The sequence below is a fragment of the Miscanthus floridulus genome, chromosome 19, assembly GCF_019320115.1.
Source record: "Miscanthus floridulus cultivar M001 chromosome 19, ASM1932011v1, whole genome shotgun sequence".
Classification (NCBI taxonomy): Eukaryota; Viridiplantae; Streptophyta; class Magnoliopsida; order Poales; family Poaceae; genus Miscanthus; species Miscanthus floridulus.
In genome coordinates this window covers 94,947,736-95,019,824 of record NC_089598.1, presented here as the reverse complement: position 1 = coordinate 95,019,824, position 72,089 = coordinate 94,947,736, and the positions used below count along the sequence as shown (strand labels likewise).

Here is a 72,089-nt window from a genome sequence, read left to right as displayed (position 1 = left end):
TTTATAGGCTATTCACCCCCCTCTCTAGCCATAGGACCTTTCACAGGTGTCCAATCTTACCCCCCCCCCTCCACCTTGCGTTCATCATTCCACCATGTCATTAATGCAACTTCCTTAGGATTTAGAAACATACGACTCAAGCGATCAATGACTGGTAGGTACCATATTACCAAGACAGGAATTCTCCTTTGCTTTACATCATTGCCTAAAGGAGTGTTCTCTTGGGGTTGAGAATCATGTACCACCTTTTTCCCACCCTTCTTCCTTTTTTCCTTATGGAGGCTTCATCCCTGTTGTAAAGGTCATTGTTCTTGTACCGACTGGCGCCACACATGAGGCATTTATCTAGTAACTTGAACATATCGCCACGGTAAAGGATACAATGGTTCTGGCATGCATAGATTCTTTTGAACCCCTATTGTCAATGGACTCATAACCATCTTCGCCCGTATGTGTTGGCAGGAATTGAATTTGGCTATGGGAGCAACCATGACAAGAGTTGCAACAGACAGTCCAACCAAGTGTACTTAGCCTTCAGGATGAGCAACTCAAGTACAAAACGTAGCACTATCCAGTGATAACCCTTTTCGATACCATATAGATTCTCCTTTGCTGCCTTCTTAACCCCTTTCTAAATTTTATAGACCTTTTGCTCTCTTGAGTTAGTTGAGTATCACCTTTGGTCCAATGGACTGAAGCATTTCCTCTAAATAATCACCATCAGCTTCGTCCCCCTCACGTCCTCCACCATCATTATTGTCGCTAGCTTCATCCCCCAAATGCCCTTGACCATCACTCCCACCAGCTTCATCCTCAGCAGGCCAACCACCACCACCAACACCAAAACCGTCATGGCCACGAGTAAACAATACTCCACCATCAAGCCCATATGTAAATGCATCAAGATCTTTTGTTGTAGTTCCTACATCTCGTGTCTCAATGCTAACAGGTGTTTCAATTCGTCATGATGGATCCAAACTGTATAGTCTGTTAAAAAACCTCGCACGATCAAGTGTGATCTAATTCTAGTCACCTCATTCCATGCTATACCATTCTTGCAATCGCTACATAGACAAAGAATTTTGATTCTGTTCTTTGTCGCCATTGAACGCTTCTCTATGGCTTTAAGAAATAGATCCACTTCTTGTCGGAAATCTGTCTTCCACCTTACAGAACCATATACCCATGACTTCATGTGCTCCATTTCCTACAATGATCAACAAAGCAAAAACAAAAAAAATAAAGTTACGTATAAGAATAATTAATAAACCAAAAGACTATAATAATTAGCATGTAACAATATATTATGGAAGGCCATTCTTATTTAAAGTTATAGATAATATATAATTTTCAACTTTTTTCATCGTGTTCCTCATGTAAGATATATATTAATACAACCTAGTTAACAAACTAATATAATGTACCACTAAACTACTATTTTTTTTTACTTTTGTTAATTGAAATAAGCGATTTCAAATTAAGAAATGAATTAGCACCGGTTAATATTTCACCCGTTATTTTTCATGAAAAATTAATCCTATATACTAAATAAAATAATATGAATGTTAACAATATAAAAACTAATCCCAAACCCTAGTCCTAGATCTAGATCTAGATGCAACCATCTCTCCCTAAAAACTATTAAATAGACCACTAAAATGAAGACATGGCCGCTAAATGACGGTAGAATCTTGTTACCCTACTAAATTCATCCTATCACCGTCAAAGATTTGATATACATGCACCCATAAATTTCTGAACCACCATGGAAGAGAGACAATGAGAACCATATATAATTACACTAATCTACCACTAAAACTTCAAAATGGGGCTTGGATTAGCATCTACTTACCATTTTAAGCCTCCTCCACCATAGAAATCAAGATGAAAGTCTTTCCCCTTGGATTTTTGTTTTTTGGGGTGGTAGCCTGAGGCTCCGCCTTCCTCCTTGGTGTACAGTAAAAACCTAAGGAGAAAGAAGGAGACTGCTACTTATGCACGGGACGATTTGTATAGAGTCGCATTTGAAGATATCCAGAGGCGGCTCCAACTACACTGTTGTCTCCAGCCGCCTCTGAAAATCTCCTATTTTTAAAGACGGCTACGGTAGCCGCATCTGAAAATTATTTTAGAGACGGCCGGGGTTGAAGCCGCCTCAGCTCTGTAAATCATCTTCAGAGCCTGCTTGTTTGACAGGGCACTATAGAGGCACCTCAATCAGGAGTTGTCTCTATCTACTACCACCTAAAAATAGGGAACGCTTTCATTCAACTAAATCTGGTGCGTGCGCCGTACCCCGCTCGCCGCATGTCTCGCGCGTATGCTGTTGAAGGAAAACGTGACCTGCCTACGTTAAACTGCGTGTCCTTCGTGTCTCTCTTGGGCAGTTGGGCTACTACAGCCCAGCCCGAGTCCCGTCAACTTCCCAAGACAAAAAAAATACGATGACGGACTGGTGTGAAGTTACGTGCGATCTGCTCGTGCGTCTGGAGGCCAGGTAATTCGGGATTAAATTATTCTCAAAAAAATATTCGGGATTAAATTTGCTTCTCCAATTTTTTTGACTCCCTCTTGCCAATCATCAGCTAGGTTATATTCAGAGTTCGACGTCACGCAAAACCAGCTTAACCTAGCAAACTATATAAATATAATATAATAATAACTCACAATGTTCCGTATGTTCTAGGTGTAGAGAATATTTTCTAAAAAAATCAAATCAGCTTAAATTTGTAAAATGCATAATAATAAATCACAATAAAATCACACAAGTATTCAATTAAAAAAGTGAAACCAATTTTCTTAGATTATATATCTCTACACATAAAAAGCGGCAAAGGAAATCGTCTGCACCACCAAATAAAAGAGGCAAAGGGAATCGTATGTGCCTCGTCCCGCCCCGTCGACATAGCCACGAATGCACCACCACTCGTCGACATAACCGTGGATGCATCGCCACCCGCCATTGATCTGTGAAAGATATCGATGGGGACAGACGTCGGACAAGGGGTCATCGATGTGGATGGGTAAGGGCATCGAGCAGCCGCCGCAACTGGTGACGTAGAAGAGTCAACGACATCGATGGGGAAAGGGCATCGAGCACCCACTATCAATGGATGGCCACATGTGTCGTCATATACATAGACAAAGTTTTGTTACTCTGGTGCAACGCATGAGCATATATCTAGTATAGAAAAAGAGCTCATGTCTCTAAAAATCATTTTTAGTAGTGGTAAAGAGAGAATTGGCTGTCTTTTTTGTGTCGTGGCTGCTGCTGGCTACAAGTTTTCACAACTAGAATAAAGTGATAAACTTAATCTAGGCGGTCATTTTTTATTTTTCCAAGCGGTCAAGCCGTCCGCCTCCGACAAAAGGCATGTGTTAATGGCTATTTTCGGAGGCGGTCCAAATGCCCGCTTGTGAAAATCGATTAAAAACAAAAAAAAGAAAGAAAAAGCCTGCAGCCCGAACCAGGCCCACATCTGGGCCTCGTGCCGCTACCCTTGCACGCTGCCCCCCCCCCCCCCCCCCCCCCGATTCGCTGCCGGCAAGCCGGATCCAGCCTCGCTCCATGCGCGCACCGCCACCGGATCCGCGTTGCTCGGGGAGGAAGAAGAGGGAGCCGTTGCCGGATCCGGCCTCCCCATCATTGGATTTGGCCTTCCCACGTGCCGCCATCGCCAGATCCAGCCTCCCTGCACGCGTCGTTACCAGATCCGCGCCGCTTAGGGAGGGAGATCAAAGAGTGAGAAGAGGGAGCCACCGTCGAATCCGGCCTTCCCGCCCGCGTTGCGGCTGGATACGACCTTCCCACGCGCCGTCGTCGTCGATTCGACCTCCCCCACGCGTGTCGTCGCCGGGTCCACGCGCGCGCAGGGAGGAAGAAGAGGGAGCCACTGTCGGATCTGGCCTCCCCGCCCGTGCCGCCGTCAAAGAACCGCGCCTGAGCGCTAACGGGCGGCACGCGAGTGCCACTGGGGAGGGGGGCACAAGGGCCACTGATGAGGGAAGGAGGAGAGCTAGTGCGGCGCTTGTGGATGAGGGAAACAGAGAGAAAGGAGAGCTGGTGTGTTAGGGTTTCGTTTCTCATTATATATTCAAGACTGGTGATGGGCTAACTTGGGTCTGGAGATGGTTAGCAGGCTAGGCCTGATTTGCCGATGCGGGCATTTTAAAGGTCCGCCTCCAAAAATGGATTTACGGAGATGGGCCTCTTAAGGTGTCCATCTCCATAAATAGACTATTTTCGGAGGCGATTGTCTTAAGGCGTCCGCCTCCGTAAATTTATTTTTGGAGGTAGGGCATTTTCTAACCACCTCTATAAATAAAACGACCGCCTCCGTAAATGCATTTTGCGTGACGGTTAATTGTGACTGCCTTCGTAAATAAAAACGTCCGTCTCTAAAAATCATGAGGCATTTTACGAGACGGTTGTATTTTGTGACCGCTTACGTTAATGTTTGAGCAGTGTCGTACAGAATCATTTTTGTAGTAGTGTTTTTTCTTTCTAGGGATGTATACTTGTAGCTACTGAGGACTTGCCTCCGGCTGCAGCAGTAGCGCTGCAACAAGCGCAGCCGCTTAGGCTGAGAATAGAGTAGCTCATGAATTATCTTTTCTCTATCTAGGAGAGGAACATTAGTCGTACTGCTGTTTGGTTAGGCCAAGCGCCTGTGTGCGTTCTTGACCTCATCAGTCATCAACAACAACGACTCTAACGATTATTTTTTCTAGCTAATGAATCTCTCTTTTACTAAAAAAAATTCTCTTTATTTCATGACAGAAGCTGTATGGGTGCTTCAAATGTCCAAGGTTGCTAATCAGTGCAGTCGCCTGGACACCCGTAGTAGAACATGTTGTCCAAAAATGTGCTAGCTTGGTAGCATTTCTTGTTGTTTGCATCAACATAAACAGACCCAACCGGCAGTATATATCCCTGGCCATTAGAATCGACAAGTTGAACATTCTGAAAACTTGCCGAGTCTTTTTCCAGGCCATTGCCCATTGCCCATTGGGGGACTTGCATATCCTTTGTAACACTTAGTGTAACTACCCCAGGTTATGTCTCCGGCATGATCCTCCAAGCTGTTAAATATACTTTTCGGCCAGAACCCAACGGGCTTCAGGTTGCTTATGTCATACCCAAAGTGTAGCCACCAATCTCCATCGTCTTTATTCTGCAATACAATTTTACATGGATATATATCACGCAATGAGAGATAACAAATATCACTAATACCAACAAAACCGAATATTGATATGATTCACCACTCATCGATTGTTGTGTGATTTGATCCTCTCAACTCATAACATATACCAAGATGACAAATTGAAATATAAAGAATGTGTTATTAATTCCTTACAGATTGGGCTTATCAAATCAAAATATTGTCATATGAGGGAAGTCGATCTATTGCAAGTTTATAATATAATAATGAGTTATTCAACTTCTCCTTGCCAATAATCCGCGCCCAATCAATAGTGCTTAAATAAACTAGATTTTATAATATTCAACTTCTCCCACCAGAACAAACGTGCTTAGATAAACAAGATTTTATCAATCCGCGCCCAATCAATAGTGCTCGTGCTCACCTAAATGTTTAAAGAGTCCAGGATACTCAGTAGTTAGCTAATTAGGTGGACTAAACAGCCATGTAATTGTCTTAAACGACTAGAGAAGTGAACACGAATGGCCACCGTGTAGCGTCTACATGCCATTTAATCTAATCTAAATTAATGGCTGTTAGTTTAGGCAAACGCTAATCCCACCACACCTTAGGGTGTCTCTAAGGGCATGTACAACCCACAGACAAGGGCTGTCTGCAAGTTCTTGAAATTCACGACACAGACAGCTAAATAGACAGTTCATACATCACATAGACAAGGGTTGTCTGTTTGACTGTCTGCAAGCTATTTAATGCTTGTATTTAACTATGATCAATCATGAGTACCATTTTTGTATACTATTGTGTTGCTAATTGATACGTGGAGTATGATTGCAAATTTTTTAAGATCCATCAATATAAGTAATATTAATATATTATACATGACTTCAGAGAGAGCTGCATTGTACACATACTGGAACAGAAAAAAATGAAAGCAATACAAGGAGCCATTCAGTCATCACTATAATAAAGCAGCATATATCCACACCTTGCATAACTTTCAAAAAAAAAAAAGAAAGGTAGATGCATAACTTTCAGTTAAACATAGAACACTAGTAGCCTATATATCGTCCACACCTTGCAGAACCAAACCAATCACCTAGTGGCAATCTGATTGTTGCCATCATGTTGAACCTGGAAGGAGATAGATGGAAAATACATAAGCTTCCTGTCATTGGTCACAAAAAACAGAAACAATCAGAAATGTAATGCATCCAGTAACTGAAACTGAAAACTGAAGAAGGCAAAGGATGACAATGTTCAGAGCATACATGAATCTCAGGAAAAAAAAAGATCTGGTAGTAGTTCATAGTTTCAGAACTACAACAGTTACTAGATGACAGGAAGTGGAGATTGCATAGTTTCAGCAACATTGGATACAAAGCAAATAGCAAAACGAAGGATGGCATAGTATGTTTTTGGCCTCTATGTTTTCTGTGAAACAATAGATTTCGAAAGAGTGAGAAATCACCTGCACTCTTGGATAACTGAATAAAAACAGAAACTTAGTTGATGCCCACACAACGAAGCAGCCGACCAGTAATAACAAAAAAATGAACTGCAGCCTGCAGGGCATAGGCAGGAGTATTATTAGCACAGTAAGTGACATTTTCTCTACACTTAACTTTTTAATATCAGTGCAGATTGCTGATCAGGAAGCATATAGCAAGATAATTTCAGAATAATCATTAGATAACATGTAAAATTAGGAAGCAAGATAACATGTAAAATCAGGAAGCATACACTGCACCTGGGAAACTTCAGAATAATCATTAGATAATTTCAGGAAAAAGCATCTTCCTTAAACACTTCATGGCAGCAAGTCGCTCAGACTTTTCGTCGTCTGTCATTGAACTTGTATCTTGTGAGATGAGGTTGTTATATGCATCCATCATCTTTGATTCTTATAACACAAGCTTTGAGGTGCAGAGAATAATTGCACATACTAAGGTTCAGTAAACTAGAAAAAACCATAAAAGTTATCCAAAATGCATAACACAAGCTGCATCATGAGAACGAAATGCATAACACAAGCTTTCAAAGGTTAGCTGCATCATTTAATTCCTATATTGTGCTGTGATCAAATGTGCCAAAACAAAGTTGTAGACCAACTATGCACATTTGGTTTATTCAGTTAGCACGTAGCAGCAACAAACTAGACACAGGTTCACATGTGCAAAATCTGGCCTCGTCACCATTCCACAACTAGACACCTTGACAAACAGGTTCACAAATGCAGTCACAGTGCATCGGAGCCTCCAACCAGGAAGCACTTCTAAATCTGTTAGCTAAAGATATCAAATACATGATGGTAAGGTTGCAGCCAAACATGTAACAGTTTCACATTCATATTAGATAAAAAAAAATGTAGCATTCACATTCAGAATTACAGGACTGATTGTTGCTGGCTGCTGCTTCTTGGGTTACAGGCCTAGAACAAGTAGATTCACTTAAATCCCACAAAAATCAGAGAAAAAAAATGAACGGGTACTACCAGTCTACCACCACACAAGATCACGCAACAAGCAAGAAGCAAATCCATGACTATCTGCACAATCCGTAGCTCGAACTCTCCCCACACATTACAGAGGATGGCTTACATAAAGATCTGGAGCCCAAAGCAACTCACCATGGATCTTGGGGGAGGTTTCCATGGGGGGATGGAGGCCCCAATCCTGGTACTTGAGGTGGCCATGGTGGCACAGTATATGGTGGCGGCGCGGTGGAGTTTGTAGGCGGCGCAATCAAGGGAGTCGGCGGCGGTGGTGTAGGTGACTTAGCTAGCAGCGTCGCAGGTGATGAGGTTGCCAGCGGCACAGGTGACGAGGTTGCCGGCGGCGCAGGTGGAGGGAACGGAAATCCGATAGGGGAGGATTCGGCCGCGCCGGATGCAGCCATGGATCCGTGGCCAAAGGGAAGGAGGCCGGCCGGCGGGCTGGATCCGCGACCAAAGGGGAGGAGGCCGGTCGCCGAGCCGGATCTGCCTCCAACGGGGAAGAGGCCAGCTGCCCTGCTGGATCCACGACCAATGGAGGAAGAGGCCCGCGTGCTGCCGACCTTGCCCTTCCGCCCCGCCGCCACTCTCAACGCCGCCAGCGCCGTCGCCACGCCTGAATCCGATGGTGTGTTAGGGTGGTCCATCTCGCTGGTGAAGTTTCCCGAAAAGATCGAAGAATATATGGAGACGGCGGTGGATTTGGCGCGCAAAATCCATTCCCGCGCGCCCTCAACTTCCTCCGCGCGCGCGCGCCCGCACTGGATGCTCCGCTCGTCGACTCCCCCGTACAACGCGACTCTAGAGAGACGACGGCTTCTTGGACCATGAGCCACGCTCGTCGTCTCGCGAAGCGCCGGGGCGAGCTCGTCTGCTCAGTTCGGGGTTCTTTTTGTAAAATACGCGACGTACAGACGAGTTATACAGACGCGCTATACATGCCCTAAGGGCGTGTCCCCAACAACTGTCGACTTCACTAGCTGACTCGGATTCTCATATGATGTGTAGCTGAGAGAAAACCGAAACCGAACCTGTTCGTTTATACTGAAATTTAGTTTATACTAATACTTATATTAAAATATTACGAGAGAAAAAACATTACTCCATAACCTAAAAAGTAGTTGAAGCGAACATGACCATCCTCGCTAGCGACTTTCTCGTAGCTCAGCTCGCTCAAAAACGAGGTGAAGCCGAGCATGCAGTGGTGGCAAAGAGGAATCTTGCCTCTGTGACAGACTGAGATGGAGAGATGAATATAATTAAAAATTACGTGCGGGACCCATGGCTCTTTTAATCGCTGGTTGCCGATGATTACTGTTGGGGACGCCCTAATAGTATGAGCTACCACTAACTCTAAGCTAAAAAATATGAAGGAGAGAGAGACTATAGCATCATGCTGTGAGAGCGGGATACATCGTGAAATGTGCGAGACTATCTCTTAAGTCTATGCTAGTATCTTGATTTTTACACTATTTAGTGATTGAAAAATTGATTCAACTAGCTCCAAACTAGGCCATTGAAGGCGCCCTTATTAGATACTCTATCACTCTATAAATTTGGAACTGCAAGCACTAGTGGCATATTCGGAAAGCTGATGCAAAAAAAAAAAAAGACATTGAACTGGTGCACGTATCATTTATATGGTACCAAGTTTAGCTTATGAACTTTATCAAGCCGTGTTATTAATTAGACAATTTTCTCTTTGAGAATAGCAGGCGTGGCGGTCCAGTATAATCTTTACTCCCTATCTCTTGATGCCATGAAGCAGTAAGATATTTTTGCATATATATATGATGACATTATGTACATTATACCTTAAATATCTTGAATGATTTTTTAGGTTGACCATTTGCTGGTTCTAAGGTATCTCCTGGAGCATCCTTCACATGTACAAAACCATTACAGTCCAGATTAAAGCATCCAGTTGACTCGTGTCCTTTAAAAACAAAATTGCTTATGGGTGTGGCACAATAAGGATATTTGAGTAAAGAAAAACTTATAGATTTTTATTTCATACCGTCCAGTATAAAAAAAAACGTGTCTTGCTGTCACCAAAGCGGGATGGGTTAACCTATGGATAACAAGGAATTTGTGAACTATACATATCTACTAAATCCATCACAAATTATAAGATGTTTTGACTGTTCTAGATACATTATTTTTATTATGTATCTAGACTAGTATATATCTATGTACATAGCAAATGCCACGTATCTAGAAAAGACAGAACGTCTTATAATTTAGAATAAAGTATATATATCCTAAATATGGCATACTATCGATGACTTACCATCCAACCCGCTCGCATATCATTGTAGTCACTATTGCCGGGCTTGTCATTTGATACCCACATTAATGCAGCAGTAAATCCCATTTCGCTTATAAACATCTAGAGTTGCCATGCCGCCTGTGTATCCACCGGTTGGGGGCTGTTCGCATCGTAGGCTGCGTACTGTGAAAAAAAATAGCACATTTTTCGTGATCATACGTAATTTTATAATTGTTGGAAAAAACATGAGCTATCTATTAGACGAGATCAGACGATGAAAAAAAAAAGAAGTACCAATGTAAAAATACCTAAAGTTACTAAGTAGGTGGAGATAGTACCAAAATTATGTGGGGCAAGTACTAAAATATGTGAGGCCCAATTTATTTTTTACTTTATTATTTTTCGGTTATGAGTAAATTGGTAATTAGCCCGTTCGCTTCACTGAAAAAACAAGCCAAAACACTGTTCCGACTGATTTATTATGAGAGAAAAATACTGTTCTAACTAAAAAAAACAAACTAAAAAGTACGGATTACAAGAGAAGCGAACAGGGCCTTTAGCATCTTCCTTGAAGGGCAAAGATCGAATTTCCCATCTCATCCCTGTCTAAAGTCTAAACCTGTCGCTTCCATCTCAGTCTAAGTTATTTCTCGCCTTGAACTAAAACAAAGTTCTTTCTCCCTTTGAACTAAAAAAAAAGTTCTTTCTCAGCTGCTAGCCGGTCGTAAGGGGCCACGTCGACGGCCGCCGGTGCCGCACCGTCGCGGCGACCTCGCACGCGAAGAGCTGCTAGCACCGGTCGCGTACCGGCCTCGGCGCAGTCTCCTCTCGCGCTGAGATCTCCTCAGCGGAGAAGAGGAACACGGGCGGCATGGTCCACCACCAGTTGCGCCGCCACACTCCCGCGACCGTCGTCGCCTGCGAAGATCGGATAGCACCGGGCACGTCTACCGACCTAGGCACGCTGCTCCGTGCATTCTCCTTTCCGTGCTCAAGGCCGCCTTGCGCCGCCCGCCCCCTCAGCCTGTCTCCTCCTCACGTTTTCGATCGAGTCGAGTTCCTTGGATGATTCCCTGTCGCCGGCGCCTAGGCCTACAAAGCCCCCCTGACCCGCGCTGCTCCCTGCTGTGATCACGCACAGACGCACGCGCTGGCAGCCGCGTTGTGGCGCAGGAGCGCAGCAGGCGCCATAGTACAAAGGCATCCTGGCCGTTGATCTAGCGGCGACAGATGTTGTCAGGTCGGCCTCCACCATGGACCCGACCCTCCCCCCGGCAAGCTTCTTAGGCTTGTTTTGTAATATACTGATTCGTCAAGGTTTGGAATAGCCTGTCTAAATCCTTGGATTTGAACACTGCTTTCACGCGAACTAGCTAAGGTCTATTTTGTTGTGCTTGTGAACAATTAGTGAACAATGCATCCCGGTTACAGCAGCCGTCTCAGGGGATTAATAAAGATGTTGAAGACTGGTCTTTCACAACCTAGGAGTGGGCAAGTTATAAAAACAGTGACAATGTCTAAAATTTCACTACATATGCACGACATGTGGCACATGTCTATACACCTATGAGGCACGTAATCCCTTCAATTTATTCTAGCTTCACCACTACACCACGTGGACATAGATTGAGAGTTACTCCAAACTCCTAGCTAATGTCTTTCGCCCTCCAAAACATTGGTTAGGGAGTTTATTTAGTTTCCCAATGCTCAAACAGTTGCTCTTATCCTTTTTCTTTGGTCTTTGAGTACTAGTACCTAATAGTGGAGGGCGTAGTTTAATTTCGTCGAGCCAAGCACACAAAACCGGTGATGTAACCTTGTTTCCCCAGTAAATGCCTGTAAAACTGATGTTTTCAAGAGAAGTGTTTGCCCGATTGGATCTCAGATTCAGATCTAAAACTACTAGAGGGCGGCTTGACTCTTGGCCGCTTGGATTGAATGGAAAATGCAATGACCTATTTTTACAATGACACTCCCTAGCCCTTTATAGGCAAAGGAGACTCCCACTTGCTACAACATATTTCAACCACTAAAGTGGATGCTGAGCATATTCCTAACACTAGACTTGGAAGCCAAGAAAAATAAAAAGTGCATGAAAAGTAAGATATAAGTGCTTTAACACTAGGCTTATCTATCAATCTCTCCCTAAGCCTTGTGTCGAGCACCGGAGGTGATCTGCTGTAGCCCAATCCTCTCCCTCATCTCCTGGAACTTTGACTTCCCCTACGACTTGGTGAGAATGTCAGCTAACTGATCAGTACTAGCAATGTGACTGGCCTTGATGCTTCCGTCCTCCAAGCAATCTCTGACGAAGTGGTACTTGATGCGGATGTGCTTGCTTCTTTCATGGAAGACAGGGTTCTTGGCCAGAGCTAGAGCAGACTTGTTGTCCACCTTCAGCTCAACCACATCTACCTTCCTGCCAAGGAGCTCTGCCAGCATCCTTGACAGCCACAGCGCCTGTGTTGCGGCAGTGGTGATGGCGATGTACTCCGCTTCACAGCTTGAGAGGGCCACACCTTTTGTTCGAGGGACTACCAGCTGACCAAGCAATCACCAAGGAAGAACATCGTCTCGGTTGTGCTCTTGCTAGTATCCACATCGCCGGCGAGGTTGCTGTCGCAATAGCCGACGAACCACGCCGTGTCGGGGGCCCTTCCATAGTGAAGACCATAGTCAAGGGTGCCCACCACGTAGTGCAGGATTCACTTGATGGCCTGCAGATGCTCCATCATCGGCCGCTCCATGAACCGGCTCATGTACCCAACGGCGAACGCGATGTCCGGCCAGGTATGGACCAGGTAGCGCAAGCTCTCGATCAGCCGCTAGTAATGGGTTGGATCGACCTCCTCCACCGTGCTCTCCTGACTCAGCTTGAGCTTCTCCTCCATAGTGCTGTGGGCTGGATTGCAGCCTATCATGCCGCCGAGCCCGAGGATGCGCTTAGCGTAGTGGGTTTGGCGGAGGGTGATCCTTGTGGCATCCTAACGCACTTCGACGCCGAGGTAGAAGCAGAGGAGTCCGAGGTCGCTCATGTTGAATGCCTTCTTCATCTGCACCTTGAACACCTCCACCTTCCGCTCTTCAGCGCCGATGATGATGAGGTCGTCCACGCAGATGCCGACCAGTAGAACATTGCGTCTGCTGCCCCGCCATTACACCGCCGCCTCATGCGCACTCTGCTTGAAGCCCATCTTCTTAAGTGTGGCATCGAGCTTCACGTTCCAGGCGTGTGATGCCTGACGCAGGCCATACAGTGCCTTGCATAGGCGGTACACCTTCCTCTCTCCTCCGGCGACGGTGTAGCTAGGTGGCTGGCGCACATAGACCACCTCCTTGAGATCGCCGTTGAGGAAGGTGGACTTCACGTCCATGTGGTGGACTTGCCACCTCTCTTGAGCCGCTAGTGCAAGGAGGACATGGACTGACTCCATGCGTGCCACGAGGGCGAAGGCGTCATCATAGTCGATCCCCTCCTGTTGAACGAAGCCGTGCGTCAGTAGCTACGCCTTGTGCTTGATCACCACACCCAGCTCGTCCTTCTTGAGCTTGAACACCCACTTTAGGGTGATAGAGCGGTGGCCGTCAGGTAGTGGCACCAGCTTCTAGGTGCGGTTCTTCTCAACGCACTTGAGCTCCTGCTCTATTGCCACCCACCACGCCGGATCACCCTACGCCTCAGCATAAGTGGTTGAGAAGCCGGCATGCGTCAGATGAAGCTGGGTGAAGAGCCTCTTGGGCTGGTCCAGTAAAGACTGGTCACCGAGGATGCTTGCCACGGTGCGGTATCACAGAGGCTCATTATCATAGTAGGCGTCCAGACGGTCTTCATCGTCTTTCAATAGTGTGGCAGACTTGACCTTCGGCTGCCCTGCATGCACTTGTGTCACAGTAGGTGAGGTAGAAGACATTGACGAGGTCAGTTGGTACGCTAGAGAGATCGACTGCGATGATGTAGAGATCAGAGAGGTCGGCTACGGTGCTGGACAGGTCGTAGCTGCTACCGATGGATTGTCGACCACCGCCGATGGGCTGCCGAGCTTCCCTAGATTTGGTGATGGCGAATGAGGCAGAGATGGTGAAGAGGTCGGCGCTGGTGATGAAGACCCATACATCAATGAAGATGCACCTTGTGCTTCCTCAGCACCTCCAGCCCACGCATACTCGACGGTGAAGTCGTGAAGCGCGGTCACCGACCCGTCATCCACCGCCTTGTCCCATGCCCAGCCGCGTCCTTCATCGAACACGACGTCACGCACCACACGCACGCGTCGTGTCATCGGGTCAAGCACGCGGTAGGCCTTAGCCCCCTCTATGTAGCCGATAAAGACCCTTGGCGAGCTATGATCATTGAGCTTGCCGACATGGTTTAGCTCCTAGATGAAGGCCAGCTAGCCAAAGATGTGCAGATAGCTGACCACCGGCTTGCGTCCATGTCAGGACTCATGCGACATCTTATCGTCGAGCGCACTAGTCAGAGAGCGGTTGAGCAGGTGTACGACGGTCATCATGGCCTCTCTCTAGTAGACCGCTGGCATGCCATGCTGTTTGAGGAGAGCGCACGCCGCTACCACCATCGTCTGATTGCGGTGCTCGACCACACCGTTCTGCTGCTGTGAGTAGGGTGCAGAGTAGTGGCACTGAATCCCCTCGTTGGCGCAGTACGCCTCGAACTCAGCTGTCGTGAATTCGCCACTATTATCCATGTAGAGCACCTAGAGTTTATGGGCGCACTCCTTCATGGCTGCCTGGTGGCGCTTGATGGCGTCCGTAGCTGCCGCCTTGGAATCGAGCAGCACAGCCCACATATAGCGGGTGGCATCATCAACGAGTAGTAGGAAGTAGCGCCAATCTCTAGGAGTGGCTGGTGACACAAGACCACAGAGGTCACCATGCACCAGCTCGAGCTACTCGGTGGCGCGGTAGGAGGCTTGATGTGGGAAAGGTCGGCGCTTCAGCTTGGTCAACACATAGGTGTCGCAAAGCTGCTCGACGTGGTCGATGTAGGGCATGCCATGGACCATCTCCTTCTTGATGAGCTACTTCAAGGCTTCGAAGTGAAGGTGCCCAAAGCGCTCATGCCAACGCCATGCCTCATCATCCCAACGCGCAACAAGGCAGAGGGGGTGCACCACCTATACATGGAGCACATAAAGACATTTGCTTCCCTGTTTCACCTTGGCGAGAAGACGACGGTCTCTAGCCCAGATGCACAGCACGCTGTCCTCAATCTCCACCCGCGAGCCATTCTCATCCAGCTGCCTAACGCTGATGATGGAGTTCTTCAAGGCCAGGATGTAGTACACCCCAATGAGAAGATGGTCCTCCCCCATCTTGGCCTTGAAGATGACCGAGCCGACGCCCTTGATCTTGACGGTGGAGGCGTCACCAAACTTGACGGAGCCCTTCATGTCAGAGTCTAGGTCGGAGAAGAACTTGCGTCGGCCAGTCATGTGGTGTATCACACCGGTGTTGAGGTACCAGCCGTCAATCTTGTCATCGACGACACCCTTGCCGAGGAAGGCGTCGGTGCATAGTTCATCGCGGTGGAGCTCGGCAGAGCCAGCCGACCTAAAAAGGGGAAAGCTTAGACCTTTCACCCCCTCCTCTATGTCTTGCTGCAGCTTGATGCACCCATGCGCCAGGAATAGGGTGGCATCCTGATCTTCTACTTGCGTGACGTGAGCCTACCCACCGTGGCATGGAGGAAGGCGGCAGTCCTTGGCCCCGTGGCTAGTCCTAACACCACAGTTGTTGCAAGTGTCATTCTAGGTTGCCTTGCGCTCGCCGGCGGCGCCACCATCAGCGCCGACCTAGCCCCGAGGTCTCTTCTCCTCCTTCTTGCCGCCGCGTGGACACTGACGATGCTCCTTGGAGCCAGATGAACTAGATCCTTCCTCCTTCTTCTTCTTGTTGAAGGCGCGCCACTGCTCCATCGTGTACAGCAGCTTGCCTTCGGAGGCACTTGGCTCGGTGTGAGGCCCCTCCTTGCGGTCCTGCACCGCCTTGAGCCTCCCGGACACGTCCTTGACAGTGAGCTACTCGAAGTCGAGGAGCATCTCAATCGACATGATGATCTACGTGTACTTCCTTGGCATGCAGTGGAGGAATATTTCCACCGCGCGCTCCTCCGTGAGGTCGGTGTCGCCGTTGCGCATCATCTATTCCATCAGATTGGTAAGACAAAGGGCAAAGTCCTTGACTTGCTCACCAGGCTAAAAGGCGAGGCCTTCCCACTCACCTCGGAGGCACTGCAACGTTGCCTGGCGCAGATGATCTCCGCTGATGCGTGCCACGGCGATCGATTCCCACGCCAGCTTTGTCGTAGCCTTGTTCGCGAGATAGGTGTCGAGCTTGGTGGGGATGACGGCGCACAACGCCTCCAGCGCCCGGCGATCGTCGTCGTAGTTGACGCCACCAACGTGAACCGCCTCCCACAGCCGCCAGGCCTACAACTTGACCTTCATAAGCAGGCTCCACTCGTGGTAGTTCGACTTGGTGAGCATTGGCTAGGGCGTTCCCACTCCGGAGTCACGGTAGACCATCTGTAGCACTAGGGAGCGGCCGTGCCGACCACGACGCTTCTCTGGTGATGGTGACTGGCAGCGACGTCCGACCAGGCTACGTGATCCTCCAGCTGGCTCCAGCTCCCGTTCCATCTCAGCGCGTAGTACTACGCCCACGTCTACCACGACCTGGGCCACAACCGCTGCCTCTGCGGGCAGCAAGGCGCGTCGCACGATCGTCGGCTCTGGCACCTGTGGCGGCGCGCGCTCTCGCGACTTGTCTAGCGTTGGACATGGCGCTCGCTCACTTAGGAACCCTCTCAGTTCCGATACTAGATTGTTGGCCCGATTGGATTTCAGATTCAGATCTAGAACTACTAGAGGGCAGTTTAGCCCTTGACCGCTTGGATTGAATGGAAAATGCAATGACCTATTTTTACAATGACACCCCCTTGCCCTTTATAAACAAAGGGGTTTCCCACTTGGTAGAGCATATTCCAAACACTAAAGTGGATGTTAAGCATATTCCTAACACTAGGCTTGGAAGCCAAGAAAAATAAAAAATGTAGGAAAAGTAAGATACAAGTACTTGAGCACTAGGCTTATCTATCAAGAAGCAGAGCCATAGTGTCTATGATCTACAGTAAAAACAAGGCTGAATAATAGTTTGTTATCGCCATTTTCTGATGAAGAATTTAGTGTACAGCAAAACTGATGTGAAACTGTTTGTAACCACACAACTCATAAGAAAAAATTACAACCTATATCTGAACTTGTGTAGTAATGCTATGGAATTACAGGCCAAGTAACATATAATTTGAAATATTTATGAAACCTATGACTTCAAAAAAATATGAAAAAAAGTATCATGTTTCTTGTAGTGCCCTAGCAAATTCAACTCCATAAGAATGATGATTTTCTTTTATACGTACGATATTGGTATAAGATAGAACTTACATCATTTGCAAGCGTTGATTCGTCAATTGATGATGCGATGATTCTTATTGAATCAGCTACGGTGAATGAAGAGCTTCTGTTCAGGGATGATGGATCTCTCATACTTGGATGAACATGATCGATTGATATTGTAGTTTTGGGTTCGCAAGAACTATAAATATCAATAGCGCAAGGCACGTATCTTGTGCCATTTTATATGATGGCTATGTTTCGCTCAAGTTCAAGTAAAATTGACAAAGGAGAAATCAAATATATATAGAACAGTTTTTGTGCCTAGCTTAAATAATAACAACTGCAAAAGATATGCTAGCTAGCTGGGAGCCTGGGACAATTTATTGTATGGATACACATGAAGAGATCATATATGGCAGCTAAAATAATAATTGTGAGAGATATGTGGTTAGTTGGGACATGGGAATATTAAACTAGCACTAGTGGAGAAATGGGCTGTACTCCCGGTTCTCAACCGCCTTCAGTTTCGGTTTTGGAATCGGGAGTACCAAATCAGGACTAAAGGTCCCCTCCTTTAGTCCCGGTTTCGCGCCCGGGACTAAAGGTGCACCTTTAGTCCCGGTTGGTAAGACCAACCGGGAGTAAAGGGTCTCCCGGTCTGGCCACGTGGGGCGGCCCTTTAGTCCCGGTTGGTATTACCAACCGGGACTAAAGGTTTCCTTTTTTTCTTTTTTTGTTTCTATTTTCAATTGATGATTCGTTTTGTTTTCGAATACGCATTCTACGTGCTAATAATATACGTATTCTACATGTTTATAATGTTCGAACATTTTGTACAAACTAAAGTATGAAACTAACGTATATATTACATACATATACATATATTGTACGTTATTTTATATACATATAATATGTATGTATGTATGTATGTGTGTGTGTATATATATATATATATATATTACAATTAAAGGTTGCATTGTATATTCTATCATATCCTTGGGATAACAAAATCACTCCATCTAGTTTGGCTTTCATGTTTTGTTGACGTCATTGTAGAACTCGCCGGCGGGGTTGAGGACCTGGTCATTAAGAAATCCTGCTATGGTCTCTTGAATTGCTTTCAATTGGTCACGTCGTATGACTTTTTCCTTCAACCATAGAGTCTTCAATAAAAGTTAAAGGAAAAGTATTAATATATATATGTGTGTGTTGGTCACTTGATTACTTATATATATGAGCAACAAAAGAAATTGTGAATATATGAATATATTTATATAACATACTTTGAGGATCTCTTCAGGAGTTCTTTTTGTGTACGCCTCGATAAACTCGCAAACATAGTATCCGCAGTAGTTGTTCTCCTGTTCTTGCCTCAGAACCCACTTTTACGAGAAAAAAGATCCGGTGAATTGAAAGCATGCATGATGTTAATTGAATTATATATATATATATAAATGTAGATAGTACTTACTTTGTGTGCGATTACATCCAGTGGCGCTTTGCAATGTTTCATGTGGTGATTCTCAATGAAACTTTTCCAAACACTGCGCCCAATAAAATAAACCATTAATTTGGTCTTTAATAATTGTTGCAGTTAAGAGATCGGGGTATATATAGTTGCTAGAGAGACCATATTACCCTTGGATAATATCTATCATGTCTTGGTACTCTGTTTGCTCTTTTCTTAACGAGTCTAAGATTCTCAACCGACTATTGGCCATATCGATGACCATCAATATCCAGTGATTGTTGCATATGTTTTTATACACAAATATGATTGACATTAACTAGAGTCAACATATATGTATATATATGGGAGATAGCTTAGCTAGTAAGCAAATAATTGAACAAATGTCCATATGATCGACATTAATTATTTAACACTCACTTGAAGTTGTAGGGGAAGAGTATATCCTTGTTTTGTTGGTTCACTAAGAACCTCATGAGATTTTTCTCGAGTTCAGCTTTCCATTGAGGCGGGGGATTAGGGTGTTTGAATACGACATTTGGATCAACGAAACCAACATCATTATCCTTTCTCTTTCTGAGTTCTATCATCTCATATCTGCATATATAAAAATATAGTGTGAGGATATATATAATGTATATATATACATGTAGCTTTATATATACACACTTTAATAGTAGAAAATAATCACACTTACAGACAATAGCAGCTAATGAGACTTTTGTCGAGAGAGTCCAGGTGGCATAGTTGGTGTAATTTTTCAAACTCGACATATATAACGTCATCGCCATGGAAGTAATGTTGGTTTCTAACTCTGACAGTAACAAAGGCCTCTCCCCATTCACACGCCGCCATGTACCACTTGTTTAGCAAGTACATTTGCGTACCCAGTTTACCTAAGGCCTCAGGGTTGTATAGACTCTTTTCACGTTCAAATTTCTTCCAAGGACCCACTTTCGGAGCAGATGGTCCTTCAGCGAGCACTTGAGCAAGGTCCAAACTAGTTTCCTCGTAAAATTGAGCCAGCTCCTCAAAATCGACGTCTAAGTCTAAGTTCGAACCACATTCATTACGAACGACAAGAGGGGGGACTGATTGTTGTGATTGTTGTTCGAGTTGTGCAACACCTTACCCTGGTCTAGTCTTTTTCTACGCCACCTCAAATGACTTGGTGAGAGAGCGGTCGTAGTCCGATTTTGGCCGGGTCTTTTGAGATTCCCGTTTTTTCTGGTCCACCATCTTTCTTAGAAGATCTGGAGGTAGGTAGAAGTATGATTTCTCCGGGTTGTCCCTCTCTTCTCGTTGCTTTTTTACTTTTTCGAAGAAACTGTCCACATCTTTTTTTACTGCAGCTTTTAATTTCTTTTCACTTTTCTTGAAAGACAGTTTTTGGGGAATAACTAGATTAGATGAGGCTTTCTTCTTTGTCGGCTGGTGAGACAACGACTTTGTTTGCGGGGCGGACCTCTTAGGAGCTGGCTTCCTCTTAGTCATCAAGGGAGGCAGGGCAGCCGTTGGAGGCGTTGGAGACCTCCTTGGAGGTGGCGGCGGTGGCGGCGTTGCCACCTGATTGCCCGAAGCACTATGATGATCTGGAGATTGAATAATTGGACTTAGGTTGGTAGAGGCCCTGCTGTGTGATTACAAAAAAGAATAATTAGGTATAAGAAATTATTATTATTAATCATGCATGTCAATAGAAAGTTTGTGAAAAATTTGTTTCGTTCACTTTTATCCACACCTATTGTCTGGCAGTTGAGGAAGCGGCAATGGACTAGAGACCTCAGGAATAATGATGTAGCGCTTGCGCCATAGTATGAATGTTTTCTCTGCTTCTCCTAGAGTCTTCTCCCCATCACCTCCTGAAATGTCAAGAGGTAGGTCACTAAAACCTTTGTTGACTCTATTCACTAAGACGCTAACATATGCAGGTGGTATTATTGCCCCATAGATTCTTGGTGTCTTGGTAGGATCTGGAGGAGAAAAAACACCGAGAGCCACAATGATTATGGCATTCTCTTTTGGAATATGTAGCTCACATGATGTAAACGGTGTAGTGATATCATCCACGGGAAAACGTAGCATTGCGTCATCTTGATTTGGCAACTCTGTGGAAGCGCAGCTGCTTTTCAACTGATCAGGGGGGCTAATATTAATGTTCATTCCTAGATTTGATACCTGCCTCTAGGCACTCATTGCTATTTGTACTTGCTTTATGATTTCGTCCCGCATTCTAGCTTGCATGTCTTTTTCGCGCTCCTGTGCTTGAAGCAACGCCTCCCGTGACTCATGAACCAATTCCTCCAACCTACTGATCCGCACTGCATCCTCATCCTTCCTTCTCTGTCGGCTTCTATAGGCATCTCTGTCATCAGAGAAACCATGCTCCCAAGAAATGTTCTGTCCTAAACCTCTCGTTCGGCCACTGTGTTTAGCGGTCCCGAGGGCATACGTCAGTTCATCCTTCTCTCTATTGGGCCTGAACGCACCAATAGCTTTAGCTTGTAGAGCATAAGACAATCTTTGTGTTGCTTTTTTGAGTTTTGTGCCATGAACCAGCTTCTCGGTCTCTAGGTCCAGTCTTCCCCCATGAGCGAAAAATCAATTCTTCGCGCGTGTGGGCCAATTGAGTGATTTCGGTGCGATACCCTTGGCAAGAATATCCGCTTCCATTTTCTCCCACTTGGGAATGGCAGTCGCGTAGCCACCTGATCCCATGCCATGGTGGTATACCTTCTATCGGGCATTCTCTTGGTTCATTCTCACCCGTTCCTCACCCTCTTTCGATGTCTTGTACAGTACAAAATCATTCCAGTAGGGTCTCAACTTCGCGAGCGGGCCGCTAGTATTGAAATTGGGCGTTAGGTTCTTCTTGACGTATTTCGTGTATAGAGATTTCTTCCAAGTCTGGAATTGTGTGGCCATCTTCTTCATAGCTCACTTTCAAACTAGTTCCTTCAATTCATCATCATTGATAGCATCATAATCATCCGCTTGCAACGTGAAATGTTGAAGGATATCATCCCAAATTAAATTCTTTTCAAGATTAGAGAAAAAACTAACATGAGACTTGTTGATCTTTTGCTTCCATTCACGGGCACTGATCGAAAGTCTGTCCCTTACAAGGCACCCATAGTGTTGCACGAATTTCCTTGCATGTGGACCAAGTGGTTCGCCTGTCTCGATATTGAATTCTGATATTATGTAGCGCCCCTCCAATGGCTTTTTCGGGCCTCGAATTTTTTTGCTTTTCGCCATTGTGGTCGTCGATCTAGAGGGCTACGTATAAAAAAGAATAAATTAATATCATGTGTACACATAATAGATGATAGATGTTCAAATATATATATATAATATTCAAATATATATATAAATATAATATTCAAATATATATATAAATATATATACCTCGCTAGTATTTTCTTGCACAATATTTTCTTGGTTATCTTCAAGAGCGAGGTATTGACTCCCGTCATCTACATCCTGCTGGTCACCATCGGCAAATTGAGTGCCGGTGTCGATAATATTCATCATTTCTTCATCCATGTTGTTTCTCGAGGCAGCCATCTAGCTTTTACACCACCAGATATATCTATAAAAAATAAAAACTATATCTATAAAATAAACTCCTGCAGGACATGCCACCTCAAGGATAGTAACATTTGTAAAAATCATTTATGTATCTGTACTCCAGTAGACTCTATTGATTACTCTACGGTTTCTAGAAAGTTCATCAAAGGAGACTTTGGTAAAAGTAAGATATTGATGCAACAAATGTAATAACAGCACTCTAGGTATATATAACCTGGCGGGGAAGAGGAGAGCAATGAATGAACAAGAACCCATCCAGATAGAGAGGAACAAGTGCTTCTCTCCATATAGTAATTCGTCCCAACAACACAATGGTGCTTGCCAACAAGGTTGCTACTGTTGTGTCATTGGCATTTTTCATGGCCGTGGCCATGGTCAATGTGGCAGGTAAGTAATTCACATGTTATTTCCGCAGGTTAACAAAAGAATGGGAGTGTACACACATAATAATCATTTATTGTTTATATTTATATATATACTACGTTTGGGTATGGTGATGGATAGACTACTGCGACGATATTAGGATGTGTGAATAAATAACCATCCGTACTAGTTGACCTTGCTTACGTGATCATCTCGGCGAGCATTTCTCCACCGGACGGCACCGTATTTGGCCACGGAAGAGCTCCAATTCTATGAGGAAGGGAACACAGTCTTCCACAACCGTTGCCGCTCTCCCTCATAGAATCAAAGCTCCTCCTTAACGTCCGTTACCAATCGGCAGAGAACATGCTCGTCGAGCTGAACACGGTCTGCGAGTTCAACTATTACGGATTTTCTACAATTTTCTAACTAGTCTGCGCCAAGGAGGCGAAGGTATGCCCGCCCGAGTACGAGAACTATGTCCCCTGCTACTACGTCACGGACGCCATCGAATGTCTCAGATCTAGGGGCCGGCATCCGCAAGTTCAACTAGTACGTGCGTTCCAAGCGACGAACAGATGGAGCGAACGAGCCAATGCCAACTTGCCCATCGAACGCCTCCTGTACGCCATCCATGCCCACTTGGGCGCGTCAAACGCCATCGGCACTGCTTTGCGCTCGACGCAGCTACCGACGCCCCCAGGCATCTGCCGCTACCGCCACGGGCTTAAGTTTTTCCTCAACTGAAGCCACCCTCCCCGCAGCCGTGGCCATCGCCGCTTCCCTCCTCACAACCGTGACCGTGAACAGGAGCGTGCAGAACTCTAATTTCCCCGCACTGGCGACACCCAAGCCAAAAGGGATGGTGGGCATGACATTCTGGCCACCTGCAACGACCTTCGCCGCATCGGCAGCACCCACCACTGACCAGACGTGAGCTGGTCTGAGCACACACTCATACACAAATAAAATCTACAAATAAATATACACACACTGTTGCTCACATATAGCACGGCGAGCAACACAAGCACGATGGCCGGAGGTTTTAATCAAGTCGACGGCGAGGATGAGCGCGCTGACGAGGACGATGAGCGTGGAGGACGACAAGGATGGCCGAAGATGATCTCTCGACGACGAGGATGCGATGGGGACGACGACGATGACGAGGATCGACGACGGCGATGAGGCCGCGGTGGATCCAAATTAGATCTGGGCGAGGGCGAGGATGATGGCGGTGGATCCGGGTCTAGGCGCCGCGCACAAATGGGAGAGGCGCGAGCCAGGGCCACTGGCAGAGATGGCGAGAGACGGGAGAGGCGCGTGGAGGCGTCTGGAGGCTATGGGGAGCGGCGGCGGCCGGTGGCTCTCGGGCGCAGAATGAAGACGATGAATGGGGAGAAGAAGATGAGGCGATATATATTTGGTAGATCTTTAGTCCCAGATGAATCCACGGACCGAGACTACAGAATCTTTAGTCCTAGGTTATGGTAAAGTGAAGCCACGACCCGGGACTAAAGAACCTTTAGTCCCGGCTGATGGTAAGAACCCAGACTAAAGGTCTGACCTTTAGTCCCGGGTGCAGCCATGACCCGGGACTAAAGTTATTTTTTTGGTGGGCCACGAAAACGTAGCCAACCTTTAGTCCCGGGTGGTTGATCGACCCGGGAGTAAAGGTGAGCTGCAGTTGGTTCCAAACATTTTTCCCCTTTTTATTTATTTCTTTTATATAAATATGCAGAGAGTTATTAATTGCCTAATAAATAAAATATCATCCAAAAAATTATAATAAATATTTTTGGACTTGGTTTTGCATTATTATACACAACAAAAATTTGTAACCTAAACTCTTTTATTTTACTATATAAATATTTAACATAGTGTAAATAATAATTACAATTTGCACCATGCAAAAATATACTACTTGATTAAAATCATTAAAACTATTATTTTTTTATAGAAAATAAGATTTCACATCTTATTAACGTTGATCATTTGGTTTTACATCACACATTCTCCACGGAAAATCCACCGTCAAGCAGAAAATTCATTTAAACCGTAGAAAATATGAAAACACAACAAAAAAAATATAAAGTCACAGTTATTACATAATAGGTCTAATACATCACTATATATATCAAGCGGGCACAGTAGTGAACTTCTTCTTAACGTATATCCCTTGGTTATGATCGCGCCATAACCATGGAGTGTCCTCATCATTTAGCTGGATGCTTGGGTCTTTGTTCACTGTGAAGGGTGGAATTCGATTATCCTTTTTATAATCATCTGATATGTCTGACTTGTCTTCAATTCCGACGACGTTTCTTTTCCCTGAAAGAACTATGTGGTGCTTTGGCTCATTGATTGGGTCATTATTGTTTTTCCCTCTCTTCAGTTTTGTAGACATGTCCTTGACATAGAACACATGATTCACATCATTGGCAAGGACGAACGGTTCGTCTTTGTACACAATATTGTTGAGGTCCACGGTTGTTATTCCATACTGGTTGTCGACTGCTACCCCGCCTCCAGTCGCCTTTACCCATTGATACTTGAACAAAGGTACCTTAAAAGTAGGTGCATAGTTTAGTTCCCATATCTCCTCTATACGACCATAATATGTTTGCTTATTTCCATTAGGGTCGGTGGCATCTATGCGGACACCACTGTTTTGGTTGGTGCTTCTTTTATCTTGGGCTACTGTGTAAAATGTATTCCCATTTATCTCATACCCTTTATATGTGAGGATATGCCACGATGGCTGCCTAGCCAACAAATACAGTTGCTCATCAATACTCTCATCACCCTAACATTCTTTTTGCAACCAGTCGCTGAAAGTTTCTATGTGCTGACGTGTAATCCAAGCTTCAGACTTCCCTGAAAACTCGGATCGAAGCAACTCTTTATGTGTCTCGATATACGGATCCACCAAGGAGGAGTTTTGCAGAACTGTATAGTGTGCTTTATTAAAATAATTGTCCTGCATACCAATATATGTTTTCTTCCCCAGTGTCCCCTTTCCACTTAGTCTCCCCTCATGTCGCAATTCAGAAACACCAATCAGATCAAGGTCGGGAATAAAGTCAACACAAAACTCAATGACCTCCTCTGTTCCATAGCCCTTAGCGATGCTTCCTTTTGGTCGAGCATGATTGTGAACATATTTCTTTAGGACTCCCATGAACCTCTCAAAGGGGAACATGTTGTGTAGGAACACAGGATCGAGAATGCCAATCTCCTTGACCAGGTGAACTAGGAGGTGTGTCATGATATTAAAGAAGGAAGGAGGGAACACCAACTCAAAGCTGACAAGACATTGAACCACATCATTCTGTAGTTTAGCTAGATCCATTGGATCGATTGCCTTCTGAGAAATTGCATTGAGGAATGCACATAGCTTCACAGTGGCTAGACGTACATTTGAAGGTTGAATTCCTCTTAATGCAACTGGAAGCAATTACGTCATGAGCACGTGGTAGTCATGGGACTTTAAGTTTAGGAATTTCTTCTCTGGCATATTTATTATACCCTTTATATTCGAGGAGAATCCAGATGGTACCTTGATGCTTGCTAGGCATTCAAACATGCTTTCCTTCTCTTCTTTGCTAAGAGTGTAGCTGGCAGGACTTAAGTAATGGCGTCCATCATCTGTCTTCTCTGGATGTAGGTTATCTTGTTCTTTCAAACACTGCAGGTCTTGTCGTGCTTCAAGTGTGTCCTTAGGCTTCCCATACACACCCATGAAGCCTAGTAGGTTCACACAAAGATTCTTCATCAGGTGCATCACGTTGATCACGCTACGGACCTCTAGGACTTGCCAATAGGGTAGCTCCCAAAATATAGACTTCTTCTTTCACATGGGTGCATGACCGTCGGCATTGTTCGAAACAGGTTCGCTGCCATGTGCCTTTCCAAATACTACTTTCACATCCTTGACCATATTGAGTACATCCTCACCAGTTCAGTTGCCCGGCTTGGTTTGGTGGTCTGCCTTACCTTTAAAATGCTTGCCTTTCTTTCTTAGGGGGTGATTCGCAGGAAGAAATCAACGATGGCCAAGGTACACGACCTTTCAATATTTTTTCAAGAATATACCTTTAATGTCATCGAAACAGTGCGTGCATGCATTATATCCCTTATTTGATTGTCTTGAAAGATTACTTAGAGCAGGCCAATCATTGATTGTTACGAACAGCAATGCTCGCAGGTCAAAGTGCTCTTGTTTGTGCTCATCCCACACATATACACCTAGTCTGTTCCACAAAAGTAGAAGTTCTTCAACTAGTGGCCTCAGGTACACATCGATGTCGTTGCCAGGTATGCCTTGGGCCTTGGATGAGCACTGGCATTATAATAAACTTACGCTTCATGCATAACTAGGGAGGAAGATTGTAGATACATAGAGTAATAGGCCAAGTGCTATGACTACTGCTCTGCTCCTCGAAAGGATTCATACCATCCGTACTTAAAGCAAACCTTAAGTTTCTTACATCATTTGCAAACTCCGAGAATTCTCTATCGATTGCTCTCCACTGGGACCCATCAGTAGGGTGTCTCAACATATTGTCTACCTTACGGTCTTCTTTGTGCCATCGCAACAACTTTGCATGGTCTTTGTTTCTAAACAGACGTTTCAAGCGTGGTATTATATGAGCATACCACATAATCTTGGCAGGAATTTTCTTTGTGGGACGTTCGCCCTAAACATCACCAGGGTCATCTCACCTGATCTTATACCATGATGCATGACATACCAGGTATGCATCTAACTTCTCGTACTCCTCACCACGGTAGAGGATGCAGTCATTAGGACATGCATGTATCTTCTAGATTTCTAATCCCAAAGGGTAGACTACATGTTTTGCTTCGTACGTAGTGACGGGCAATTTGTTATCCTTTGGAAGCATCTTCTTTTGGATTTTTAATAACTCCCCAAATCCCTTGTCAGATACACCATTCTTTGCCTTCCATTGGAGCAATTCTAATGTGGTACCCAACTTTTTCTGTCCCGCATCACAAGTTAGGTATAGTAATTTCTTGTGATCCTCTAGCATACGCTCGAACTTGATCTTCTTCTTTTCACTTTCGTATTCTCTTTGTGCGTCACGAATGGCCTGACCAAGATCATTAGCGGGCTAATCTTCTGCCACTACCTCTTCTTTAGCTTCCCCCATTGCAGTATCATTGAAGGCACCATATTCAGCAATAATGTCATCATCGTCCCACTGTTCTTCTTCACCTTCTTCCATTACAACCCTGGTTTCTCCGTGCTTCGTCCAACAAATATAGTTTGGCATGAAACCCGACTTCAATAAGTGTGAATGAAGACTCCTTGAGCTAACATATTTCTTCAAATTCTTACATATGGCACATGGGCAGCACATGAAACTATCGTGTTTGTTTGCCTCGGCCACATATAAGAAAGAATGCACGCCCTCAATGAACTCTTGGGAGCGGTGATCAGCATTGTACATCCAATGCCGGCTCATCTGCATTATATGACATACATACCATATTAAAATCTAGAACATAATTAGTTAATTATACGATATGCATGCTACCACATAAGGTATTAATTTATGAAAGTCTCGCTACAATGTAGACAATCACAACTATCACTAAAAAAACTAAAGCTAAAATGCACTTCAGCAGCATAAGGATTTCGCGACCAATTCCAACTAAAACAGACAGATCATGCGTTTGTTCAACATCTATGGGCTTCTTCTGCAGGATCACTGCCTCATTAGCCGCCGTAGCCGCCTGTGGAAGAGAGTTTTGCACGTGTTCAACACACTCTTTCTCCCAGTACCAGCCTGAACATCCAGTGCCATCCCACTGAAATTAAAATAAAAAATTAAAACTTTAATCACAATCATCATGAAAATAAGTATAAATTAACCATAATCATCAAATGTGACAAAATAACTCACATTGTGATCCGGACACTTGTAGAAGATACGGCCCCTGTTGGGACACTCCTTCCTCACCCGGTACTCCATCACAATCTTCTCCTCACACTTGCCGCATGCAATGAGAGGAAAGTCTGGCCTCAGTCGCTTTGGAACCCGATGAGAGGCCGAGGACCCAGAAGCAGTTGACATCTACTCTCTATACTCATTTTTAATATAATATAAATTTCTCATTTTATAAATAAATAAAATTAAAAAACTCTAAAATTCTCTATATCTCTAAACCATGAAGTGTGCTATGCATGCTAGAATTGAAAACTCAATACTAGTTTTGAATAACTACTTTAACATTCCTTCATCCAAATACGCAAACTTTAAAGTGATTTTGAGCTTAAATGGCTTACAAATAAAAAAAATCTACCATAAAAAACCACATATATCTAGTCCATAAAATGAAATAAGCTACTGATGACACATGAGAGTATAAAGTTGGTAATCTTTAGAACCGAAGAATCGATGGAGGAATGGAAGAAATCTTGTGATACACCAGTGATGAGGAAGAAGAGAGGCCGGCGATGAAGCAAGAACACTGAGCTCGAAGTGGCTCGAGCTCGGGGAGGAACAAGGGCTATATTGGAGGGGACCTTTAGTCCCGGTTGGAGACAGAAACCGAAACTAAAGGTACCTTTCTAGTCCCGGACAGAGCCTCTAGTCGGGAGTAGACTTTTACTCCCGGTTGGAGGGACCAACCGGGAGTAAAAGTTAACCTTTAGTCCCGGTTGGTAACTTCAACCGGGACTAAAGGTCCCCTGCAGCAAAAGCCTGCTGCAGTAGCCGTTGGGCAGGGACCTTTAGTCCCGGTTAGAGCTACAAACCGGGACTTAAGTTACTCTAGTTCCGGACGCAAAAAATACTGGGACTAAAGCCAAATTTTGAGGTGGGATCAAATGTCGTTTCTCTACTGGTGTAGGCCAGCTATAATAATAATCATACGCGCGCCAGCTAAAATAATAGTCATATGCCAGCTAAAATATTAATATACATAATCACATGGGATTTTTTTCTACTCCCATGTGTACTGCTTCCAACTAATTAGGTGAGTGGGTGCATGGAACTAACAAGAATAAATTTTTAAATAATAGAGAAAATGGTGACGTTCACTTTGGTAGCGCACAAAGCTCATTACCTTCCATGTGCTACATGTTTGTTAACAAATTTGTTGCAATAGCTGCTGTATAACGTGTAAGCATATATGTAAACGATCAATGAGATGTTCGTTTCCTTGGGTTTCTTTTTTTTCAGTTATTTAATTACTTCATAATTTCAAAAAATCAACGGCTATGATTGATTCTAGCTATTACTTCCTATGAGGTAATGGGGTACCATATAGCAAGGCCCGCCCAATACACAAATGCTCTCAAGCATAATTCCATTGCATAGTGCTCATTTTTATGAAAATTTTGGTTCAAGGATCATGTTTTCAAAGTTTGCATGAAATTAGTTATGAATTTAAAAGATTAAACAGTATTTTCCTATTTAAAAAAACATTTAAAGGCTGGATATTAACCAGGTGACGCCGCATGGCAGTATCAAAGCGTGTAACGTGCCCTCTAGTTGACAGGTAGGGTCGCGAGAGGAGGCAGAGCAATTCGTTGCAGAGATTATTGAGACCCCCGCCAGTTTGCAGCTAGCACTAATAAAAGACAATATATAGCTGTCCTCTACCATTCACACTGAAATATACAGCTGCTAGCACTGATAACATAAGTATATGCTCCTTTTCTAATAGTCTACGATTAGAAATAGAACATTTCAGACGATGACAGGTGAGGAATACAGGTATACAGCGCCTTCTCCCCGGACAAAGAAAAAAAGCTGCAGAAATTCCTCACCCACCGTCGTCTGAAGCCCCGGTTCCTAACCGAATGGACCCGAAAATGTTATAAAAAATCTAAAAAGGAAAAAAAAAAGAAAAGAAGAGACTAGAACGACGGAGTGGCTAATAAGGGCAGGACACGAAAATCCGAGCGACCTATCTAGCAAGACTACTGCCACGCCATATACAGTCTAGTACTGATGGCCTGATCACACAGTCTGCTGCTCTGCATGCTTGAGTCCGTATAACTGTACACAAGCGTACGTACGTAAGTGTACCTACGCCGGTCACGCACAGCGCCGCCGCCAGCTGGCCGGCGGCGTCGTCAGGCCAGCCAAGACGACGAGATGGTAAGGTCCAGGTTCAGAGCCGCCGGCTTGCTCTCCTCCTCCTTCACGGCAGCGACGCAGCGAGCGCCTGCTGCTGGAGCAGGCAGCAGCTCCTCGCTGATGGAGCTCGAGCCGTCTGCGTCGTCGCTGCTCGCGTCCTCCCACAGGCCGATCGACAGCGTGAGGTCGCATCCCGTGTGCTGCTTCTCGGGCTTCTTAGTGTGACTTGGCCTAATTGCCTGTGGAATAATACAAGCAGAGATGAGCTAGGTGTTACTACAACTTACAATTAAGTATCAAGGCATCAACGTTAACACGCTAATAGTATACTATCACGACTTTGGAAGCATGCATTTGATTCAGAGACATTTTTATCTAGCTCATGGGTGATGGGTCTGGACCATGCATGCATGTAGTAGTAGGGCAAAAACAACAGTCAATACACGGCAGTATGGGAGTTTGGCAGCCTGCCACCTAATGATGCATACGACCAAAATGAAGCTTCTAGGGAATGGTACATGCAGGAGTATGCATCCATGCATGCATTATTGTTTGAGTAAATTTTGTCAGCAAATCATATATGGGAAAAGCCGTATTATTACCTTATCTGTTGTTAGCACGTTGGAGTTCCAAGGAACACGCCCTCTTCTTTGTTCCCAGCAGCTTCTGAACACTTCCTCTAGCGACGGCGGTCTGCAGGTAAAAATAGTCGAATTTAATTTCAAATCTGAAATTCAGGTAAATTCCTGTTCGATCATTAATTTGAAGATTGCGAGGAAGCGTGATTTTGGTTTGTGCTAATTAACGTGCTTACATTTGGTATGGTGATGAGTGGCTGCAACCACGGAGCATGGTGGTATAAATGTTCTTGTCTGATGAAGCTGGAGTGTTGCCATCCTGTGACGCATAATAAGCACAGTGATCTTTACGGCTCAAGAACACGCGCTTGCTGTTGCTCGCCGCGGTTGATGTCAACTTCTGGAGGCTAGACTGATGATGGGTACTGCTGCTACTGGAGCTGGAGCTTCTGTACATCTGGTCATTTTATTGGAAGAAATTAAACAAGGTTGTTTTATCATTCAAATAGCTAGAATTACACAAGGTTATTAGCATATGTATCTTGTTAGCCCCTGGATCTTCGGAACGGGTGAGCCGACCACTCACCTTCGTTACCGACCACACATTATGGCTACAGGTAGAAGAAGGGAGGGAAAACAGAATACACACAACACAAGTACCAGCGTTGGCCGGAGCTCTGCAGAAGAGATGGCAAAACTGAACTCGCTCACTTTACTGAGCTACAGTGGGAAGCTATATATACAACTCTACCCATATAATCCTAGTACACAGACATATCAGGCTGTCATGTTGCTACAGTGACTAGATGTGACAGCAGGGCTGACTTTGGCGTCTGCTCCTGTTGTGGCTATAGTGCCACAGGGGAGCCTTTCGGCGCCTGCCCCTGCAGCAGCTACAGTGCAACAGCAGGGAGCCTTTCGGCGCCTGTCCCTGCCATGCGTTCATACATGAGAGCAGCAGATTACTTAACAATTCTATCTCTAATCCTGCTGCTAACCCTAGAACCTCCACCATGCCGATCATCTTCTTCAAATCCGTGAACCGAAGACGGCCGAGCGGCTTGGTGAGTACGTCCGCGAGTTGCCGACCAGTTTCGACAAACTCGATGACGATTTTCCCTCCATCGACACAGTCCCTGAGAAAGTGAAACTTGACGTCGATGTGCTTGCCCCGGTCGTGGAGAACGAATTCTTCGCAAGGACAATGGCGGGCTGGTTGTCCACCATCAATGCTGGTGGGTGAGCTTCCACACCGGTCAGCTCGCCCAGCAGCTGGCGTAGCCACACAACTTGGCACGCTGCTGTGACTGCCGCCACGTACTCTGCCTCGCACGTGGACAATGCCACCACCTTCTGTTTCAGCGACAGCCATGAGATTGGAGCCGACCCGAGGAAGACGAGCACGCCAAAGGTGCTCCACTATCCGTCGATGTCCCCCGCCATGTCTCCGTCCCCTTGACGTAGTGCAGCAGCCACTTCACTACAACCCAGTGATCCTCTCGGGGATCCTCCATGAAGCGGCTGACGTAGCCCATGGCGAACGCAATGTCCAGCCTCGTATGAACTAGGTAGCGCAGACCGCCGACGATGCTCCGGTAGAGTGTTGCATCTACCTTCGCCGCGGTACTGGCTTTCATCAGCTTCAGCCGCTCCTCCATCGGAGTCACGCATGGCTTGCACTCAGCCATGCCGCTCCACTCCTACAGCTTCGAGGCGTACGCGCTCTGACCGAGCGTGAGCGCCTCCTTTCCCTGTGTTCACCTCGATGCTGATGTAGTAGAAAAGTGCTCCGAGATCGCTCATTCAAAAACGAGCCGCCATCTCGCGCTTGAAGTTGTTGATGTCCTCCGCACGTGCGCCAGTGATGATCAAATCATCCACATACACGCCGCTGACGAGCTCCTCCTTTCCCCATCACCGCGTGTAGAGTGCGTGCTCGGTTGCGCACCGTGTGAACCCAAGCTCGCCCAGCATGACGTCAAGCTTGGCGTTACACGCTTGTGGGGCCTACTGCAGCTCGTAGAGCGCCTTACGCAGTAGGAGCACCCTGTGCTCCGCTCCCTTGACGGTGAATCCCAAAGGTTGCCTGAGAAAGACCGTCTCTGCTAGCTCACCGTTGAGGAAGGTTGATTTTACATCTAGGTGATGGATGCCCCAGTCCTTCGCTGCTACCAAAGCTAGAAGCAGTCGGATAGACTCCATGTGCGCTACCGGCGCAAAGACTTCCTCGAAGTCGATGCCCTCGCGCTGGACAAAGCCTCGGGCGACGAGGTGCGCCTTGTGCTTGACAATGGCGCCGCGCTCGTCTCGCTTGACCTTGTACACCCACTTCAGGCCGATCGGACAGCATCCTGAAGGTGGATCGATGAGCTCCCAAGTCTCGTTTCCTCGATCGCCTCCATCTCCTCCAGCATCGCCGTCACCAATTTTCATTGCGCTTGGCCAGCGTGAACATGGGTGGTTCCTCTGCACTGATGAGAAGCAACTTTGGGTCATTGAGCAGCCGACCCACCAAGCCTAAGGGCTTTGTGCTGCCGACAATGTCATCAAGCCTACGGAACCGCACCTCCTCACCGTCGTGGAATGTATCCACGAACTCAGTGAGGTCGCTTAGAGGTGAGGCGAACTCGATCGGCGTCGATGGAGTTCCCTGTTTCACTAGAGTGATTGGCACAGCACCTGGAATGCTCAGCACCCTAACTGCAGTGCTCGACACTACTCCTAGACTGCTTATCACCACTCCTAGAGTGGTCGGCACCAGTGCAGGAGTGCTCGGCACCAGTCTTGGAGTAGTCGGCACCACTGTAAGACCTCTCGGCTCTGCTACGGGAGCATTCGGCACCCGTCCTAGAGTGGTCTACACCACTATAGGACCGCTCGGCACCACTCCTGAAGTTCTTGGCACCCCTCCCGAAGTGCTCGGCACCACCCCAGGAGTGCTCGGCTCTGTTGCTAGAGTGGTCTGCACCTCCTCTCCAGTATCTCCACCACCGTGGATGACCAAGTGCTCGACGAAGAAGGTGCTAGTGAAGTCGCCAGCTTCCCCCGTGCCTAGACTGTCCCAGTCCTAGGCCGCCTTATCGTCGAACACGATGTCGCGTGAGACAACAACCTTGCCTCCGTGTGGGTCGTAGAGCCGGTACGCCTTGGTACCTTCTGCGTAGCCTAGGAGCACCATCAGTGTGCTCCTATCTTCGAGCTTGCTGAGATGAGGCTTGGTGTTCCTCACATGGCCGACACGACCAAATGTCCTAAGGAAGGACACATTCGGCTTGCGTCCATGTCAAGCCTCGAACGACGTCTTTCCCTTTAGGGCCTTGGTGGGCGCGCGGTTGAGGATGAATACCGTCATGGTCACCGCCTCACCCCAAAACCTTGCCAGCATGCTCTTGGCCTTCATCATGGATCAAGCCATGCCGACCACCGTTTGGTTCCGTTGCTCCACCACGCCATTCTGCTGTGGCGAGTACGGTGCGGTGTGGTGTCGCACCATACCCTGATCCACGTCGTACGCAGCGAACTCCACCGAAGTGAATTCGCCATTGCGATCAATCCACACCACGCGCAGCTTCTTGCCACTCTCTGCCTCCACGCGTGCCTTGAACTTCTTGATCGCCTCTGCCGCCTCGTCCTTGCTCGTCAGGAGTTGCAGCCACATATAGCAACTGCAATCATCCACGAGCAGGAGGAAGTACCACCGACCACCGTTTGTGGCTGGTGTGATTGGCCTACAGAGATCACCGTGGATGAGCTCGAGAGCGTCAGCCGCATGATACTTGGCCGCCTTTGGGAATGGCAGCCTCCTCTGCTTCCCGGCCAGGCAGCTGTCATATAGCTCGCCTGCGTGCTTCATGTGGGGCAGCTCTCAGACCATCTTCTCTAGCCGACCAAGCGCGTCAAAACTGAAATGGCCAAACCAGGCATGCCACAGCCATGGCTCCTCGGTGTGCCATGCTGCCAGGCACACTGGCTGCTCCACCTTTAAGTTGAGCAGGTACAGCAGGTTCCGGGACCTCTTCACCTTAGCAAGAAGGCGCTGCTCCCGGTCCCTGATTTTGAGGATGTCGTCCTTGATCAGTATCTCGCTACCGCACTCATCTAGCTGGCCAATGCTAATGATACTTGAACGCAGCTGTGGGATGTTGTACACATCCGTCAGCACGCGGTGCACACCATTCTGGCACCTAAAGATAATGGTGTCGCGCCCTCGGATTGCCACCCTTGAGCCATCACCGAACTTCACCATGCCGGTCACGTTGCCGTCGAGCTCGGAGAAGGCTTTCTTGGAGCCTGTCATGTGGTTGCTGGGGCCGGAGTCCAGGTACCACCGCTGTTCTTGTCCGCAGCCCACACGTTCGAGGTGGACTTGGGCGCACGGTTGGTCGAGGTGGATAGCCTTCAGAGCCTTCCCAGGCCCTTTCACCGCCATCCCCTCTCCCTTCTCCTTGGCCTCAACGTCGTGTAGTGCATAGAACATCACCATCAGGAGAGTGCCCTCATCATCATCATCATCAGCCTACGCCAGATGAGCCTCAGTCTTCTTCTCCTGCTTACGATTTGGGCACTCCTTTGCCCAATGACCCATCTTCCCGCAGCGCCGGTAGGCGTTGGGGTCGACCTTCTTCTTCTTCTCCGAAGAAGCCTTGCCGCAGCGCTTGCCATCACCACCGCGGCTGAAGGAGGCTTCCCCGGAGTTCTTCTTCCGGGCAGCCCACTCCTCCTCTGTCAGCCGCAGCTTGTCGCTGTCCGTCGTTACTATCGCCTACTCTAGGCGCTCGTCCACCGCCCGTAGACGGCCTGTCACATCCTCAATGGTGAGGATGAACAAGTCCAGCATCGTCTATATGGAAAGAGCGATCTAGATGTACTTCATCGGCACAAAGTGAAGGTACTGGAAGACCGCCTCTTCTTCGTCGATGGTGCCGCCGTGACTTGTCAGCTTGCTGATGAGCGTCTGTAGGCGGAGTGAGAAGTCCTCCACCGATTCACCATTCTTGAAATTGAGGTTGGCGTACTCCTGCTTCAGCAGCTGGGCCGTCGCCTTCTTTGCGCGGTCAGAACCAACGTGCATCGCCGCAATGGCCTCCCACGCCTCCTTAGCAGAGCTCTTCGTCCGCAATGACTCCCTGTACTCCGTTGGCATAGCAGCGAGGATAGCCTCTAACGCTAACATGTCGTCTTCTTCGTTGTCGATGCCCTTGTCAATAGCATTCCAGAGCCGTCAGGCTCTGAGCTTGACCTTCATGGTCACCAACCACTCGTCATAATTGGTGTGAGTCAGCGTCGGCCAACTGATGCCGCTGACCTCCCGCACCGTGCGCACAATGACCTCCTGTCGTGGCTGGGTAGCCACAGCAGCGCTGCTGCTATCGTCCATCTCCAAACCGTCCGTTATTGCCAGTGGTTAGTCCGACAACGACGCTTGTACGGCTCTGATACCACTTATTAGCACCTGAATCTTCGGAACGGGTGAGCCGACCACTCACCTGTGTTGCCGACCACACACTATGGCTAGAGGTAAAAGAAGGGAGAGAGAACAGAGCACACACACAGTACAAGCACCAGCGTTGGCTGGAGCTCTGTAGAGAAGATGGCAAAACTAAACTCGCTCTCTTTACTGAGTTGTTGTGAAAAGCTATATATACAACTCTACCCATCTAATTCTAGTGCACAGACATATCAGGCTATCATGTTGTACAGTGACTAGATGTGACAGCAGGGCTGACTTTAGTGCCTACCCCTGCTGTGGCTACGGTGCTGCAGGGGAGCATTTCGACGTCTGCCCCTGCAGCAGCTACAGTGCAACAGTAGGGAGCCTTTCGGCGCCTGTCCCTACCGTGCGTTCGTACAGGGGAGCAGCATATTACTTAACATATCTCATATATGAAGCTGAAAATGCACTTAATTAATGTGTACGCTAGTAATAATATACCAGCAAAATTATATGTGATAAATTAAAATACCTGAAGATGGCTCTTGATATGAGATATGCTAACTCCCTTCACGCCCATCAACTGAAGAATTCGCTTCGGAGTTGCTTCTGCATGACAAAAGAAAACGAAAGGTTAACACACACAATAATACAACTGATTCTGAAGCATGATCTTTCGAATTAAATTCTGACAAGATATGGGGTGGGTGTCAATTAGTTCAGAGAATGTGCCCATATATGCTGTTATCCAATAAACCATATGATCATTGTCTTCTATATGAAAAATAATTGCTGTAGTTGATTTTGTGGGTGTATTGCATGAATATCGTTGTCAATCTCTATTTGGATGGTTATACAGCTACCTAGAGTTATCAACATGTCCACAGATTGATATCCGCATTTAAGTATTTATTGATGCAACTATATATATGTCCTATACACATGTTTGCTAGGAAATATAATGAACTCAATACATGACTAGTAACTACAAATATCTACACATATAGGAAGTGTGTCTGTTAACCAGGCCATATGCAAACTCAGAACACACACAATCAATATAATCAGCATAAAATAAAAATATTTATTCGAGAGAAAATTTGAAAGAATGGTAAATTTGAGAACAAAATAAAGAGAACTACGATTAAACAAACTTGTAACTTATGAAATTCTGTCATATAGATAGCTTACTAAATTGAGTATGCAATTCATATGTTTTGCAATAATTCTAAAGATTAGTAACGTACTGGCTGTAGAAACGTTTCAAGCTTCCATGAACAATATTTATCTCTATCAGCAAAAAGTTATAATCCCCATACATGATAAATGAAAGGAGAAAAGGAGAATAATCTCATAGATGCTCATCATTCAAGCATGCAAATCACGTGTTTTCCTTTTTATTTGCCCCCGGTGGACTCCACCACCAACAAACTGCTGCCTAACAACCTAAACACTAAGGGGAATGGTTTCCTAAAAAAAACACTAAGGGAAATGATATAATCAAAACCCTCAAAACTACAAAGTGAATTGAATTAATAAGAAAAACTAGCTATGCATTCGGTCACCTCCCAAAAAAGATCGTAAAAGAAAGTAAGAAACTATGGATCCAAATCAATCAAAGCATCATGCTATCTAGCTCGGGGATGTCTCAAGTCTCATGCATGCAGTCGGAGAAGGAAGGTATTGAAAGACGACTCACCGTCCTGGCCACCGAGGCACTCGACGGCCTCCACGAACTGCCGGTGCAGCTCCTCCGTCCACCGCATCCGCGGCACCTCTGACCGGTTGTACTGCCGGACCCCTTTTCTCTCAAACCCTCTCATTCTCCCTGTTGCCTCTCCGGTTTGCAGCCTTCACCTCGCTCAATCCCTAGCTAGCTGCTCAATTCTTTCAGGCTCTAGCTATCTAGCTTCTCATATATATATGGTAGTAGCAGAGTTATATATCTAGTTAGATATATATATAAGTATGTTGTTGAGAGTTTGGCTGAACGATGACGGACACCTTGCAGCATATATTTAAGTACTTGCTTGCTGCCTACCGTGCACAAGGATGACAGGATATTGTACTTATAAGGCTGATGGAATGTGAAGAAGAAGGAGAGAAGAAGACAGAGCAGAACACTCGAAGGAAGAGAAATTAAGAGAAGGCTGAGTTTTCTGACCTAGTCCAGTCAAACATGCTCACTCAGCTCTCTAAAAGGGCAGCAGCAGCACTGCGAAGAAAGTATAGGTTAGGTAGCCACAGTTTCTGAAAAGCTGGGCTGTCCATGTTCACGAGACAACGAATGCAAGTATAATTCAACTAGTGCTTGCATTTTCATATATATGGCCGGATCTATAGCTCTATTCATTATATTGTCCAGGTCGTCTACCTCAAATGGCGCTGATGGTGAAGTGGTGAACAGTTCTCCTGTTTGACAAAAAGGAGCTGCTGCGCCGATATTTCCGGTGGTTAATTCAGTCGTTTCAACGCGTGCGTTAAATAACAGTCCCTATCTATGTGGCTAGCAGGTTTGACAAAAGAATTCGAGAAAATTAGCAGTGTGCGTGGAGCGAGTGCTGTCTACGTACGTTTAATTTGATATTACGTGTACTGGATTATATAGGATTTTAATTAATTCAGAAGTAGACATCAGGCATAATAAAGATTTAGAGGTCAATTCAACTCTGGGCCCATGGATTTCCCCAAGAGATGGGAAACGAATGTGATATCTAGGCGTAGCTAACACTCTTCCACACTTGCATGTCGATCCAGCAAGTGGCTCTGACACCGTACGCTGCAATGTCAAAAGCATGTATGAAAGCATGAAGAAATGGCATATCCGATCGGGGAAATCACTTCTTGTTAGTGATAAGTTCAAATGGCTAACATATGGAAAAGTGCAGTGTGTGGGGGGAAGGTGATAAATAGGCAGCGAATTTCCATAGAGAACATATATAGGCCACAAGATAGCTAACAGATTTGTTCGTACCTATATCTATAGCTTGCTATGTTGATTTGTATGCGGGAAATTAACGCGTATATATGACTTGGCAAATCTTGTTGCGTCATTTGAATGATTCAGAAGATCAGATGCCCAAAATCATCTCATAAAGATCATGTCTTCCAATATAATTATTCTTCTTGGTGATAAATTGATAATGCGCGTTTGGTCGATCGACCGGCGAGAAATTCTGTGGTTGGTATTGGAACCTTGCAGGATAGAATGCTTATGAAGTCAAGGTAGCAGTTTGCAGTTACCTATCAGCATTACACACCAGTGGCGACATCGTCACGAGAAAACGATGGGACAGGAAGGACCAAAGCATTCTCTACGTACGGGCAATGAATTGTGGACTTTGGACCACATTCTTGTCCTAGGCAAAAAAGAGAGAGGAGGCGAAGAAAAGTTGCAAGTATCACATCCAATCCAAATTCATGGATGCATCCTCGGTTCACTTCAGCTCGTTGATATGCATGATAGGGACCAGGACACGGTCTTTTGAAATTCTTTCCCCCGCTGGCCGCTGAGACATTTCCTAGCTAGTAGCCGGAGCATAAAAAGGAATCGTTTCTGTGTGGGTGTAAATAAATATATATGTGTGGGTGCTCTCGAAAAAGTTCGATAAAAATGCCTTGAAGATTTCAGAAGTCAGATCTTGAAAAAACTTGTGAACGAAAAGTTTTCTACGTGTGTGGAAAAACAGACAACATTCTAAGCATATTTCTTTTTGAGTTACCTTATTCTAACCCTGTTTAAATGTGAACTTGTTGAACTCTGTGAGGGACTTTTCTAGAATTAGTAAAACCACAATTACCAATTGTAGAAAATGAGAAAGAGATTATTCTACAACATAACCATTGATATATTCACTAGTCCTTTTAACCTCCTAGCTACCGAATTCATTTTGTTAGTTTCAAGATGGACTGAGTTTGCTTTGAGAAAATTCAGAGCTCTAGGGAAAAAATCGTGAACTTTACACAGCTCACGCGAAGAAAGTGGATATATCTGATGTGTTTGCAAACAAATTTAATTTTGTTTCAATAATTTGTTACTTACAGCTCACGTCAAGATCCTCCTTTTGGTGGCTAGAAAGGTATGGTCCATATTGAAGACTTCATGCATGGCTATGTATATATATAGCTACTAGCTGCCTAGTGCAGGCTTTTACATTTCACACAAGATGCGGACGGCAGGTACCCCCTTGTCGTAAGGAGCTTTTCCACGAATTGTTGCCGAAATGGTCGACATGCGCGTACACTTGTCGCCTCAGCAATGACAGTTTGAATGATATCCGTGTGCATGGTATAGCCACATGCATGCACTGCACGTACATGTACGTGGTACTGTATGTACGTACTTACGTGGATACTCGATCAGGACACGGAACTACTACTCCAGGCCGTGTATCTTGTTCCAAGAACGCACGGGCCAAGCTCAACCATTCAAAACGTGAGGACGACGTTGTGACACAGGCCAAATAATGCACCGTACATATGTACTACTCTCGACCTGTTGCGTGTCCGCGGGGCCAAGGTGGGGCATCCTTTGAATAAACCCTTTTTTGGACTTGTTTGGCTGCACTATAATTAGGGATGAAAACGGCACGGATATTTTCCGACCGTATTCGAAACCGAATCCGTTTAGAGGGGTTGAGATCTGTCCGTATTCGAGTCTGAATATCCAACATCCGATACCGTATCCGTATCCGAATACTCAAATCGCATATTTATGATGTCGATATCCAGTCGTATCCTATCCGACATAGTTGACACTATCCGTATTCGAATCCGAATCCGGACAGAAATATGAAAACAAATGTAATATCGGTGATATCCGTCCGTATCCGGTCCGTTTTCATCCCTAACTATAATACATTCTAACTCACAGAGAATTAGACAGATTGAGGTGAAAATTTTCCACCTTAATCCCCCAATCTCAACCATATGGATTGAAGTGGATTAAACGTAGCCAAACAAACCCATCATGTGTTCTTGGAAAAAAAATTAAGTGGTCGATCAAAGTGATTAATAGGGTTTCGAAATAGCACCCATAAGGTTAATCTCAATGAGCCGTTGTATTATACTCACTAATTATGTGACACATCGGTATTTTTTTTTCTGATGTGATAATGTATTTACTAGGAGAGATGATTTATATATTTCTTGTGCTCTAGACGTCTTAGGTCTAAAGATACACTACCAATGTCCTATTTGGATCTCTTATGAAAAATGAGAATGGGACCCAAACACGCTTGGATTTTAGAATGAGATTCTAGAATCCAACAATCTACCCCAAACATGCTCTTTTGATATTTCTACTATGCAAAGGTAATAATCACTATAAGAATGAGATCCAAACAATCATCTTTTTTATCCAGAATCTAGATTCTACATTTGCTATCTGGAATCCAGATTCTCGCTATGAGAATGAGATACATACAGGCCCCAAAACTTGGATAGTTAGCATCATCCAAAGCAAAAGATCGAGACATGGAATACACAATATATATTCCTATCATTGTGAGCATAGAAGCGTGCATCCAGAGCACCTACTGAGTCCCTCACAGCAGCCTCAACCACTCTCGATGTGCCACATGGCAATCCCCACTAGATCTACCAACAATCATAGAAACACGTGGTCGTGGTCATAAATCACTACTACATAAACCATTTTTGCCAGCGCTATTTTCACTGCTAGCAACCATAGAAAATATATTCAAAATGGATCTCAATTTATGCACAAAAATTTCAGCAATCTAATGGTGAAAACCATTTTTAAATTGGTTGCTTCTTTGATGAATTGTTGCAAAAAAATAAAAAGAATTAAGGTAGGTCTACATGCATGCTTGTAAAAGTCAGGTGGCTGGTTGTGTTAGGTTGGGAGTAGCTTTTGGTCAAGAGGTTTCTATGACTCGCAGTGAAGGTGTTTATGGATGCAAACACAGGTTTCTAAACTTGTGCAAAAGCTCCTGGTGCCACCCAACCAAATGACATACCATCGTTGGGGCTAATCCTCACGTTGCACGTTGAATTCTATTCCATGCACCAGTGGCCTGAGCTTTTCCCACCATTTTTTTTTAATTCCGACAAGGCATGCAAGAGTACATTTATTCTAGAAGCACACACCACAACTGTAAAATATATGATTTTTATCCAGTTGTGTCCCTGCAGTAGTAATCTTAGCTATTGCCACCCTAAATGATCTAAATTATTGTCAGGGAAGGGAGGCATTGTCGTTGATCGTAGGAAGGTAGCGTTGCGGCCGGTCGAGGGTTGGGGTGGGAGGGGGAGCCAACGCCGATGGGAGAGGAGGCTGTCGATGCTTGGGTTGATGCCACCACAGGGTATGAAGCCGCCACCTATAGGAAGGTGTTGGGATTTGGATGCTAGGAGAAAAAAAGAAGAGGGGATGAGGGGAGAGATAGAGTTCGTAGAGGAGGGGGCTATTTATACTCTATAAATTTCTGAGACCTTGAATTTTACTTATGTGATACCATCTAACACTAATATGACATATGTTTGCATATAGGGGGGGTAAATTTTGGTACTATTGCGGTGTTTCTTTTTTCTTAACCGAAGAGCGTGGCGCTCCAATAACACGTTGAATGTTATTTGACTATGCAGGGCATGGAATAGTGTGCAGGGAGGAGCAGGGTTTTTAATTTTGGTATTAAAAAAATTAGGCCACCCCCGAAATTACTGAAATTCACGAAATTGGGCCGAAATTTTTTTAGAAACTTGCACATGAAGTATGATTTTTCTAAAAAAAAATAGATGTAAACAAATATTAGCATGATTTATGGCTACACATCTATTGAGTAGAAGAATATACAACATAGGCGGTACTAAATATAAATCTAGAGTTATATAGCACATATATTAGTGTATTACAAAATTTTAGTTTTTCTTTCGACCACCGCCGAAATTCACAAAAATTTGGTGAAATTTTGCTGAATTTTTTAACCCTGGTAGAGAGAGGGACAGAGCCATTACGAAAATAATGAACAGTAGTATCCATTTACTTAACTATTCCCTGGCTATATCATGGATCTGTACTTTAATTTGGGCTTAATCCTGAGCTCTCCAGTTAATAAGCGTTGCTAGTCAAGTGGGAGTAATTCAAAGGTCGAGTAGCACAAAGAAACGGAAGAAGGATCATTTAGTCAAGGTTTGAGATTTGAAGCAAGCTGCCTAGCTATAGTACTGTAGTCATCGTCATGTCATTTAAAGATGGTGTCGACCCCTTTAATTCCCATAGATTTAGGCATTCCTTTGTCTCTTCTGCCGTGTTCCGTACTAAAGAACATAGTTAATTGAACAAGAAACAGTTTAACTATGTTCAATATACTTTTGGAATGAATATTGATAAATTTTTTACATTATCCCTTCATTTTATTTCAATAATAAGGCATTTTTCAACTAATAAGCTGCAGTAAAGTTTGTTGTGCAAAAGTGATATAATTGGGTCAATCTTCTTATATATGGTTTATGGTTGTGATTTGTTGCTAGAAATATTGCAATATATAAGAGAAATTATAGGTAAAAGATATAATTTTAGAGATTTTGTGCCGAGTCCATACCTTATATTTGAAATGGAGTGACTAGTATATATATGTGATAATCCTAGCTTATTGTTTTATACATTACTAGTTTTTTTTATGATAGATAACCTATTATGAATTTATGATCGAATAATACTTCCTAGCAGCCAAATGGGAAAAAAAAGAAAATGTGAAGCATAGGAAGTGAACAAATTCGAGCTGCAACACGCAACAACTTTTGTAGCGGATAGATCACCTCAAGGTCAGACCACACACATAGAACAAATTAAATAAACAACTTGTGTTTAATTATTAATAATCTGTTGGTTCAATTTGTAGTTCCATATGGAGATTCCTTAGAAAATTGTAGTTTCCTGGATGTTTCATCAAGAAAACACTTTAATGACCCAAACTTGTTTGGTGAAGTGTCATTGTAACTCAAGTTGAAAGAAATTAGTCAATCAATCATGAAGTAATCATATACTTTCAACTTTCTTGTATCGTAAATAAACGTGCTTTTTATTGTTTTTTTAGAGTTTGTAAAATCCAACCCCATTTTAGCATCAACTATTAACAAATATATTTCTCAAAATAATAAAAAATACCAAAACGCAATATTTTAAAAATAGCCATATATCGATATTGGAGCTCAAAGACTTCAGGTCCCATTTGGAACATGGGAATTTTTTCCATTCCTATGTCGTTCCTGTAAAAAAAATGAACTGGATCCTATGAAATTTCTATATAATTCTTGTGAAATTTCAGTGTTCCAAAGAGCCCTCAATATTGTATGTGCAGTGGACAACTATGATGAATGGATCGATTATCAATAACAGTACATATACGTACGCATATGAACAGAAGTAGTAGTCATAGTTTTCATATCACACATATATATGCGCATGTCAAATGAGATGCATGCATTACGCAAGTGGATGAATTTGGGGGGAATGAGATAAGATAGTTTTATCCGGCGAAAACGACAGTACTGCTGTACTGGGAAGAGAATTAAAGCTATAAATAAAATAAATAATAAAGTACATATGAAGTCCCTTGTTCATGCTTCATATGTACTTTATTATCCTCAGCTATAGCTGGGCACTCCGTGCACACACCTAGCATCAAACTCTGCCTGTATTGTGACAGCGCCACTTGTACATGCTTTACGGCCGTCACGCGCCTTTTTCGCAAAGTCCGTTAACGTGTAACGCATGCAATGCAATCTTCTTCTCGACGATTCGACGATGATCGATTAGACGACGCACGCAGCTATACATATCTTGTTAGAAATTTATACACGTAAAGCATCATCGTGCGTGTCCTTTGCGATTGTCCCATGCATTTTCCTTATAAGAAAGTTATAGAAGCTTGCTGTGTACATGGAAATCTGAAACGCGTGTGCTGCTGACTCCTGAGCCAGTAGCTGATCTCTCGATGGCTCTTGCACACACGTAACTTGATCGAGTTTGGTCGAAACTGTTAGTTTCCTTTTCAAAAGAATTACCAAAAGCATATATAGTGTATATATTTTTTATTAGGTGCACGTGCACAGTTTGGTTGTGTGTTGAATTCTCTCCATCTCACCTACCCGTGACTTTATCCTGCCGAATCGAATGAAAAAGGTTGTCCATCCATGGCCCAAAAGCCAAAAAAGGATATATATTTTTTTAAATACGTGTAACATTTGTATCTACAAATAAATTTATTATAAAAATAAATTTAACTATCTATCTAACGATATTAATTATATACTATAAATATTAATATTTTTTATATAAAATTAGTTAAAGCTATTTCTCAGAAAACAAGAACGACAATTATTTTGATAGGGAGAGTCCAGTGCAGTGCAGTGTCGTGCCCATGTTTGTGCAGTACATACATACCGGTCGGCATCGTGCGACTCCGAAAAAGCTTTGTTCGGCGCCGCATGTGTGTAACAAAATACAGCACGCAGTGACCCTGCATTGCATATATATATTTGCATCGCGTGATTCCCATGGTTACGTGCATTATCTGTGTGCCCAAAAAAGGAGCATTAAGCTGCTACAGTGCTTGTGCATGAGCTTTTTAAAAAAGAGAAGCACTACGTTTGTGCATAGCGAGCTGGACAATACTACTATCTTCAAAGTTTTGTGCACAATAATAATTGTCTCGCGCGTCTTTCTAGTAGAAACACGGTGGAGTACAGTCAAAACAAAACAAAAACAGGTACAATGTGTTGTCCTTCCCTCTTGAGACTTTTATGTGTGTGCTATTATAAAAGATGATCGCGGCCTACGTGCCACTAAAAAGTTCGAACGAATCTATGTGCCATGACACTTTACCTTTTTTTTTTGTCTCCCAACCTATTCCGTCCACTTTTCCATCTAACGGTGTCAATCTACGCTGAAAAATGTCCCAAATACCCTCACATTGCTTCTTCACCGTGCCCTTCTTCGTTTCCTCCGCCGGTCGTCTTCGTCCCGTCCTCCACCGTGTGCCGAGGCCAGGGAGCCCTGCGTGCGGCAGGGCGGGGGGGGGGGGGGGGTGGAGCCAGCTGCGCGGGCGCCGGGGCCAGAGGCGGAGCCGGCCGCACGGGCATCAGGGCCGGGGCGTAGCCGACCTCGCGGACGTCAAGGTCGGGCAAAGCCTAGCCGCTCGCTGCCTCGAGCCTCCATCGCCGGCGCGCTCACCGACGGCACCCAACGATTCCACCGCCCCGGCCACTGCGACCGACGCACGCGATGGTTGCACGGCCGCGTGCACCCCTGCGTGGGCCGCGTCGCCGGACCACCGGCCGCGAGCTCCCTGCCCACCTAAACTCGCCAGACCTAGCCCAGGCCTACGCGCACCAAGGCTACCTCAAGCCGAGGACGCGCCGCCCCGACTCTGCGCGCCTCCCGGGGCACGGATAGCTCAGAGAGGAAGACGACGGCGCCGGGGGAGGCCAGCAGCGCGGCGGTGCGGTCAGAACCCGCGCGGCGCGCCAGGTGCAGCATGAGCGGGCGGAGATGGCGGAGACGGCGAGGGCGAGGAACACGCAGAGCGGGAGGAAGGCCACCCGGGCGCGGCGAGGAGGAGGAGCTGGCAAGGCACGGGCGCGACGTGGTCACCGGCGAGCGCGCCAGTGGAGGCTCGGTGGGCGGCGCGCGACCTGGCTGCTTAGGGAGAGCTCGACCCCTCGTCGCCGGAGCCACGCTGCGCGAGCTGCGACCTACGACCGGCGCATCGCGGATTTGAGAGGGAGAGGGGAGCCGGGTTCGCCGGAGTCAAGAAGGGCTCGCCGGAGTCGGGAGGCCGGCGCATCGCGGAGATGGCCGCGTGGTCGTAAGATGCCGATGGAGAAAAATATAGAGAGCAGTTTGCACCTTGACAGAAGGGTATTTTGGACGTTTTCACTGACTGGGTCCACGTGTCAGGGTTGCCAAACGGCAAAAATCAAATAGAAGTTGAACGGAATGGCTTGTGAGGAAAAAAAAAGTAAAGTGTCATGGCACATAGGTACGTTCGAATTTTTTATTGACACGTAGACCACAGCCATCTTTTATAATGGCACACGGATAAAAGGCTCCTCAATCTTGACATCAACTGCGTTTACGATTTAGCATCTGTTAACGTGTGCTTATACGAATAAAACCCGTGTAGTAGTAGTAATACAGAATAGACATATATACGTGAGCGCACGTTAATTGCCAGGATATATTTTTCTAGAAATGCTGTAGCTACTCAAAACAAAACCCAGAAAAAGTGTCCCATCTACCATGTCCTTGTATCCTCCTGACATCAACCGCGCGTTTATAGTTTACCATTTCTTACCGTACGGACAGTGAATACTGTGACTATAATCCTCCGGGTTTTGGAGTTCCAAATTATAGTTCATTTTTTACTTCGGCGGAAATCACAAACTTCTCTGCCTTGACTTTTTAGAAAATCATATTAATGGAATAAGTACTTTGTTAAAACATAACTACCAAACGGACGATTTTAGACATGGTTAAAATTAAATTTTAGGAGCGGTTTTCGATACCGCTACTACACCACACATGCTGTAGAAACAAGGTATTTTTGGGGGTGATTCCACAGCTATTCCTAAAAATCGATTTTTAAAGATGATTTTATTGAGTCAACCGCCCTTATAAATTTTTGATTTTATTGACACTGATATCTTAAAAATCATAAAAAATGTAACTGCCAAAAAATAGAAAAAAACATTTTCGCTCGCATGAGGAGCTATCACATGGTCGAGTCAAAGCCACAAGCACGAATCGAACATTTTTTCGCACAAGTGCCCACAACCATCAATCTAACATTTTTTCGCACAAGTCCACCCATGGGATTCAAACCTATAACCTCTTGTTTCTACAATCTCCTCCCACCACCACGTCACATTACACAGTCACTTGTGATCAAGTATATAAGATGCCACATCCTTTTGTATTAATTCTTATGAATCTTGTAGTGGTATTTTAGGGATAAGATGATCTCAAATAAAAAAAGTTAACTATAAAATTTTATCTCGTTTGAAAATTTTGAAGGTTTGAATTTTTTTTAAATAGAACTAATAATGTAAATATGAGCCTATAAACCATCTCAATATAAAATAAAATCATCCACTACAAAGTTTGAAATCTCATTGAGATCTATAATTTTGATATAAAGTTTGCCTTCATTTGATTTTATTTTAAAAAAATATAAATTTATTTGGTCAACAGCTATTTTCAAAGGTGATTCCTAGAAATGTGGTTTTTAGGGCGGTTGTTTTATTTCACCCACCTACAAAAATGGTAGATTTATATGGCCGCTTTTATTAGGCCAACCACTCCTACAAAATAATTTATAGGGTTAGTTCATAAGCTACAACCTACAGTGCAATACAACATTTATAAAGATGGTTGACTAAGTCAACCACTCCAAAAATAATGGGATGCGATTGTAAAAAATATATATGTGTAGTATTGCATATTTTCATGAAAATTTTATTGAAACTTATTTAATGTTGTATATGGTGATGTATTTCCCTATAAATTTAGTTAAAATTAAAGAAGTTCTGGTTTAGAACAAGCTCAAATGTAAATTGAAGCCCCTAAATGCTATCAAATAAAAATGCCAATTAAAAATTTTTAGATCTCTTGCCGAGCTCAATCATTTTGATATGAAGTTTGTCTTTATTCGATTCTATTTGAAAAAAAAACTATGAATTTGTAAAAATCATTGATGCGGTAGTGTACTACATTTCATGGAGAATTTGTTGAATCTAAATTGATATTGTATATGACGATATGTTTGTCTATAAACTTGATCAAAATTAAAAAAAAACGATTTAAAACAAAGCTAGAATAAAATATAATTGGAACGGAGAGAGACTGAGATTCATAAGAAATGAATGCTGGATGATCTCGCGGCAGTTTACCAGAATTTGTCAAACGGCCCGTTCGCTGATTGATTTCTGAGCTGATAGATCCAGTTGGTGCTAGTTTATTGTGAGAGAAAAATACTACTGACTGATACGTCCTGGCTGAAACCAACAAGCGAACATGCTGAAAGCGTCTAGACTCATCTTGTGGCTCCAACCGCTCCAGTCGACACCAAAACTTCAACCCCCAATCTGAACATTCCATGCATCGTCAGAGAAGTATGCGAAGTCAACCAGACGTACGGCCAAAGTTACTGTACGTTGGATCCTTCTTCGTTCCCACCCCTCTCTCTCCTTGGACGGTCACCATTTCTCCATATATACGTCGTCATCTCTCCCCATCCTCCAACTGACCATCTCGATCGGTACTCATGGCAAGTTTTTTCCTCGTCGACGGCCAATACAACACACTACCCCATCGACTTCGATTCGATCCCGCGGACACGCAACGCGTGTGGAAAAACAAACGGAAATCCGTGTCCGCAAGTGCTCTGAATCACATAACATAGCAATTTCTCACACATCACAGATTCACAGGTACGTACTACGTGCAAAGTGACCCGTGAGAGAACGATCCACCCCGGTGGCCAGGTCAGGCATTCAGACGGGTAGGAGCCGGATCGGATCGGAGTCGGAGGTCAGCCAGCAATTAATACACGGACGACAAGTTCGGAAGTCTCCTGTTCATGGGAGACGACTGTTCGTAGCCAGAATCTATCATATTTTTCTTTCAGAATAAAATAGCTTCAGTCGGCGGCTTTAATACCAGCCGAACAGGCCCGACGATGGCCAGGCCACACAACGGGGTGGTTGTTGTCGTTACTCCATAGCAGATGATCGATTCAGTGTTTCGTTCGCCATAGCAGGATTGACGCGGAGAAGAAGCTAGCCGATCGGCGCGAGCGCGGTGGAGCAGCGTGATCCACATGCGCGTGCGCCACAGGATAGCTGTGACCTGTGAGACGAGCTGACACGGCGGCGGTGGAGCAGAGTGATCCACATGCGCGTGCGCCACACGATAGCTGGCGGCTGCATGCTCTCATGGTTTTCCTCCTCCCGGCTCCGCTTGTCAAAGAGGCGGTGCTTTCTGTCAGACAGAACACAGATTTTCCGTGGCCGCTCCGGCGAATTCGTCGAAGCGCAGCGATGGACCGTTTTTGCGGTCGGGATCACGGTGGCCACGACGACTCCGATAGCGATCCGCCTGCCACTGCCAGGGATCCAATCTGCTCCCATTTTTTTTATGTAACTTTGATTGATCTGATTTTTCTTTGAGTGGAACTTTGATCGATCTTTTTTTTAGGAGAAGCAAAAAGCTTTATTGACCTTCATAAGAAGTACAGACGATATTCGGCGAGATACAAACCAAACATGTCTACCAAGTTCATCGTAGACACTACTTCTAGCTAAGACTTGGGCATCAAAATTTGATTGCCTTCCTTCGTGAACAAAATCAACGAAATTGAAATCACGTGATCTAGCTCTAGTTTCCTGAACAATATCCATAAGAGCCCATGGTCCCTTCCCGGATGCTCCTGATAACTTCTACATTGTCACACGACAGTCTACAATCTCGGAGGACCAGATCACTTGCAGGCGCTAGGCCCTCTTTGCATGCAATTGCTTCCACTGTGTTAGGTTCCAAAAGGCCCTCCATCACCACGACCGAGGCACCTCCCACGATGTCTCTTGCGACCGCTGCTGCAGCGACGACTCCCGAATTTTTAGCTAACGCAGCGTCAACATTGATCTTCATCAAGCCGATCGGTGGTGGGATCCACCGAACCGGGCTTCCATGTGCTTCAGGTCGCGCCCTCCCTTGAGGCTGCGTGAGCTCAAGGTTCGCCACAAAATTAGAAACAAATTGGTGCGTCGGGCTTTGATAGATATTTTGTGAACAGAGATATTTAGTCGATTAATTAACTAGACCTAGCAATTTTTGGCCCAAATAAATTAATAGGCCCATTCTATTCATAAGCCTAGCCCATCAAAAGACCAGGAGGAGAACGAGACTACCAAAAACTCAGCCCACAAACAAACAAACACGCCGGAGCAAACGAAGCCCAGCCCATGTCCATCAACGACGACACGACACAATTCCCGTGCCGCTCACCCTCCTCCCTCCTCCTCTGCTCCCATTTCAAACGCGCATCCCCTCACCTCGCCTACGGCTCTCCCCACCGCGATCCCCGCAGCCGGCGCTGCAGCTTAAACCCTAAGCCACGGCCACCCCCTACGTCGCGGGCGCTCCACGATGCGCGGGTGCGCGGAGGCGATCGCGAGGACTGTGCTGGCCTTCCTCGACGCCGTCATCCTGGGCTGCCTCCGCTCATGCTTCGGCGCACGCCCCCGCCGGGGCTCTGGCCGCCGTGTAAGACAAACCCCTGGCCCTCCTCCCTCGACGTTCCTAAGTGCTGATCTGGTGGTTGTCTCGTGGTCATCATTGTTTTCGTGCTCTCGCCTCTCGTACAGGATGCGCTCGTGCACGGGGATCAGGCCGCGGCGGCGGAGGTCATCTGGGATGACGAGGAAGGTACTGCGTTTATTTTGGTTATCATTTCCTCGGGTTTGGATGTGCCTTAGGCTTTGGTTATCAGGGCGTTTTATGCGTTTGTTTGTCGTTGCTGCATTGGGAAAGGTTTGGTAAGGGATGGACGAGTTCATGAGGATTTGGCTGACGGGGGTGGAATTGATGAGGAGCTTAGACACGAGGTACGCGTGCCAGATTAACTGCTGCTTAATTTCTTATAAGACATTGTGAAACAAATTAAACTGCCAATTTTTACTCCAAGGATTGTAATGGTTTTAACTCCTGGATGCTAAACTGTGTCCTTGTGATAATGCAATGACCGGGGCTTTTGCCCTGAAACTCTAAAAAAAATTACTCCAAGGACTAAGATATTTAGCCTCTTCTAAGTTGATTTTCGTGGCACTCTTGACTCTAACCAGGCAATTTACCTTAAGCTATGCGGCACTATTTCTGAAACCCCAGCTGAACTTTGCAGTGAGGAGTCATATGAAAACAATTTGGAAAATACTAATGAGGTGGGATTACCCTTCTCAAAACCTGCTCCATTACTAGCTCGATTGTCTGATGCCCTTCATTTCTGGACTTGCAGTGTGACAACAAGCCCACTTCTGGACCACCAGCGAACAGTAAATTGCTGTTTGAAGCTAATTCATCAGAAGGGTAAGAACCACTGTCATTTTCACAAGTTTCTGAGATTATTTGCATTATCATGAGATTACAAAAATCAATGCCTCCTACGCTATGCAATCTTAGATGTGAGGACTGTCACTCGCTCAGGTATGAACTGAACACTGAAGATGCTGGCCATCATCATGGAGTTGAATTTGTTCCTCATTCAGCTTCCTCGGAAAAGAGATTGTTTCAAAACATCCAGCACAAGCCTCTTGATTCTAGTGGTTCGCCGTTCCCAACTCCTCTAGTTCTCAGGGATGATATGCAGACCCCTGGAACAGCCTATGCTTCACATAGAGGGACTTCTGTATCTGGAAAGCGTGTGCGAACCCGGAAACAATTCATATACCCTGTCCTCAGATCCATTGAGAACAGACTTAAGCAAACAGAACTGACAGAAGATTCTTCACCATTAGCATCGTCCAATCCTCTAAAAGGGAGAAACTTGGAATCAGATCCTATCAAGGATCCAACCCAAAGATCTTCAACTTCAGTGGTTATATCAGGATTGTCTGAAACTCCATCATATTCTGCACATGATCCTAATGCTTCATACGAAGTAAAAGAAGCACCGTCTCCCGATGAGTTACTCGATGGCAAAGGACTACCAAAATCCAACTCAGATGAAAAGAATGTTGCATTGAGCCTGTCCCGCTGGCTGAAATCCTCCTCCGCAGATGCTGAGAATCAAGGTGATGTTAAGTGTCCAGCAGGGGATCAATCGTTTGATGACTGCAGCTTTCTAACTGAGAAGCCTGTCCTCGCGGCATCTGATCTGAACTTGAATACCGATAACCCCACTCCTAGGTTACCCAAGGCATGGGATGGCAACGGTATTCCCAACACAACCACCAGATACAAAGAGGTACACATTTGTCACTATCTAATGCTTCCTTTTTTTTAACATGTGGTTATATGCACTTTTGATCTAAATGTAACTTTGTTAGGATCAAAGGGTCAATTGGCACACCACGCCATTTGAACAGAGACTGCTGAAGGTGTTATCTGATGAGGACCGTTGCCCTCCAAGGTCTTTTGCTTTTGCTTTTTACGTACATTATTCATCAAAACTCTCCTCGCGTATCGACATGCACTTAGGCTAAAACTAACTTGTTTGTCCCACCTTTTGTTCGTACACCATGGCACCATGCTACTTATTCTCATGGTAAAATCGTGATTGAATGCAGGAAAGTCGTCCGGGAGAAGTTGTTCCATCTCGAGGAGAAAGCTGAGTAGCGGGCAGAGTGATCATATGTAGCCCAACTGTGATGAGTCTGTCAGCGACCTAATATGAAACCAATCTCTAAAGCTCCACCGTCAGACATGTCGCTGAACTAACGTTTATTGTCTGTTTTCTGTGAGGGTGATGCTGTGTACAAATGGCATAGTTTCTGTTGGGGTGTGAGGCTGTGTACAAATGGCATAGTTTCTGCTGGGTGTGATGCTATGTATAAATGGTGGATAAAGTCTGTCTTCTATGAACATCAGCTGCTGAATGATATCAAAATATGAGTTATTGTCCCTGGCTGCCCTTTCTTGAGCTCTTGGTAATGCAGCATTGTTGACACACTGCTCACAAGCACACCGATTTGTAGCTCACTCTACGGTCGACACCAGCACTGACACGAGTGAAACGCCATCAGTTAAGTACTGCTGAGCAAGCTTAGATGCTTGGACATGTCCTTTCTTGCTCTTCCTAGTTGCTATAAGCTCAATTCTCGAACTATTATGAGTTCATTTCTTTCTGAAGTCAATAGAGCAAAACGTGCGATAGTTGGTACACTGTTCAAACTAGGCACAGATTATATTACCGAGGAACTGCTAAATCTGAACCATTTTGAGCTTTACATATTTTTGTCCTTCCCTGTATGCTGTATATTTGTTTTCTGTATATTTGAAAAATCTATATTTTCACGTATTAGAAGGGCAGGCCTGGTGCAAGCGGTAGAGTCTTACCGCCTGTGACCGGAAGGTCCCAGGTTCGAGTCGCAGTCTCCTCGCATTGCACAGGCGAGGGTAAGGCTTGCCACTGACATCCTTCCCCAGACCCCACACAAAGCGGGAGCTCTCTGAACTAGGTACACCCTTTTTTATATTTTCACGTATTGTAACAACAGTCACCCATCAGCCTCTTATATGCAGGTGAAAACTTCTGGGTACGCATGTACAGAAGTCATTATGTAGAAGGATACACCTCTTGCCCCACTTTGAGCCATCTCTCTACAATGGCATCATCTTCTCCCTCCATGCCGTCTTCATAGTTCAACAGGACGCCAAACAAACAACCTGTTCGGTTGGCTGGTTCGTATCGTTGCTGGTTCGTGAAGAAGTACTGCTGGCTGGTTTGTGTGAGAGAAAAATATTGTTCCGGCTGGAAATTTACGATCGTTTACGACAAGCCACAGTCAAACGAACAGGCTGTCCACATGTGGAATTCCTTTAGTTATAAGATCAGAAAAGCAAAGATGAGCAAGACAGCGCACATGAACCCACCTGTTTTCGTCTATACGATGCTAAAGTTGCCAGCGGTTCCTTTGACTTGATCACCTGCCCTGAGCTCTGATATAGGTTGATCATCTGACAACGGTTGCATCCTCCCATGGACTGCACATGGACCATTCCGGAAAATAAGACAAGTATTCAGCAATCATCAAATAAGCAAAATATGCCTGAAAGCTAGTTTAGGAGCCACTAACCAAGTAGCTAACTCCTTTAGGGTTTTATTATTGGAAAAATTAGCACTTGGGCATAATCATTTACCACGACAGACAGCAAAATGTCTGAAAGGATATTTATTTTAATCTGTGAAGTGATACACTCCCTCTGATTCAAAATACTTGTTTTAGCATTCCCAATTTCTTTCCAAATACATGCCATCCTAGAACTTCACTGCACCTTTTCGCTCTTTTCTTCCTTTCTTGCCCTTGCTAATAAATGCTATCACTCTCGCAAATAAATGAATAGATATTTCCAATTAAGCATAGTGAAGCTAGCTAGATCATTTGATCCATTTTCTTAAGCGCACAACTCTAAAACAAGTATTTTGAAGGAAGTAGCAAATCAGTATGTTACAGTGGTTCGAGAAAAAAGTATAAATTGTACAGAGTACAACGGGGGATCATCAGGTTTGTATTGTGTCTCTGCAAATGTGTCCAGCAGCTAATTTTGCTTTAATATTTGATGCACACCTTGGTATGACAATGCAATGGCGCTTAACTAAGCACACGATTGATCAAAGTTTCCTCTGACAATTGGATCCAAAGGGGAAAAGGCACCTACAGTGAAACAGGCATCCCCTATGTGAAGCCTTTTCCAGTTATCCTCATTGTATGGTGTGGACCCATAGACAACAATATTTGGACGAAATCTCATTGCATCAACCAACACCCCTTGCTTACCATTTCCATTACCTACCACGTGTGTAACTACAAAGTGAGTTATCATGACAAGGTTATCCAAAAAAATGATTTATCTACTGAGCAATCTGGATATATTAGATGGTTCTGTAAGTAACGGGTAATCACAGGTCTTTTGGTGCTTTTGCAGTAAAACAGAGAGCACAAAAGAGGAACCATTTATCTTTTTGATGGAAAAGGGGGAACAAAAACTGCGTACTTGAACTTAACCGGCTGTTGAGATCAGATATACTATCTTCAGAAACAAGAAGAAGCTGTCCTTCATTCACAAAACTAAGTTTGCTTCGAGTATCCCTACAGAGGCGATCTCTCCCGCCGTTAATTGTGCAGGAACGGTACTTGGAACTTGAGCATCTCACAAAGGTACAAGGACGTCCAATAGCTTCACTGAACCAGGAGTTTACCTTGTCACCATAACTTTGCACCTCATACCTGAAACAATTTGCCCAAACTTGTCATTATTATCACAATAAAGCTGAAGTTATCCATAAAATCAGACTAGGTAGAATATCACCAAACAAAATCAGCCTAAATAAACCAGATGCTGATTGGTGTAGGAACAAAGAACCCCGAAATCCACACCCACTACTTCTATTTATTGACTTCCTTTCAGCAAAAATACAAATAGTACAACATGAGGAATAGGATAAAAAAAGAAGATGGCAAAACAGGTGAATCTGAAAACTGCTATTGGCATAGCACAGGTGAACATGTACACAATTATACAACCATACCTTTGACCATAAACATCTCCTTCTGCACTCAGATGAGTCAGATTCTCTAGAAGAGAGATTTGCAATTTATCCATGCATTTTGGCGACTCTAAGAAGACTTTCCCAAGCTCCAAGTCAATCAATGAGCAGATAGAGCTCAATTCGGGAACCTGAATATATGAAAATCGCCTAAGATTAGAAGCAAGCCCTCAATACATATTTGATAAGTAATTTTGTGCAACTCTATTTATGAATCATTAAGGAATAACTTTTTCCCTGTTCATGTAAAATATATTATAAAGATGGCAGTTAAAATATATTAGAAAAGTAAACTTCTTTCGCAAACAACACCCTAACGAACATTTTCCTACTTTCCAAAACCACTTCGCACAAAATAGTGGATGGTTGCAAATCATGCATTTTTTCGCAATAGGGGAATATAGCCCGCTTTTCATTAAGCAGAGAGAATTACACGACGCAGCTACGAGAGAACCCTCGTAGCACAGATTACAAACCACCAAGCTAGTGGTGAGTGACCTGGATTAGAAACTAGGAACAAGAAAAAAGGATACAAAAGAGGGCGACTGCCCATGACACCTAAACCTATGAACTGAGCCTGTAAGAAAAAAGGATACAACATCGCAATGGTCGCCTACACAGAAGACCGTTCAACAGCAATGATGGCAAAGCATCCACCAACGAACCAAACGGCGGCAAAACATCCGCCAACGAACCAACCAGCGGCCAAGCATCTGCCGGGAAAGAAGCGAAGACACCCACTACGGCAAAGCATCCGTAGCGGGGGAAGGGCCAGGTCACTCTCGGCAGCAAAGCATCTGCCAGAGAGGAGGCCAACGACAACGGCAGCAAAGATCCGCCAACAAACCAAACGGCGGCAAAGCATCCGCCAGCGAACCAACCAACGGCCAAGCATCCGTCGGGGGATAAGTAGTAGCGCCAAAGCATCCGCTATGATATCCACGGTCAACAGATGCAGGATAGACCAATGCGAGTGGAAATGAAGCACAACAGGCACAGTGAGGGAATCCTCAAGGAACCGATGGCAGGAACTAGGTCGATTCTTCAGTGACGCCTTCAGAAAAGGGAGGACGCCCATGGCAGTGACATGGACGCCATCGCCGCTGGCCTTAGAGGCCTCTAAGGCGGGGCTTTCGCCCAGAATCCGGCACTGGTGGCACAGGAGCATGGGGCTCGGAGAACGATGCCTCTAGGGAAGTATGTGGCACCAAATGTCCTAATATGGCTAGAGGGGGGTGAATAGCCTATTTAAAAAATCTATAAATTAACTAAAGCAATTTGATTAATATGATAAATAGCGAAATGCAAACTTGCTCTAGCTCTACAAAGATTGCAAGCCACCTATCTAATAATTCTAGTTACAATGATTATTAGGCACACAACTTACAAAGTTACTACTCACTAAGAGCTCTCAATCTTGCTACTCTAAAGAGCTCCACTAGATGAACTTAAAATAACAAAGCAAGCTCTCAATTCTAATTACACTAAAGAGCTTGCCACAACTAGTTTGCAAGAATATAAATGAGTAGGGTGATTATACCACCGTGTAGAGGAGTGAACCAATCACAAGATGAATACTAAATCAATCACTGGGAGAATACCAAAGGGCAAGAGACAACCAATTTTTCTCCCGAGGTTCACGTGCTTGCCGGCACGCTAGTCCCCGTTGTGTCAACCAACACTTGGTGGTTCGGCGGCTAAGAGGTGTTGCACGAACCTCGTCCACACAATTGGACACCGTAAGAACCTACCCACAAGTGAGGTAACTCAATGACATGAGCAATCCACTAGAGTTATCTTTTGGCTCTCCACCGGGAAAGGCACAAGACCCCTCACAATCACCATGATTGGAGCCTGAGACAATCACCAACCTCCGCTCAAGGATCCTCACTGCTCCAAGTCATCTAGGTGGCGGCAACCACCAAGAGTAACAAGTGAATCCCGCAGCGAAACACGAATGCCAAGTGCCACTAGATGCAATCACTCAAGCAATGCACTTGAATTCTCTCCCAATCTCACAAGGATGAAGAAACAATGATGGAGATGAGTAGGAGGGCTTTGGCTAAGCTCACAAGGTTGCTATGTCAATGCAAATATCTAAGAGAGTGAGCTTGAGCCAGTCATGGGGCTTAAATAGAAGCCCCCATGAAATAGAGCCGTTGTACCCCTTCACTGGGCACAACTCGGGGTGACCGGACGCTCCGGTCAGTTCGACCGGACACAGGACCCTAATGTCTGGTCGCTCGATGCTTGCCACGTGTCATCGGCTTCAAACGCCGATTGCCCAATCTCAATGGTCAAGTGATGACCGGACACGTCAGTTAGAAAGTGACCGGACGTAGGACCCCAGCGTCCGATCGTTTCTAGTAAGGTTCCAAACGCAAAATTTCACGACCGGACACGTCCGGTCACTCCATGTTTCCTCTGTGCACCTCACGTCAGCATATGTCAGCACTGACCGGATGCACCCTACCAGCGTCCGGTCACTTTTAGTGCCAGCGTCCGGTCGAAGACCAAAACCACGCACTCACTGCTGCCACTGACCGGACGCAGGACCCCAGCGTCCGGTCACCACATGACCAGCGTCCGGTCCACTCTGTGAGACCCTATCTTTTCTGTATAGGGCGCCGGTGAAGTTTCCAACCTTTGCTCAAATGTGCCAACCACCAAGTATATCACCTTGTGCACATGTGTTAGCATATTTTCATAAATACTTTCAAGGGTGTTAGCACTCCACTAGATCGTAAATGCATATGCAATGAGTTAGAGCATCTAGTGGCATTTTGATAACCGCATTTCAATACGAGTTTCACCCCTCTTAATAGAACGGTTATCTTACCTAAATATGATCACACTCGCTAAGTGTCTTGATCACGGAAACAAAATGGCTCCTACTATTTATACCTTTGCCTTGAGCCTTTTGTTTTTCTCTTTCTTCTTTTCCAAGTTCAAGCATTTGATCATCATCATGCCATCACCATCGTCATGATCTTCGTCATTGCTTCATCACTTGGAGCAGTGCTACCTATCTCATAATTACTTTGATAAACTTTTCCTTGCTATCTTCACCATTGCTTAGTACCTCGAAACCTTTCCTTTCTATCTTCACCATCTCAAGCCATCAAGTCACATCTTATATTGAATCAACCATTTATTTGTATTGTTATCTTTTTCATTTTAATTTAGCAAGCTTCAAATATAAGACCATTCTATATGCAATTCCTCATGTCTCATTAATTAATTCTTACAAGCTTGCTTTCACACACAGTACATAGAAATCCCATAATAAGCCTTTGCATGAATTCCATTTGTATTGTTGTCTTGTGCTTGAACTAGATTGTTTATACAACAACACATCATTTTGGCTTTCATTAAGTACCTATGAGATAACCTGTTTTATGTCCACACTTAGCAAACGGGTTAGACCTTTAATCACGTTGTCATTCAATCATCCAAAACTCACTCAAGGGCTAGATGCACTTTCAATCTCCCCTTTTTGGTGATTGATGACAACTTGATTAAAACTTATAAAAGAATATAAACATTTAAGCTTTTGGGTTCAATGATTTATGAGAAGCTCCCCCTTAATATGTGCTTATGATTAGAATTCATAAAATGACCTCAAATATCAATTGCACATACTAAAACATATAGAAGACTCCTCCTAAATCATTACATCCATAGGGTGCATGTGTATGTGATAAATAAAACCGTGATGCATATGACAAGATATATCACACAAGAATAAATATAAAGACATCACATCAAATATTTTTATTCTAGCATGCATAGTCCTTATACAAATAAATATAACACATGTATGTCACATATAGCACTCATTACACATTTTCTCAAATCCACAAGCCACTAATATAATATAAATAAAGATCATGTCTCAAGAGATACATAGATAAAGCATAATTGAGTCTTATCTCTCACATGATACATCAATGATGCTCACAAACTACAGCCTGCAGTACATATCTTCAGGTACATAGATAAGCAAATAAAACTATCCTGAAGCTTTAATCAGTCTCTCTCCTCCTTTGTCATCTATCACCATAAAGGTCCAACAATGACATACTAAGGACAAAGGGGCTGCAAGCAGTCTCTTATAACACCTCTGGTGTTACGAGCTTATTTAGCACCGCTTTTTAGGCCTAAGAAAATTTTTGAAAATGAGTTTCTCAAATTTTTGATTTAAAACATATACGGAATGATAAGGCGAATCTTACGGGGTTCGCTTTTGGTGGTTGAAAGGAATCAAATGAATATAGTGAGTTAGTTTACTTAATGTAAACTAATGCTAATAAGATCCAAATAAGGAAAATAGAATAAGTGGTGTTAACTGTTGGGCACGAAAAACAATTTTGATAAACAAAAATAATAAACTTGCGCATGTTACTTAAGTTAAGTTTGATGGGAAAGATACTAGAGAGATAGGTCACTTGAATTTTGGGAGGATAAATGTTGCTAGTTAGTTTCCTTGGAAGCTCAAAAACCAAACTGGAAATTAAATCCACTCTTTTCGGCTAAGGCGGCAAACATCGAGTTGTTGTGACAATGCTATCCTTGGCATTTAAATTCTAACAAAGATGATAAATACTCGCGTCATGTTTTTGCACTATTGGTTGTCTCTGAGGGAGCTTGTAACAGAACCGACCAATTATACAAAATTTAGTAAGAAAATCATCCGTCAGAGCAGACGATTTAGCAAACTTAAGCCCGTATAACCCGGTAGTCTGTGAAATCACGAAGGATTTCAAACCAACTCACATACCAGCCAAGATCGTAATAAGTTTAGCGGTCACCATCACATATTACATAAAAGTTCGCATCTCAGATACATCAGAGTTTAAACATAGTTATTTTAAAACGAGTTCAAATAGAAGTAGCGGAAGCCATTTGTTCAAAATCACACACACTCACACGGAGTTCAAATACAGTGCCAGCTAATGATCATCTCCAACAAAAGCATCAGACGAGACATAAGGAATGACCATGCCCATGGTCCTAAGCATCACCCATCGTAGGATAAAGGCAGTTGATACAGTAGCCGTAATACATCTGCCCATCTGCAACAAGTGGGAATAAAACCCTGAGTACAAGAAGGTACTCAGCTAGACTTACCCGACATAACCGAAAATAAAGTGACACCAAGGATTATGAAGGGATTTATAGTAGGGTAGCTGACTCATTTGCAAAAGAGGCATTTTTAGCATTTCAAGAACCTTTCCAAAAGCATTATTGTCAAGTTAATTATTATTAACCTGTCGACTATATTTGCACCTATACTAGAGCAAGCATGTGATTAAGCAAATAATGATAACCAATGATCATTAACAACTTCCATAATGTCATATTCCTTATAACTATCCAAGTGTTCCATCAACATTACTACGATGAAGTCACTCAAGTCAAGTGCTCACTATCCAGGAGCGATGGCGATTCGAATCGATTCCTAACCAGCTGGTGATTTATTCCTTACACAAACTTCACTCACCCGCTAAAGTAAGGTATCAGTCACCGAGTCAACTATCTAGGAAAATCTTGAGATTGCCAGGAATCACATGTACTCGGGGGCCGATCGACTGCCCTTTGGTCTTATCATCGCGCCCCCATATTCTACCACACCTACTCTGGTACAGTGCACTACGAGCAATCTACTCAGCCCGAATAATCTCCCAGCTTCGCGGTCGAAAGGTACTTTATTCGGCCAGCTAAATGTAAGGCATGCGTTCAACATGACCTAAGACCCAACAACGATCGGTCCTTAATCGACATAGACGGAAAGCACTACAGTCCAAAACTCTATAAGTCTCCGTCCGGTCTTAACTTCAAATTAACACTTAGTTATACCATAACTACATAGTTATCCAAGTAGATCTAGGTAACCACCTATAGCTCGCAGGTGACAGGAAATCACTCGACTTCTACCGGTCTAAGCCAGCTAAACATTGACTCGACTGCGGATACCAGGGTAACAAGGATATAGTATAACAAAGGTAGACAAGGTATAATGCAACAATGGTTGCAAACAACTCCTGAACGTAATGCATCAATTAAAGTAAAGCATTTAATTAATAATTACAAACTGGGGAGAAAAATGCTCCAGGGCTTGCCTCTCTCGAAGGAGCTTAGGCGGTGATCGGGGCACTCCAGAAGTTCCTCAACGTCCTCCTCATCTGCTTTGGTCACTTCCTGTGGCTGCACCTCGAGCTGCTCCTTGGACTCCTCGGGTATGATGACTGGGCTCTCAGTTTGCGATCTTGTATGATGCAGGTGCGTAAGTGCTTATGCAAAAGGTGCATCAGATGAAATGAACACAATGGATATGCTTGAATGCAAGGTAGTCAACATCATCCAAGAACATGTACTACAAGCACATGTCATCTACTGCATTCTCTTCTACTACTAATATGCTAAGTCAACACATCTCATTAAATGCTTCAAAGATACACCAAAGCTTCACTAATTTCTTAATCATGCACAAAGCAACATTTGATTAAACCCTAATTAATAATAGGTTTGAATAGCGACATATATTTTTATAGCTTAGAAAAATCTTAGAAAATTACCAAAGCATAGTACTACCCTAAGTAGTCTACCATCAGATTTTTATGGCATTTGGATAAGTGGAATAGCCTACACAAAAATGACAAGCTTGGACCTAATTATGAGCATGAAAATACTTTGTATTATGAAAAGTGTCAAACAACAGATTTAGTATTTTTTCTAGGTTCTAAATAGTAAATAATAACTATACAAAAATTATCACATGCATGTTTTATACAACTTTTGCTCTCTAGCAAAAATAACAAAAATCAGCCATTAAAGGCACTTGAACTACACCTCATAATTTTTCTACAGGATATGCATGGCATATATTTTTCCTATGAAGTACATTACACAAGAAGAGTAACAAACTTGGAAGCATATTTTTCTGATACATATAGGTTTTACTACACATTTTACAAGATATCAACAATATCAAGAATTAAATAAAGCTCTACAGAAAAGTATCTCAAAAATGACATGCAATATTTTTATCATGTAGATTTGGTGACAAGGAACACAACAAAATTTGTTTCAACAAATGTGGAGCCAAAATGAGTACACAAATATTTTCCAAAGTATTTTCTCTTCCCAAATAATAAAGAAAAAACGAAAATATTTTTCCTATTACTACTGGGCCGGGCCATGGGAACGACTGGCCCATGGCCGCTTTCGGCCTACGTAACCGAGCGGAGGAAAGGCGACGGCCTGACTCGGGGCTCCGGCCCAAGGCCGACCTGGCCCAGCACGGCCGAGGCGAGACGGCCACGCCACGCCGGCGTTCTAGGCGCCATGGCGGTGCGGCCGCTGCCAGCGGGTCGACGGCCGTTGCCGGCCATGACCGGGCAAGCAGGCGTGCATGCTGGGTCTGCAAGAAGATGGCGAACCCAAGCAGGTCACTCAAGGGGATAGAGAAGGGATGGGGAAGCCCTTCCACGACGAGGTCAAGCACGGCAGCGCCAGACCGACGGCGGCGAAAACACAGCGAGGTAGTTGTACCTTGCTCAAATGGTGACCCTGCAGTGAGCACCGGGTGTTAGGGAGCGAGGCGGAGAGACGTGTGCGCGATTGTGGGCAATGGTGGACCACCGGCGGCCAATTTCGTCGGCGGAGCTACGGTGGCGAGGGCGGCGTGAGCAAAGCTCGGTGCGGGGCGAGGTAGAGACGCAACGCGGGAGAGGAAGATGAGGAATGCTGGGAGAAGTGGAGCTATGGGGGCTTGAAAACGGGCAAGGCGCATGCTCGCGGGGGCCACAGGACGCCACCCGGCCGATGTCGCCGGCATGCGCTCGCCACGCGGCGCGGCATGCCTGACGCGGTCGGGCGCGTCAGCGCGCGCGGAGGAGAAAGAAGACAGTGTGCGGGCGTGGGCTGGGCCGAGACAAAGGCACGGGCACGTGAAGATTGCTAGGCCGGCTTTGGCTGATGGGCCAGAAGTGAGGCGGCAGCCCGTTAAAAGAGATAAACAATTTTTCTAATTCTATTTTCAATGAATTTTCAAATATCAGTTTTCAAGTATCATTTTGAGCAAGAAAATGACTTCTTTTGAAAATGGCCCAAAAATAAAAGTTGCTTAGAATTTAATCCTCTACAACTTTGCTTTAGGGACCAACTAAAAATTTTGCATAGATTTTGAATTGGGAAGCAAAAGCTAAATAGAGAGGATTTTTTACCCTTTCCAATAATAATTTCAAAAGCATATTTTGTCAAAAGTTTGAATACAAACTTTGCTCCAAAAATTATGCTAAATAATTCTAGATGATTTACAATTATAGCCAAATATGTTTTATTAACCTAGCAAGCAGAATTAGGGCAAAATAACTCTAAACAAGTGTATGCAACATTCATGCTTCACGAGCATGTTTCATATGTTTCGAAGCATTGTTTCAGTTATTATTTACATGATTAGGCATGTATGATTAGGATGCTTGATGATGCATAATACGTATGATTTGTAGTGCCTAAATGCTTGCATAACACTGGGGTGTTACAGCCCTCCCCCTTATAAAAATCTCATCCTGAGATTTGGGTTACGAACCATTTGTTATAAAAATCTTCATAAGCTTTTTGTAGATATTCTCCCGTTTCCCAAGTTGCATCTCCCTCATCATGGTGATTCCACTGTATCTTGTATGTTTTCACCACACTATTCTGAGTAGCACGTTCTTTAGTGTCTAACACACGGACCGGTTGCTCACGATACACCAAATCTGATTTGAGTTTGATGCCCCGAGGTTCTATTCTTTCCTCCGGAACACGCAAACACTTCTTGAGTTGCGATACATAGAAAACTAGAAAGACGGTACTCATTGTCTTAGGTAACTCTATCTTATAAGCTACTGGACCTCTTTTTTCCAAGATCTTATATGGTCCTACGAATCTAGCGGCAAGCTTTCTTCAGACTCCAAACTATTTCTTCTTCATTGGCGTGACCTTCAGATAAACATAGTCACCAACTTCAAACACAAGGGGTCTCCTTCTTCTATCTGCATAACTTTTCTGACGTGATTGGGCCGCCTTCATATTTTGTTGAATAATATGAACTTTCTTCTTGGCCTCTTCTACAAAGTTAATGCCATAATACCTTCTTTCTCCTGGCTCGACCCAATTCAGTGGCGTTCTACATTTTCTGCCATACAAAGCTTCGAATGGAGCCATCTTGATGCTTTCTTGATAACTATTGTTGTAACCAAACTTAGCTAATGGTAACCATGACTCCCATGAACCCCTAGAAGACAACACACATGCTCTTAACATATCCTCTAGAACAGCATTCACTTGTTCAGTCTAACCATCGGTCTAAGGATGATAAGCGGTACTACAAACCAAACTAGTTCCTAAGCCTTTGTGTAAATGTTCCCAAAAGTGAGCCGTGAACTGTGGCCCTCTATCAGATACTATAGTCTTTGGTATACCATGCAACCTCACAATTTCTGCAATATACTTCTCGGCATATTAAGGTGGTTGATAAGTTGTTTTGACAGGTAAGAAATGAGCGGTCTTGGTAAGACGATCCACAATCACCCAAATCGAATCATGTCCCTTTTGAGTAGTAGGCAAACCCAAGATAAAATTCATACTTATATCATCCCACTTCCAACTAGGTATGGACAAAGGTTGCAACAAACCGGCAGGTTTCATATGAATAGCTTTCACTCTACAACACGTGTCACATCTGGCAACATATGCTATAACTTCTTTCTTCATCTTGGTCCACCAAAAACGAGGTCTCAGTTCTTGATACATCTTACTACTTCCCAAATGGATAGATAGCTTAGAAAGGTGAGCCTCATCCATGAGTTTATTCCTAAGCTCTCAATCCTTGGGAACCACAAGTCGATCGTCAAACCACAACACGCCCTATTCATCCACTTTAAAGTGCTTAGACGGCTTTTCTTTTATTTTCTCTTTGATGTGGAATATTCCCTTGTCTGTTTTCTAGCCTTCTATTATCTTACTCTCCAAAGAGCAACTAATCTAAATACTATGTAACATAGCAGGATGCATTAGATCGAACCCATCTTCAAGTAATGGCTGCATATTCAAGCAATGTGACTTTCTGCTCAAAGCATCTGCCACTACATTGGCCTTTCCAGGATGATATTGCACATTCAAGTTGTAATCTTTGATTAATTCCAACCATCTTCGCTGTCTCATGTTCAGCTCTGGTTGGGTAAAAATGTACTTGAGACCCTTATGATCTGTGAAAATATTGCACACATTACCAAGTAGATAATGTCTCCAAATTTTTAGGGCATGCACAACTGCAGCAAGTTCAAGATCATGTGTCAGATAGTTGCCCTCATGCTTTCTCAATTGACGTGAGACATAAGCAATGACTCTTCCTTCTTGCATAAGAACACAACCTAATCCAGTTTTTGATGCGTCGCAAAACACATCAATTGGTTTCTCAATGTCCGGTTGTGCTAGAACAGGAGCAGTGGTCAACAGTTTCCGCAAGGTATGGAAAGCTGCTTCACACTCCTCTATCCACATGAACTTATGATCTTTCTATAGCAGACTTGTCATTGGCTTGGCAATCTTCAAGAAGTCTGGTATGAAACGGCGATAGTAACTAGCTAATCCTAAGAAACTTCTAATCTCAGGAACTATGGTTGGTGCCTTCTAATCCATAACCTCTTGCACCTTACTTGGATCGACTGAAACTCCATTTTCTGACAAAATGTGACCAAGGAAAGGAACTTTCTTCAACCAGAATTCACATTTGCTAAACTTAGCATATAGCTTATGATCTCTAAGTCTGGTCAAGACAATTCCCAGATGCTCTTCATGATCCTACTCGTTCTCGGAGTACACCAGAATGTCATCAATGAACACAACCATGAACTTATCCAATTCTGGCATGAAAACTATATTCATCAAAAATATAAAGTATGCAGAAGCATTTGTTAAGCCAAAGGACATGACAAGATACTCATACAACCCGTATCTGGTGGAAAATGCGGTTTTCGGTATATCTTGTGGCCTAATCTTGATCTGATGATAACTGGATCTCAAATCTATCTTTGAGAACACCTTAGCCTTGGCTAACTGGTCAAACAGAACATCAATATGAGGTAAGGGATACTTATTCTTGATGGTTACAGTGTTAAGTGGCCTGTAATCCACACACATTCTCAACGTGCCCTCTTTCTTCTTCTTCACAAACAAGGCGGGACATCCCCATTCAGACTTGCTTGGCTAGATAAACCCCTTTTTCGATAACTCTTCTAGTTGCTTCTTCAGCTCAACTAATTCATCCGAAAGCATCTGATAGGGTCTCCTTGAAATCGAAGCTGTTCTAGGGATTAACTCAATTCCAAACTCAATATCCCTATCTGGCGGAAGACCAGGTAGCTCATCTAGGAATACATCTAGAAACTCACACACTACTGGAATCTGATGAATAGGAATAACTTTAGTAGCACATGTCACACTTATAAGGTCTGTTCTCTGAGGCAACAATACTTGGAAAGTACCCTCACCTAGGGGATCCTTAAGGGTAAGTACCCAACTTCCTGTATCTATAACTGCTCCCCAATCCTTCATCCAATTCATCCCTATAATGACATCCAGTACTAGTCCAGGCATAACTATCAGGTTCACTCAAAACTTTCTGCTACCTAATTCAAGGATTGCCCCTCGAACCATCTGATTGGTCAAAACATCAGTCCCTGCTGAACTTATACGGTAACCATAACCCAATTCTGTGCATAGTTGCTCATGTTTCCGTGCAAATGCTTGACTCATAAAAGAATGCAATGATCCAGAATCAAATAGAACAACTGCAGGGTTTTGGTTGATAGGAAACTTACCAGCGGTTATGGGCTCTTCCTTAGGAATCTCATCCACAGTCATACTATGCACCCAAGCATTATAGGTCTGCTGCTTCTTCTTGGGCGAATAAGGACAGAACCTTGAGAAGTGGTTGGGTTGGTCACAATTGTAGCAGGGTCCCCTTACTGTACCAGCAGACCCCACAGCTCCCTTGTAACTGCCCTATACCATAGTTGCGGCTGCCTTGTTAGACTGTACTGCCATCTTGTAAGGCTTCTGGGGTCCCCGGAAATTCTGACCTCTCTGCTGTGGTGGCCTGAACCTAGCGCCAGGTGCAGATGGATGATAGGGAGGACGACCTCTCACAGGTGCTCTTGCTTGGGACGGACCACCTTCTAGGGCTCTCTTGCGAGTCTTGGCTGTGGTGCTGGCGTTGTTGTTCTTTTCCTACTTTAGACAATCACTAATAAAGTCATTGAATCTGGCACGGGTGTTGGTACCCACATGCTTCATCATCTTTGGATTGAGTCCTCTCTTAAAACTGGCGATTCTCTTAGCATCAGTGTCAACCATGTCGGGAGCATAACGACACAAGTTGTTGAAGGCATGCAAATATTGCGTCATGGTTTTGGTGCCCTGATTCAACGCCAAGAACTCTCCCAACTTCATCTCGGTCAACCCGGGTGGAATATAAACTCTACGGAAGGCCTCAGCGAACTCTCTCCATGTAATCTGAGCATTTGGAGGGAAGGTGGTGTGATGGTGCTTCCACCATATTCCCGCTGGTCCTTGCAACTGATGTGCAACATACTCAGTTTTTAATACCTCAATCATCCTCAACACACGGAATTTATCTTCCATAGTGTTGATCCATTCTTTAGCATCGAGTGGTTCTATTGCTTCCTTGAATATTGGCGGCCTAGTGTCCATAAAATCTTTGAAGCTGCTATACTAATTCACCCCAATGCCACCACCCTAATTGTTACCATGCTGAATATTGTTGGCGATGGTACGCAGAAAATCCTCCATGTTCTTCTGGGATTGTTCTGTATTGCGCTGACTCCTGAGCAACTGTGTGAAGAACACCTTTGAGGTGAGCGGGGGAGGAGGTGGCAAATGCGGTTCATGGGGGGCTCATTGTTGTTGCCGTGGTTCCCACCACCACCACCGGTCCCAGCACCATTAGCACCGGTCTCAGCGGCCTCATAAGTGGTACGGCAAGTATTTGTCATCTGCATATTTTAGCAACAAGTAATGATTGAGTGAAGCTGTAATAATTGTGAGTGAATGAAAAATTATGCCGTACTGAATTTACTGGAAAGAATAAATTCATACAATAAAACAGAGGCACAATAATCGCATCCCAATTAAAACAACATCACTAATTAAATTACTTCAAATGCAAACATCGTGTCCATACAACCAAATTGCCAGCATACATACACTGGACTTTTATGCGTTCAGATATCGCATTAATAGCCAAGTTCCAATCACATGCTAAGTCTCATAAGTTTGAAGCAAGATACATTAGGTTACATGCCAACAAAAGAAAGGTCATCACAACAGGACCTAAACACTAGCGCAAGGCAACTAGCCTACTCCTCGAGGCCGTCGTCAGGGTCAGAGACATCACCATCGCCCGCAGGTGAAACTACAGGCTCGTCCTCATCGTCATCGTCGATGTCCATGCTAGCGGCGTCTGCAGGAGCATATGGGCCAACCCCATTGTAGAGCGTGTGAAACTCCTCGTGCAGGTTGATGTTGTACTCCTCTAGCTCATTGACCCTCTACAGCAGAAGGTCCCTCTCGTCCCAAGCTTCATTCCTTTCCTGAACCAACTGTCCAATCATGCGGTCTGCATTGTTGTTGCCCTGAGTCAACGTATGCACCCGCTGCATAGCTCTATCACCTCTCTCTACCACCTGGTTTCGTTGTAAGCTCATATCAGCCAACTGCTCCTACAAACTAGCTATAGCATGTGCCTACTTCTTCTACTTTCTTACCTTGAGCTTATCATGACTACGTAAGCCAGTCAAAGTCCAGTAGGTACTCTCAAGACCCTGATACGCTCTGATAGCGGCAAACATAGCACTCATAGCATGGTTGTCGCTAGCCTATCCCTCAGCTGGACCTCTAACCAAGGCACTTCCCTAAGGCTAAACCCAAATAGCATCACAAGGATCATCCCTAGGAAAGGTGCCAGCTAGAGCTACTGCAAGCTCACTGGGAAATCTACTCATGATATCCCTGATGACACGAAAAGATGCTCCCTCTACACCCTCAATAGGAGTGTGACCCTCAAACTCCAAGTGCCAACCATCCCACTCTGGAGCATCACCAAGAGCAGGAACTATGATCTCTACCACTGCAAGTCCATCCTCTGCTAACTAGCTCTCATTCCAAGAGTACACCGGTTCTTGACCCTCTGGGTACCCCACATCATGGAGCACTCTCCAAAGCAAGGTCGGCATGCCAAACTCGCTCAAGAAGGTGTCCGTGGTGCGGTGCTCCCTCAGGGCCAACGGATGTCGAGGTGCTCTTCCTCTGGTGGACTTACGGGCGGTCTGCTTCGTGCGGGACATCTGTAGCAAAATTTCTTTTATTACTCTATGGGCACATATTTAAGGTGATGCGATTTTTATCAAAATGAGATAATCAATTTATAAGGGGAGGAATGTATGACATGAATGAAATGCACAAGTAATATGATGTATGTACATGTCGTACGTTCTCACAAACTTATGAAATAAATAATTTCTAGCGACGAATTCGGTGGCATACAAATGATCTCTCAATTACGTATCTAATACGTTCTACACGATAACGTTGTTATGTACCTACAGAAGATTCATTTAGCCCAATTCCCAATGAATGCATAAAAGCAGTAAATTTTATCTACACGAATCCCTAGATACGTGTACAACGGTAGTAACTACCTGAACCATCGTCCTATTGACGGCATCGCCTCAACAGACGAAATACCCACACATGAGATACCTTTGTAAAACATGCGTAGAACATGTAATTACTCCAGCATCATATAAGCATTCACCCTAGATCGGCGGTGTATCCGATCATGCTCTCACA

At 44.5% G+C, this 72,089-nt stretch overlaps 3 protein-coding genes and 1 pseudogene across 9 annotated transcripts; 1 reads left to right on the top strand and 3 right to left on the bottom strand.

Moving 5' to 3' along the window:
* Positions 1-4,750: 4,750 nt before the first annotated feature.
* Positions 4,751-17,579, bottom strand: LOC136528196 (protein neprosin-like; annotated as a pseudogene).
* Positions 5,224-8,544, bottom strand: LOC136528197 (leucine-rich repeat extensin-like protein 5). Of its 5 annotated transcripts, XR_010776997.1 has the most exons (4): positions 7,792-8,544; positions 6,913-7,005; positions 6,634-6,727; positions 5,224-6,296 (listed from the first exon to the last, which is right to left on the bottom strand). XR_010776997.1 is itself a non-coding variant. In XM_066521123.1 (3 exons), the coding sequence occupies exons 1-3, from the start codon at positions 8,301-8,303 to the stop codon at positions 6,286-6,288; spliced, it is 651 nt and encodes a 216-aa protein (XP_066377220.1). In that variant the 5' UTR covers positions 8,304-8,544; the 3' UTR covers positions 6,015-6,285. The 5 variants fall into 5 exon arrangements, 2 of the variants coding, with proteins under 2 accessions (XP_066377220.1, XP_066377221.1); XR_010776995.1 differs by having other exon boundaries at positions 6,913-8,544; XR_010776996.1 differs by having other exon boundaries at positions 6,634-7,005.
* A 12,845-nt stretch (positions 17,580-30,424) lies between the features above and the next one.
* Positions 30,425-39,169, bottom strand: LOC136528297 (myb family transcription factor MPH1-like). Its single transcript, XM_066521242.1, has 5 exons — positions 38,582-39,169; positions 37,415-37,491; positions 31,688-31,908; positions 31,476-31,566; positions 30,425-31,112 (listed from the first exon to the last, which is right to left on the bottom strand). Exons 1-5 carry the CDS (start codon positions 38,703-38,705, stop codon positions 30,870-30,872), a joined length of 756 nt encoding a protein of 251 aa, XP_066377339.1. The 5' UTR covers positions 38,706-39,169; the 3' UTR covers positions 30,425-30,869.
* A 12,782-nt stretch (positions 39,170-51,951) lies between these two features.
* Positions 51,952-54,560, top strand: LOC136529743 (protein JASON-like). Of its 3 annotated transcripts, XM_066522810.1 has the most exons (8): positions 51,952-52,171; positions 52,273-52,333; positions 52,439-52,512; positions 52,750-52,845; positions 52,920-52,990; positions 53,084-53,867; positions 53,950-54,032; positions 54,190-54,560. In XM_066522810.1, exons 1-8 carry the CDS (start codon positions 52,055-52,057, stop codon positions 54,236-54,238), a joined length of 1,335 nt encoding a protein of 444 aa, XP_066378907.1. In that variant the 5' UTR covers positions 51,952-52,054; the 3' UTR covers positions 54,239-54,560. The 3 variants fall into 3 exon arrangements, with proteins under 3 accessions (XP_066378907.1, XP_066378909.1, XP_066378908.1); XM_066522812.1 differs by lacking the exon at positions 52,750-52,845 and having other exon boundaries at positions 53,108-53,867; XM_066522811.1 differs by lacking the exon at positions 52,750-52,845.
* The last annotated feature ends 17,529 nt before the right edge of the window (positions 54,561-72,089 follow it).

Bases quoted from the DNA above. Each gene is read 5' to 3' on its own strand.
- LOC136529743 (XM_066522810.1), top strand. From the start codon at position 52,055: ATGCGCGGGTGCGCGGAGGCGATCGCGAGGACTGTGCTGGCCTTCCTC. The intron at 52,334-52,438 runs GTACTGCGTTTA...GCATTGGGAAAG, and splicing joins CATCTGGGATGACGAGGAAG to GTTTGGTAAGGGATGGACGA. The intron at 52,513-52,749 runs GTACGCGTGCCA...GACTCTAACCAG, and splicing joins ATGAGGAGCTTAGACACGAG to GCAATTTACCTTAAGCTATG.
- LOC136528297 (XM_066521242.1), bottom strand. From the start codon at position 38,705: ATGAGAGGGTTTGAGAGAAAAGGGGTCCGGCAGTACAACCGGTCAGAG. The intron at 37,492-38,581 runs GTGAGTCGTCTT...TTTGTCATGCAG, and splicing joins GTGCCTCGGTGGCCAGGACG to AAGCAACTCCGAAGCGAATT. The intron at 31,113-31,475 runs GTAATAATACGG...ATTATTCCACAG, and splicing joins ACGTGCTAACAACAGATAAG to GCAATTAGGCCAAGTCACAC.
- LOC136528197 (XM_066521123.1), bottom strand. From the start codon at position 8,303: ATGGACCACCCTAACACACCATCGGATTCAGGCGTGGCGACGGCGCTG. The intron at 6,728-7,791 runs GTGAGTTGCTTT...TATGCCCTGCAG, and splicing joins AACCTCCCCCAAGATCCATG to GCTGCAGTTCATTTTTTTGT. The intron at 6,331-6,633 runs GTGATTTCTCAC...GACCAATGACAG, and splicing joins TCAGTTATCCAAGAGTGCAG to GAAGCTTATGTATTTTCCAT.